The sequence below is a fragment of the Rhinopithecus roxellana genome, chromosome 1 (genome assembly GCF_007565055.1).
Source record: "Rhinopithecus roxellana isolate Shanxi Qingling chromosome 1, ASM756505v1, whole genome shotgun sequence".
Lineage (NCBI taxonomy): Eukaryota > Metazoa > Chordata > Mammalia > Primates > Cercopithecidae > Rhinopithecus > Rhinopithecus roxellana.
The window spans coordinates 49,896,251-49,967,777 of NC_044549.1; the positions used below are offsets into that span (position 1 = coordinate 49,896,251).

Sequence of the window (71,527 nt, forward strand, 5' to 3'; positions counted from 1 at the left end):
TGAGACCTTGTCCTACATCTAGGACCCTCTAGGACCTTTGGGCACAGACAAGTAGCAAGGGTTTCTGCCAGGAATACTTAGAGGATGTCCAGCTGGGTGCTTCTCCACTCTCAGCCTGTTTCCTCAAATGTGGAATCCTAACCCCTGGCCAGTTTGCATCCCGGGGAGCCGAGAAGAGATCCCAGGAGGGGAGTGCTTTGTACACTGAAGGCCTGGAACAGGCGACTGGAGGAGGAAGGCCCAGAGCCCAGGCTTTCAAGACAGGCCTGCTTCCAAGCACCTGTCATCCTTCCCAGGGAGAAGGCCTGATGTCTGAATTCCTCATTCTCTTCTGAATGCCAGGAAGCAACTGAGTGGATGTGTGCCCCTTGGAAGACAAACCCATAACCAGGCCTGTCCGAGCCTGGCCACCCCCATGCTCCCCAGAGGCTCAGACCAGGATCAGTCTGTCCCTAAGGCCCTCTGAGGCCTCTGCCCAAACCACAGGACTGCCCAGACCCCAGAGCAAACTCGGACAGCACAGGTCACTCCTTGACTTCAAAGTATAAAAGCTGAGTCTGGGGCCCAGAGGGTCTTGCTCAAAGCCCCCATGATGTTCACTCCTGAGCCCCTACCTGCAGACCCAAGCTGGGTGCTGGGTCTCAGAGGTGAGTCTGCCTTGCTCCCTCCAAGGGCTCCCAAAGCTCCAACCTGGACCCTTCTCCTCCCTGCACACATTTGCCTCTGGGCTCAACTGAGGGCTGGGATTGGGCAGCCCCGCCCTCAGGGAAGCCAGGAGGCAGGGGGGCCCTTCCCTGTCCTCACCTATACCCTGGCTACTCCCATCCCCACCCAGCCCACCCACCTGCCAGGGCCTCTGCCCCAGCCTCCTCCTGACTTGGTAATACCTGGGCCTCTCCTTGTGGCCACAGAGAGCGTCCTCAAGCAAGTCCCCTAGCCACTAGGTCCCGACTCCCTCGCTCAGACCCTTTCCACAGTCCTTGTGGCCCTCGGGCTCCTTAGAGAGGGCTCAGCACTGGCCACTCTCCCGACTCAGCCACACACAGCCACACGAGGCTCTGCCACCCTCAGACTGAGCTGCTCCCCGTAGACTGACCATTCCAGGCCTTCTGCTGTGTGATGGGCTTCTCCAAGCCAAGAGTTCCTATTCCCAAACAGCCTGAGCTGGAGCCCCAGGCCCCAGGAACAGCCATCTGGCCCTGACCCTGAGCTCCTAGACACTCCCGTGACCCTGCAGAGGGCAGGAGGCCAGGCCCCATCTTGCCCAGGGGCTGTAGCTGCTGACCATGATTCCCCACTGGAGAGCTTAGTCCCAGTTCAGAGGAAGCTCTGGACTCAGTTCGTGTCCACTGTGTGCTCTCAGCAGGCCACAGTGCAGCCCACTGCAAGGAGCCCTGTCTACAGCTGTGGCCGCAGATGCCACAGTGGGTCAGCTCACTCCCACCGAGGCTCCTGGGATCTGGTCCTGTCCTTGCCACACTTGGGACTGGGACTTCAGGGACTCCCCTGCGGGAAGGCAGTGCCCCTCAGTGACTGGCTACACATCCTAATGCCACTGTCACCTCAGAGCAGTTGGCCAAGGGAATAAGCTGAAGACATGGAGGTTTCCCTTTCTTATAAAAATCTTTAATAAAAATAGGTTTCTGCAGAACAGGTTATAAAACAGGAGTAGCAAACTCAAATTCCTGCCACCCAGGCAGGAGCGAGTGGAGCAGGTGGAGCGGGGCTCACAGAGAGGCCAGAGCAGCGCCCGACACAGAGGGACCTGGTCATTGACCTGTGGGGTGCATGTTCAGGTCTGACATATCATCTCCTTTTTTTTTTTTTTGGGACAGAGTCTTACTCTGTCACCAGGCTGGAGTGCAGTGGCACGATCTCAGCTCACTTCAACCTCTACCTCTCGCATTCAAGCGATTCTCCTGCCTCAGCCTCCCAAGTAGCTGGGACCACAGGCGCCTGCCACCACGCCCAGCATCAGAATAATTTTTTTGTATTTTTAGTAGAGATGGGGTTTCACCACGTTGGCGAGGGTGGTCTCGATCTTTTGACCTCATGATCCGCCTGCCTCAGCCTCCCAAAGTGCTGGGATTACAGGCGTGAGCCACCACACCTGGCCACATCATCTCATTTTTCAAGAGAAGATTTGTCTTTTAGAAAATCTGCTTTTTTTTTTTTGAGACAGAGTCTCACTCTCTCACCGGGGCTGGAGTATAGTAGCCGGCTCAGCTCACTTCAAGCTCTGCCTCCCGGGTTTACGCCATTCTCCTGCCTCAGCCTCCAGAGTAGCTGGGACTACAGGCGCCTGCCACCTCGCCCGGCTAGTTTTTTGTATTTTTTAGTAGAGACAGGGTTTCACCGTGTTAGCCAGGATGGTCTCGATCTCCTAACCTCATGATCCGCCCGTCTCGGCCTCCCAAAGTGCTGGGATTACAGGCTTGAGCCACCGCGCCCGGCCAAAAATTTGCATTTTTTAAAAATTATACTTTGGTCTGCAAAAAATTGCATTTTTAAATGTTTGCCACTAATTGATTCTTCTCTCCTCAAAATCACAGTGCAAGGCAAAATCAGATACAGGCAGCCAGTTCGCAACCTGTTGTATACACTCCACAATAAAAATAAATGGATCCACACAGTAGCAAAATATGTGTACAAAACCTACCAGGAAGACCAGGGACAGACCTCTACCGTCGAGTCAGCACGAGATAAGGAGAGGGAAGGAAGGCTGAGAATGGGGCTCAGCACTAGCCTGCCTGTCTGCAGCCCTGGGTCCTGAGGTACCACTGGGGGATGGAAGAACTTCAAGGACAGCCCCAGCTGGGTCCTAATACCCCAGGAGCCTTCTGGCTTCTTCACTTTGGGCCTGCAGAGTCTCGCTTGCATACTTCTGGAGGAGTTCCATTTTCTTTCTTCGCACCAGTGCCTCCTCAATCTGTGGAAATTAAGAGTGCAGGGCTCACTCCTCAGCAAAGCCCTCCAACCCTTGCCAGACCCAGTCAGGAGGAAGTCCCCGAGGAAGAAGTCCATGAAGAGACTGATTTAAATGCCCAGAATAGTCTCCAAGAGTCGTAAGTCCCTCCCATTGGAAACATTTGAACAACAGAATGGCCTAGGGCAGAGGGTCCTACCTTTTTTGGACCCCACACCCTGAGCACAATGACAGGTGTCATGTGGTCAGGACCCTGAGCTGCCCTGATGGGTAGGAAGGACAACGAAAACCCACTGCAGTGCTCTGTGTAGTCTGCTTTGGAGAAGCCCGTGGTGCCCAGGCAGCTCTTAGCTGTGGTCCTACCTCTTGCTGCGAGGGAACAGGGACGTGAGCAATGAACTTCTGCTGGCCGTCATCCCCTCCTTTCTCCTGGCTGCCTTCCTCATCCGACTACAAACAGAACAAGCGAAAGTCCATCAGTAGGCGTCCAGCTAGATAAATCCTGGCAACTCTATAAAACACACTATTTAAAAGAAAAAAAACTATTTAAAAGAAAAAACTGCAACTATTTAAAAGAAAAATATAAGAAAGTTCTATACTTACAGAAAGACACCTGAGCCACAAGATTAAGTTAAAAAAATCGGCCGGGCGCAGTGGCTCAAGCCTGTAATCCCAGCACTTTGGGAGGCCGAGACGGGCGGATCACGAGGTCAGGAGATCGAGACCATCCTGGCTAACACGGTGAAACCCCGTCTCTACTAAAAAATACAAAAAACTAGCCGGGCGAGGTGGCGGGCGCCTGTAGTCCCAGCTACTCGGGAGGCTGAGGCAGGAGAATGGCGTAAACCCGGGAGGCGGAGCTTGCAGTGAGCTGAGATCCAGCCACTGTACTCCAGCCTGGGCGACAGAGCGAGACTCCGTCTCAAAAAAAATAAAAATAAAAAAAAAAAAACCACAGAACACGGTGTACATTACGCTACCTTTTGTCTAAGGAGGAAATAAGAATAGAAACTACTGACAGCAGTGAGAACAAGGTAGGTAAGGAACAGGGAGAGAAAAGAGAATCTTCATGGAATATCTTTATATACTATTTCACTTTTGAACCTTGTGAATGTTATCACTATTTTTTTTTTTTTTTTGAGATGGAGTCTTGCTCTGTCGCCCAGGCTGGAGTACGGTGGCCAGGATCTCAGCTCACTGCAAGCTCTGCCTCCCGGGTTTACGCCATTCTCCTGCCTCAGCCTCCCGAGTAGCTGGGACTACAGGCGCCCGCCACCTCGCCCGGCTAGTTTTTTGTATTTTTTAGTAGAGACGGGGTTTCACCGTGTTAGCCAGGATGGTCTCGATCTCCTGACCTCGTGATCCGCCCGTCTCGGCCTCCCAAAGTGCTGGGATTACAGGCTTGAGCCACCGCGCCCGGCCTGTTATCACTATTTTTAAAAATTTAAATGTAAAATAATGTACCATGTATAGAAAAATAATCAACTCAGAGGTTGCCTATGAGTCAATACAAATTTCTAATAACAAAGAAAACAACATGGACTTGGAAAGAGAGAAAGGGTCTTGTGGCAAGTCGGAAGTCCACTGTTTGCTGGGCTCTGCCAGACACCGTGCACGACCCGTTCCCTGACTGGTTCCCAGTGGGGGTGGCTTGAAAAGCCTCTTGAGGAACCTCTCATCCATTGCTGGCACTTGGAGAAACTGGTTGTATCTAACACTAAACACACACCTACCCTGATCTGGTGGTTCCACTCCTCAACATGTACTCAAACACTGCACGGGAACAAGAAAATTCCCAGCAACCCTATCTGCCAAAACCCCAAGCTGGACACAACACAAATACCTACAAACATCAGACACAAAAGAGTACACATGACTCCACATATGTAAAGTTCAGACACAAGTAAAACATACGGGTCACGAAAGGTCAGGAGGGTGACCCCTGAGGCACCAGTGAGCTTCTGGCGTTGTGGTCCTGTTCTATTTCTTCACTGGTATTTGCTATGTGTGTGTGTTCAACCTATGAAAATCCAGTGACCTACACATTTAGCAGGTGTGTACTTTTCTGTATACGGAACAACACTCAGCAGTGAAAAGGAATGAACTATTGAACTCAACAACCAGAGGGATGGCAAGGGAATCATGCTGAGTGTCAAGGCCATCTCGAAAGGTGACCCACAGCATGATCCCATTTATAAAACATTATGAAATGACAAAATCAGAGATGGTTAGGGTTCAGCTACGTCAAGAGATGGTGAGGACAGGGAGGTGTGAACTGTGAAGGGGTGGCACCAGGGATCTTTGTGGTAAGGGGACAGTTCCCAGGCTGGAGTGCGGTGGTGTAATTACAGCTCACTGCAATCTCAACCCCCTGAGCTCAAGCAATTCTCACACCTCAGCCTCCTGAGGAGCTGGGACTATAGGCATCTCCAACCACACCCAGCTAATTGTTTTTATTTTTGGTAGAAACAGGGCCTCATTGTGTTGCCAAGACTGGTCTCGAACTCCTGAGTTCAAGCAATCCTCCCACCTCAGCCTCCCAAAGTATTAGGATTATAGGCGTGACTACCACCCCCGGCCAGTTCTGTATCTGGATTGTCATGATGGCCACATGGTTCTCCATACATGGAGACAAACGACACAGAACTTTACACGTTCATTATGCCAACGTCAACCTCCCAGTTTTACTACTGTGCTAGAACTACATGAGACAGAACCATTGGGGGAAATGGGTGAAGCATACACAAGATCTCTCTGCATTCTTTGCAACTTCCTGTATCTCTGTAATTATTTGAAAAGAAAAAAAAAAATTCTGCTGTGGGTTTCCACTGCTCTTCCCCACAACGCCAGCTCCCCATCAGCCTCCACTCACCACTCACACCCAGCACCCACTCTCTGCACTCTAGCACACTGGGCTGTCCTTTGTCTCTCATACTCATCACAGGATCTCTCAGCACATGATGTGCTCCTGCTGGGGCGTATCATCTCCTCCTCCCTTGGTTAAGTTCCCTGGATCGTCCTAATCTCAGCTGAGGGGTTAGCTTCCCAGCAGAGCGTCTGCAGTCTGTCCCTGCACCAAGGCTTTATTGAGGGACTGCTGCTCACTGTCTCTCTTACTGGACTGCCTCCCCCGGACTAAAAGCTACACACCAGGCCTCTGTACCACTATGCCCCTGCACCTGGAAAGGGGCTGGCTCACAGGAGCCATGAATTAAACACCTGCTGAGAGAGCAAATGAGTATTTGTACCTAGAGGAAATCCTCCTAAGGTATGCTGCCATCCTGCTTCAGACCCGCACTGAACTCCACTAGCCCAGCTAGACATGAGCAGGAACATCAGGCCTGTTACATCCTGTGTGACATTGACTAAGTCACTAAACCTGAGCCTGCTTCTTCACCAGTGGTGTCTCAGCAAGCTCCTTATGTGGAACCTGAGCCATGATCCATGTGTGGGTGATCCCCTCCCTTCTCTCAGTCCAGCAAATCAGATCCACTTGGATCTGTGCAGGCAGCAAGGACTCCAAACAGAGGGCCCTGCAGAAGAGCTCTGCATGGGAGGCAGATATTTCAAATGCTGACTTTTCCTTGTTTCAGAATATCTCCTTTAATGCAGTGAAGTTTTGGTAATGTTTCATAGAAAAAATAAAAGGTGTAGCACAGACAGATATGTCAAGATTACTTACATGGTGGCTATAATAAAAAGTAATAACTAAGATATATAATGAGTGCTTCCTATAGATCAGAAAATATGCAAAAGGTCTGAAAATATGCAAGGATTCCCCAACCATGACCCTCTGGGTTTGTTTCCATCTGTAAGAAGGGGTGTTAGGGCCAGATGCAATGGTTCACACCTGTCATCCCAGCACTTTGGGAGGCCAAGGCGGATGGATCACGAGGTCAGGAGTTCGAGACCAGCCTGGCCAATATGGTGAAACCCTGTCTCTATTAAATATATAAAAATTAGCCGGGCATGGTGGCACTCGCCTGTAGTCCCAGCTACTCGGGAGGCTGAGGCAGAAGAATTGCTTGAACCTAGAAGGCAGAGGTTGCAGTGAGCCAAGATCATGCCACTGCACTCCAGCCTGGGTGACAGTCGAGCAAGACTCCGTCTCAAAAAAAATAAAAAAGATGGGAGTGTTAGACTACGGAAGAGCGACTGGCACTGCCATGTGAACAGAAGTGATGAGGTCATGGGCTAAAGCTCATGGCTTCCTCTGTGTTTATCAATCTAATTCCAGGGCATGCAGGAGGGCCTGTCTCTAAGAAGGAAGGAAGGAAGCCCTTGTGTAAAGCATGGCCAGCAGGGCACTCTCATGGCTGCTGCCTCCTGAAACCCTCCTGTAATCTCACGAGTGTTTTCACAGCCATCCTGCAGGCGAGCAAGCTGGGCTGTGAACCCTGACTCTGTGTTTTGAAGCCAAGCTTCCTCCCTGCCATACTTCATGGCTTGGAGCAGATGGCAGTGAGTGCCAGAGGGGACCAAACCCAATACCTCCTCCTCGGTGACTGCATAGATGTTGATCTCTTCCTCTTCTTCCTCCTCCTCTTCCTTTTCTCCTCTTGCCAGCCGAGCCTCTCTCTCTGCTTTCCACTTTTCCACTAACTCGGCTCTGACTGAACACAAGAGAGGGTAGGTGCTATTTATTTCAGTCTCTAACTGAGCTTTCAACACTATGCAGGGAAAGGCCAACACTATGCAGGGGAAGTCTAGATATCCCCCCTAGAAAGGGACATCCTTCATTCTGCCCCCATGAGTGGAAATGGATGTGAGGCATGGTAGTCCTACAACAGCTCTGGCTTTCAGTCACTACAAAGCAGATTTTTAGGGAACATTCCCAAATCCTCCCTAGTTCCACAACCTGAGTGGCTTCCCAACATGTCCACATGAAAACAGAGAAGGCAGGGGCAGAGCATGCTAGAAATCAGCTCCAGCTCCAGACCACTTGCTTCCAAAGTCTTGGCTTGATGTGCCACACGGGCACTGGTATTAGCACAAATCCAGATGGTGATCTCCTAGCAGACAGGGACTGGTCAGACTTGGTTCTCATGGCTTCCCCAACCTGTTATCTCTGGCCCACACAGCCTTGACTGCCTCACAGAGATCAGGGAATTAACAGACCATCACACCTGAAGACCATTAGCAACAAAGAAAACTCCTTTCTGGCATAAAGCACTATTGAAAATCCTGTTTTCAAAGGAGACAACAGAAAACAGATGCCATCTATTCGAAAATAAAATGCCCAGAGACCTACGTTTCTTTTCATATTCCTGTTCCAAAGGCACAATAACACCATCATCTTCATCTAGGTAACCATAGTACTCAAAATCGATTGCCTTCATGAGCTCAGCACGTGTCTTTCTGGGAGGAGGAAGAGCTATAAGAAACAGAAACAGAGCTGAGTTTCCAAGTCACAATCACACTCCAGTGAAGCTGTCTCCTGATGCAACGCTACACAGCCACGTGGCACGTATGTTCATGAAAATACCACGTAGGTGCGGTGGCTCGCGCCTATAATCCCAGCACTTTGGGAGGCCGAGGCAGGCGGCTCACGAGGTCAGGAGTTCGAGACCAGCCTGACCAACATGGTGAAACCTCGTCTCTACTAAAAATACAAAAATTCGCCAGGCGTGGTGGTGCGCGCCTGTAATCCCAGCTACTCAGGCTGAGGCAGGAGAATCGCTTGAACCCGGGAGGCAGAGTTTGCAGTGAGCCGAGATCACACCACTGCACTCTAGCCTGGACAACAAAGCAAGACTCCATCACAAAAAAAGAAAATACCATGGATAGGCACTTTTCTATACTATTCATGGGATTATTTAAGTGGTTGAGCCCTTTTTAAATTCAGTACTGGGACCCATTAGTCCATTTAAAAGCAACCTACCTAATTAAAAAACAAAACCAAGCTCGGCGCGGTGGCTCACGCCTGTAATCCCAGCACTTTGGGAGGCCGAGGCGAGAGAATCATGAGGTCAGCAGTTCGAGACCAGCGTGGCCAACATGGTGAAACCCCATCTCTACTAAAAATACAAAAATCAGTCAGGCATGGTGGTGGGCCCCTTTAATCCCAGCTACTCCGGAGGCTGAGGCAGGAGAATCACTTGAACCCAGGAGGCGGAGGTTGCCGTCAGCCAAGACCGCGCCACTGCACTCCAGCCTGGGCAACAGAGCCGGACTCCGTCTCAAAAAAAAAAAAAAAAGAAAAAAAAGAAAAAAGAAATTCCAGGCTGGTTGCAGTGCAAACATAAGATAGCAAAAAGCTTCATGGACAGAAATATGCATCACATTATTATTTATGTAAGAGAGAAAACTTGGAAATAACCTAGGATTGTAAATTGCAGAATATGTATGGGATGGGATATCCTGCAGCCCCTGTAATGCTAATTCACAAAGTATTTTAATAACACAGGAACTGTCATAATGTTTAATGAAAAAGCATGACAAGAAACATAAGTAAATAAAAAAGACAAAAGAAACTATACCCGAAATGGGACAAGAATTAAGCCAGCATCAAATCTACGTTAAAAAAAAAAAAAAAAAGAAACTATAAACAAACAAAAAAGATAGATGAGAAAGCCCTAAAGAAGATATTTTCAGACTAGGACTATTATCCAGAATATTCAAGTAATTCTTTTTTTTTTTTTTTGAGATGGAATTTCACTCTTGTTGTCCAGGCTAGAGTGCAATGGCATGATCTCGGCTCACTACAACCTCTGCCTCCAGGTTCAAGTGATTCTCCTGCCTCAGCCTCCCGAGTAGCTGGGATTACAGGCACCCACCACCACACTCAGCTAATTTTTGTATTTTTAGGAGAGATGGGTTTCACTTGTTGGCCAGGCAAGTCTCAAACTCCTGACCTCAGATGATCTGCCCGCTTAGGCTTCCCAAAGTGCTAAGATTATAGGTGTGAGCCACTGTGCCCGGCCAAGTAATTATTGAAAATGAAAAAGAAAATGACAACCAACCAGATTAGTCAAAGAATAAAAGCTAGCCAGGCGCAGTGGCTCATGCCTGTAATCCCAGCATTTTGGGAGGCCGAGGCAGGTAGATCACCTGAGGTCAGGAGTTCAAGACCAGACTGGCCAACATGGCAAAACCCTGTCTCTATTAAAAATACAAAAATTAGGCCAGGCGCGGTGGCTCAAGCCTGTAATCCCAGCACTTTGGGAGGCCGAGACGGGCAGATCATGAGGTCAGGAGATCGAGACCATCCTGGCTAATACGGTGAAACCCCGTCTCTACTAAAAAATACAAAAAACTAGCCGGGCGACGAGGCGGGCGCCTGTAGTCCCAGCTACTCGGGAGGCTGAGACAGGAGAATGGCGTGAACCCGGGAGGCGGAGCTTGCAGTGAGCTGAGAGCTGGCCACTGCACTCCAGCCTGGGCGGCAGAGCAAGACTCCGTCTCAAAAAAAAAAAAAAAAAAAAAAAAAAAAAATACAAAAATTAGCCAGGCGTGTTGCCAGGCGCCTATAATCCCAAGCTACTGAGGAGGCTGAGGTAGGAGAAACACTTCAACCCAGGAGGCAGAGCTGGCAGTGAGTCGAGATCGCGCCACTGCACTCTAGCCAGGGCAACAGAGTGAGAGTCCATCTCAAAAAAAAAAAAAAAAAAGATAGAAAGAAAAAAAAAACTGGAAAGTAAAGGTCTGCAATGGAGGAATTGTTATGTCAGGTATGGTTAATCCATACCATGATACTCTTTAATCCTTCACATCCACTAACAGAGTTCTAAGTATATTTGTGGGAGGATACCAATGGCTATCACAACACAACAGTTATGAAAGAGCCACTGTCATTTGGCAGGCCTCTATCTATCACCCCACTGTTGGTAACAGCAACTGTGCCCACCCCTCTGCCACTCTTGGGCCACGTCATGTAAGTAGTGGTCATCATGCTGGCTGGAGCCAGGAGATAGTGCAGGTTGAAGCCTGGCTGGCTCAGAGTACTGCGTTCCTCCTGGCCACAGGGGCTGGTATATGGATGATGGCATTATAATCCAATCAAAACCAACTACACTCAGTCTGGGAATTTTGCTTGAGCTGCTTGGGAGAAAAATCTGTTGCTGAGAGAACAAGACCTAAGTCGATGACAGATGATTGCCACAAGTGGAAAGCCAGGCAGAGAAAGAAGTTTACACAGTGGAAGTCAAAACTGCAATACAAAGAAATGTGAGCTACATTCAGCCATGCCTGAAGGCAAACTATCCTGGGATTTCCTTGGGGTTAAGTCACCTGTCACTTATACTGATGAAATAAGCATGTAACTGCCTGGAAACGGGACTAAAAGAAGGCTGAGTGCAGGGGTTCATGCTTGTAATCCCAATGCTTTGGGAGCCCGAGGCAGGAGGCCTGCTCGAGGCAAGGAGTTCAAGAATTACTAGACAACATAGTGAGACCCCCCATCTCTACAGAAATTTTAAAAAATGTCAGGGGTGGTGATACATGCCTGTACTCCTAGCTACTCAAGAGGCAGAAGGATGCCTTGAGCCCTGGAGTTCAAGGCTGCAATAAGCTATGATTGCACCACTGTATTCCACAGCCTGGGTGACAGAACAAAGTCCTGTCTCTCTTTTTTTTTTTAAGACGGAGTCTTGCTCTGTCGCCCAGGCTGGAGTGCAGTGGTGCAATCTCGGCTCACTGCAACCTCTGCCTCCGGGGTTCAAGCAATTCTCCTGCCTCAGCCTCCCAAGTAGCTGGGATTATAGGCATGCGCCACCATGCCTGGCTAATTTTGTATTTTCTTCTTCTTTTTTTTTTTTTTAAAAGACAGAGGTGGTGTGATCTCAGCTCACCGCAAGCTCCACCTCCTGGGTTCACGCCACTCTCCTGCCTCAGCCTCCCGAATAGCTGGGATTACAGGCGCCCGCCACCATGACCAGCTAATTTTTCGTATTTTTTTTAGCAGAGACAGGGTTTCACTGTGTTAGCCGGGATGATCTTGATCTCCTCACCTTGTGATCCGCCTACTTTGGCCTCCCAAAGTGCTGGGATTACAGGCGTAGCCACCATGCCCGGCCTGATTTTGTACTTTCAGTAGAGATGTGGTTTCACCATGTTGGTCAGGCTGGTCTTGAACTCCTGACCTCATGTGATCCACCCTCCTCGGCCTCCCAAAGTGCTGGGATTACTGGTGTGAGCCACTGCACCTGGCCTAAAAAAAAATTTTTTTCTTAAGGCCGGAAAGGAACATACCAAACGATAATAATGATTATCAGTTACCTCTAGGAGGGGCACTGGGATGAGGGTAGAGGTAAGAGGACTTTAACTCTATCTGTACTATTTGAACTATAACCGGTAAAATTGACTTAAGTATTTTCTTTCTAAAACAAAAATCTTTTAAAGAGATGACAAAAAAGGAAAAATAAATTAAAAAATCCAAAAATCTATGACCGGAATAAGCAAAAATACATGTAGAAAAAATGTAAATGCAAAAAACCTAACATATAGAGCATAATCACAATGTAGGAGCCGCCCCAGTATAAGCCTTTAGAAACTGGAAGGAACAGCCAGGTGAAGTGGCTCACTCCTGTAATCCCAGCGCATTGGGAGCCCAAGACAGAGGCCGAGGTGGGCAGATCACAACATCAAGAGTTCAAGACCAGCTGGGAGCAGTAGGTTCACGCCTATAATCCCAGCACTTTGGGAGGCCGAGGCAGGTGGATCACGAGGTCAGGAGATCGAGACCATCTTGGCTAACATGGTGAAAGCCCGTCTCTACTAAAAAATACAAAAGTTTTGCCAGGTGTGGTGGCGGGCACCTGTAGTCCCAGCTACTCGGGAGGCTGACGCAGGAGAATGGCGTGAACCTGGGAAGCGGAGCTTGCAGCAGTGATGTGAGATCGCGTCACTGCACTCCAACTTGGACAACAGAGCAAGACTCCATCTCAAAAAAAAAAAAAAAGCTCGAGACCACCCTGGCCAACATAGTGAAATCACGTCTCTACTAAAAATACAAATTAGTACCAGGCACGGTGGCTCACACCTGTAATCCCAGCACTTTGGGAGGCCAAGGCGAGCAGAACACGAGGTCAGGAGATCGAGACCATCCTGGCTAACACAGTGAAACCCCATCTCTACTAAAAATACAAAAAAAAAAAAAAAAAAAAAAAGAAGAAGAAAAAAAATTAGCTGGGCATGGTGTCAGATGCCTGTAGTCGGGAGGCTGAGGCAAGAGAATGGCGTGAACCTGGGAGGCAGAGCTTGCAGTGAACCGAGATTGGGCCACAAACCCGGGAGGCTGAGGTTGCGGTGAGCCAAGATCGCACCACTACACTCCAGTCTGTGCAACAGAGCAAGACTCCGTCTCACCAAAAAAATAAACAAATAAAAATAAATAAATAAATAGAAAGAAAGAAACTGGAGGGAACAATGTCCTAATGTATTAACAATCATCACATATGAGGTGTGAAAATGTGAGTGGTCTTTTTCCGATTTTCTGTATTTTATAATTTACTTTTTTTGTTTAAAATGGAGTCTTCCTCTGCTGCCCAGGCTGGAGTGCAGTGGCACAATCTCGGCTCACTGCAACCTCTGCCTCCCAGGTTCAAGCGATTCTCCTGCCTCAGCCTCCTGAGTAGCTGGGATTACATAGGTGCCTGCCACTATGCCCAGCTAATATTTTTTTTGTATTTTTAGTAGAGACAGGGTTTCACTATGTTGGCCAGGCTGGTGTGGAACTCCTGACCTCGTGATTCTCCCGCCTTGGCCTCCCAAAGTGCTGGGATTAGAAGCATGAGCCACTGCACCTGGCTATAACTTCTGTGTAATAAAAAATATATTGCTTCATAATTAATGGCACAATATTTAAACTCTGAATTATTTTTAAGTGACGATAGCGACCTATACAAAACCAGTTTTGGAATAATGAATTTTAAAATAAGCAGGGTTTAATAAAAGTAGAACTATATATTTTTTTAAAAAAAATAGAAAAACAGCCAGGCGCGGTGGCTCAAGCCTGTAATCCCAGCACTTTGGGAGGCCGAGGCGGGCGGATCACGAGGTCAGGAGATCGAGACCATCCTGGCTAACACAGGTGAAACCCCGTCTCTACTAAAAATACAAAAAATTAGCCGGGCGTGGTGGTGCGTGCCTGTAGTCCCAGCTACTCGGAGGCTGAGGCAGGAGAATGGCACGAACCCAGGAGGCGGAGCTTGCAGTGAGCCGAGATGGTGCCACCGCACTCCAGCCTGGGTGAGACTCCGTCTCAAAAAAAAAAATAAATAAATAGAAAAACCAACTAAAAGGAGACATAACAAAACGCTAATAATGGTGAGAATACTGGCATCATTCTTCTCTGCCTCTCATACTTTTTCCTATGAAGTGCTGACTACCTTTCTAAAACACAAAATTTAAACAGACTAAAACTCCAGACTAACAGTTTCAAAACCTCCAGAATATATTCTGGAGGTTTGGCTGAAAGGAGGAGAGGTGGAGGTGCCCTACTGGATTCACACAAAGCAGCTCCACTTTTCTCCTTTTTTTTTTTTTTTTTGAGATGGACTTTCACTCTTGTCGTCCAGGTTGTAGTGCAATTTTGTGATCTCGGCTCACCGCAACCTCCACCCCTCAGATTCAAGCATTTCTCCTGCCTGAGCCTCCTGAGCAGCTGGGATTACAGGCATGCACCACCATGTCCAGCTAATTCTATAAGTTTAGTAGAGACGGGGTTTTACCATGTTGGCCAGGCTGGTCTCAAACTCCTTACCTCAGGTGATCTGCCCACCTCGGCCTCCCAAAGTGCTGGGATTACAAGCATGAGCCACAGTGCCCGGTCTTACTTTTCTCCATTTTTACATGTTAGAGTTTGGCCCAAGATTTTATTTGTTCATTGGTTATCATTTTTTCAACTAATAAGTAACTAAAACATGAACCGGATTCAATGAACTTCAGAACCTGCCCCAATCGTTCTGGGAAACTTCAAATAAGGAAACTCCTTGTCCAGACTGACAGATTAGCACCTGCCAAAGGCAGAATCCTGCACCAGCCAATCCTGGGTGCACTTTCCAGCCCCAGTTGTATGTCATGGGCCTATGATTCCATCCTAGTTCTTAAGAATTCTCAGGCCGGGCGCGGTGGCTCAAGCCTGTAATCCCAGCACTTTGGGAGGCCGAGACGGGTGGATCACGAGGTCAGGAGATCGAGACCAACCTAGCTAACACGGCGAAACCCCGTCTCTACTAAAAATACAAAAAACTAGGCCGGGCGCGGTGGCTCAAGCCTGTAATCCCAGCACTTTGGGAGGCCGTGACGGGCGGATCACGAGGTCAGGAGATCGAGACCATCCTGGCTAACACGGTGAAACCCCGTGTCTACTAAAAAATACAAAAAACTAGCCGGGCGAGGTGGCGGGCGCCTGTAGTCCCAGCTACTCGGGAGGCTGAGGCAGGAGAATGGCTTAAACCCGGGAGGCGAAGCTTGCAGTGAACTGAGATTCGGCCGCTGCACTCCAGCCTGGGCGACAGAGCGAGACTCCGCCTCAAAAAAAAAAAAAAAAAAGAATTCAGTTTGGCCGGGCGCGGTGGCTCAAGCCTGTAATCCCAGCACTTTGGGAGGCCGAGACGGGCGGATCACGAGGTCAGGAGATCGAGACCATCCTGGCTAACACGGTGAAACCCCGTCTCTACTAAAAAAATACAAAAAACTAGCCGGGCGACGTGGCGGGCGCCTGTAGTCCCAGCTACTCGGGAGGCTGAGGCGGGAGAATGGCGTAAACCCGGGAGGCAAGCTTGCAGTGAGCTGAGATCCGGCCACTGCACTCCAGCCTGGGCGACAAAGCGAGACTCTGTCTCAAAAAAAAAAAAAAAAAAAAAAAAAAAAGAATTCTCAGTTGAAATCTGGGAACAATAATTCCTACACTATAAGGCTGTTATGCAACTAAGAAAAAGTAAGAGCAGTTAGCATATAGCATATCTACTCCTATGATTATTACCAACGAAAGGCTAAAACTGTCACAAACTTAGTTACTTACGTTCTTTTTCAAACAGCTCTCTAACACCAGGCAAATCTTTTGCTGCTCCAAAGTACTTGTAACCTCGGTTTCCTGGGACTTCTTTTCCTTCATGATCCAGCATTTTAGGACCAACTTTCTTATTGGGAAGAAAAAAGAGAAAATGGATCTGTTAGTTAGTTATTATTTATTTATTTATTTGAGGTGGAGTCTCGCTCTGTTGCCCATTTACTTATTTGAGGTGGAGTCTCGCTCTGTTGCCCAGGCTGGAGTGCAGTAGCACAATCTCGCTGCAACCTCCGCCTCCCAGGTTCAAGCAATTCTCCTGTCTCAGCCTCCTGAGTAGCTGGGATTACAGGTGCATGCCACCACGCCTGGCTAATTTTTGTATTTTTAGTAGAGACAGGGTTTTACCATGTTGGCCAGGATGGTCTCGATCTCCTGACCTAGTGATCCACCCGCCTCGGCCTCCCAAAGTGCCGGGATTATAGGCATGGGCCACTGCGTCTGGCGAATCTTATCTTTACACCCACTATTTCCATGTTTGCAAATATATTTTAAGATAAGAGCCAGATGTAGTGGCTCACACCTGTAATCCTAGCACTTTGAGAGGCCAAGGTAGGCGGATCACTTCAGCTTAGGAGTTCAAGACCAGCCTGGGCAACATGGCAAAACCCTGTCTCTACTATACAAAAATTAGCTAGGTGTGGTGATACATGCCTGTAATCCCAGCTACTCAGGAGGCTGGGGCAGGAAGAACTGCTTGAACCTGGGAGGTGGAGATTGCAGTGAGCCAAGATCATGCCAGTGCACTCCAGCCTAGGCAACAGAGAGAGACTCTGTCTCAAATATAGAATAAATAAATAAAAAACACTTATGGGCTGGGTATGGTGGCTCACACCTGTAATCCCAGCACTCTGGGAGACCGAGGCGGGAAGATCACTTGAGGCCAGGAGTTCACGACCAGCCTGGGCAACGTGGTGAAACCTTGTCTCTACAAAAAAATGCAAAAACTAGCCAGGCATGGTGACATATGCGTATCGTGCCACTGCATTCCAGCCCGGGTGACAGAGCAAGACCCTGTCTCAAAAAAACAAAATAAAAATAGGCCAGGCGCGGTGGCTCACACCTGTAATCCTAGCACTTTGGGAGGCTGAGGCAGGTGGATCACGAGGTCAGGAGATCGAGACCATCCTGGCTAACACAGTGAAACCCCGTCTCTACTATAAATATAAAAAATTAGCCGGGCGTGGTGGCGCGTGCCTGTGGTCCCAGCTACTTGGGAGGCTGAGGCAGGAGAATGGTATGAACCCAGGAGGCGGAGCTTGCAGTGAGCCAAGATTGCGCCACTGCACTCCAGCCTGGGTGACACAGCGAGACTCTGTCTCAAAATAAATAAATAAATAAATAAAATAAAATAAAAATAACACGATGTTAAGTGACAAAACCTTTAAAAAGATTACCAACAACCTATATGACAATCAGTAGAAAACAAATGAAATACATCCACAAGATACATCTATATCTATTAAAACTGATGATTTGCCGGGTGTGGTGGCTCACATCTGTAATCCCAGCACTTTGGGACACCAAGGCAGGCAGATTACCTGAGGTCAGGAGTTCAAAACCAGCCTGGCCAACATGGTAAAACCCCATCTCTACTAAAAATATAAAAATTAGCAAGGTGTGGTGGTGCACATCTGTAATCCCAGCTCCTTGGGAGGCTGGAGCACAAGAATCACTTGAACCTGGGAGGCAGAGGTTGCAGTGAGCTGAGATCACACACCACTGCACTGCAGCCTGGACGACAGAGTGAGAGTCTCAAAAAAAAAAAATGATTTGACAACTACATGTAGTATGTGACCCTGGACCAGGTCCTGTACTGCAGGGGAAATGCTACCAAGGACATTATTGGGAAAACTGATGAAATGCCACATGGATTCAATTATTGTAGCCAGGTTAAATTTCTTAAACTTGATAGCTCTACCATGGTTATATAACAGAATATTCTTCTTCTTAGGAAATACACATATATTAAAGAGTAAAGAAGCATGATGTATTTTAACCTACCTTTCAAATGGTTCACAAAAACTAAATCTCAAGGTACACAAAAATAAAGCAAATACAAGCAAAATGTTAAATACTGGTAAATCTGTAAAAAGGGTATATAAAAGTTCTGTATATTTCTGCAATGTTCTTTGAGTTAAAAAACATTTTTAAAAATTATACAATTTGGTTGAGCACAGCTGCTCACGCCTGTAATCCCAGCACTTTGGGAGGCTGAGGCAGGATGACTGACTAACTCCAGGAGCTTGAGACCAGTCTAGGCAATATAATGGGACACCATTTCTACAAAAAATTTAAAAATTAGCTGGGCATGGCCAGGCACAGTGGCTCATGCCTGCAATCCCAGCACTTTGGGAGGCCAAGGCAGGTGGATCACCTGAGATCAGGAGATCGAGACCAGCCTGGCCAACATGGTGAAACACTGTCTCTAATAAAAATACAAAAATTAGCTGGGTGTGGTGGTGGGCACCTGTAATCCCAGCTACTCTGCAGGCTGAGGCAAGAGAATCGTTTGAATCCAGGAGGGGGAGGTTGCAGTGAGCCGAAATCACGCCCCTGCACTCCAGCCTGGGTAACAGAGCAAGACTCCGTCTCAAAAAAAAAAAAAAAAAAGAAATTAGCTAAGCATGGTGGCACACACCTGTCATCTCAGCTGCTCGGGAGGCTGAGGTAAAAGGATCACTTGCACTTGGAGTCAAGGCTGAAGTGAGCCATGATCGTGCCACTGCACTCCAGCTTGGGGTAACAGAGTAAGATCCTGTCTCAAAAACTAAAAGGCTGGGTGCAGTGGCTCACACTTGTAATTCCAGCACTTTGGGAGACCAACGTGGGCAGATCACCAGAGATCAGGAGTTCGAGACCAGCCTGGCCAACATGGTCAAACCCCAGCTCTACTAAAATACAAAAATTAGCCAGGCATGGTGGCGCACACCTGTAATCTCAGCTGCTCCGGAGCCTGGGGCATGAGAATTGCTTGAACCCAGGAGGCGGAGGCTGCAGTGAGCCAAGATCACGCCACTGCACTCCAGCCTGGGTGATGAGGCGAGACTCCATCTCAAAAAAAAAAAAAAAAAAAAACTAAACTAAAATAAAGCAATTTAATATACTTATCGATCATATGATTATCTGACATGAAGGTGTATTCCTTATACAGTTTAGAGAATAAAGCACGTAGTGAGAATATTAATGAATTTCTATAATGTATACACTAATATGTATTGTTTATATTTTATAATTTTTATATTTATATTTTTTCTCTACACGAAAATATGTACTTGTTTATATAATCGAAGCTACCATTTTGAAAAGAAAAACAAAACCTAGAACCAAAATTGGACATACAGTGAGTATGGTTTCAATTATGACATTCACACAAAAACAACGGAAGGAAAAAAAGATAAAGAGCATATTCAAGTGGCTGCGCTTATGTAATGGGATTGTGACTGAGTGTTGTTCTGCTTCTTTGTACTTTTCTGAACTTAGTGATAATATATTACTTTTATATGCAGAAAATAAAAAAAAATTATTAAGTATTAAAAGTCTCTGGAAGAAAAGATATAAAAATATTAATTTTTATATATTTATATTGAATTTATGTTGAATTTGGGTGGTGGAACTTAACATTTCACATATTAATTTTTTCATACATCTGAGACCACTTTTCTAGGTGGATTAATGAGCTGCTTTTAAGCAGCCTCACAGGAAAAATAAAATCTCCACCACACAACTGCTGAAGAGGTCAGGCAAGTGCTCACTCTGGCAGGACATATACTAAAATCAGAATGATACAGAGAAGATTGGCATATAAAAATAAGAAACAACAAAAATAAAATAAATGAAAAGAAAAAAAGAAGTTAGGTAAGACATCCAAGAGAAGAGAAGGCTCCTAGTGCAGTGCCCGGACACAAAAGGGGTTTCAGAAATGGGAGTGTCTTTCCTCTTCTGCAGTGGGAAGGCTGAATGCTCCATTTGTATGTACTAGGGTGAGAATTATGATTATGTGTTAAGACTTTCTCAAAGGTGAAAAGATCAACACGTAGAAAAACTGCATGTGTTTCTTACATAACATGTTATAGTCCATTGATTAGATACTGTTGTTTCCAGTGATCTGAGGTAGGTCTCACCACAAAAGTGTGAAATAATTAGGCTCTGGGGCAGGAGTTTTCGAAACCAAGACCCATTAGTGCGTCATGAAATCAGTTAAGCAGGTCACAAACATCAATTTTTTAAAAACCAAAATAGAACAGAATAAAAAATATCAAAGTATACCATACTACTGTTTTTTCAGCACTGTTGTGTGCTGGCTTGTGATTGTGTGTGTGTGTGTGTGTTTTACAATAGGCCATGTTCTTAAAAGTTTGAAAGCTATGTTTCTAGAGTATTGCACTTACAGAAGTCCAAAAAAAGGGCAGAATGGAGTGTCTCTATGGCTCTCAGATAACAAAGCCAACAAATGGCTGTCTCCAGTTCCTAAGGCGCTCAAATAATGTGAGGAACCATTGTTATTTTATCTTTTTTTTTTTTTTTTTTCAGACAGCATCTTGCTCTGGCACCCAGGCTGAGGTGAGTGGCATGATGACAGCTCACTGCAGCCTCCACCTCCCAGGCTCAAGCGACCCTCCCACCTCATCCTTCTGGGACTATAAGCATCTGCTACCATGCCTAGCTAATGTTTAAATATTTTGTAGATTCAGGGTCCCACAGCGTTGCCTAGGCTGGTCTCAAACTCCGGTGCTCAAGTGGTCGTCCTGACTCAGCCTCCCAAAGTGCTAGGATTACAGGTGTGAGCCACTGCACCCAGTGAAGGACCATAGTCTTTTCTTTCTTTTTCTTTTTTGTAGGTGGGGGAAGGAATCTTACTCTGTCGCCCAGGCTGGAGTGCAATGGCGATCTTGGCTCACTGCAACCTATGTCTTCCAGGTTCGAGTGATTCTCCTGCCTCAGCCTCAGCCTCCAAAGTAGCTGGGATTACAGGCACGCACCACCACACACAGCTAATTTTTGTATTTTTAGAAGAGATGGGCTTTTGCCGTATTGGCCAGGCTGCTCTTGAACTCCTGACCTCCAGTGATCTGCCCACCTCGGCCTCCCAAAGTGCTGGGATTATAGGAGTGAGCTACCGCACCCGGGCTCATGGTCATTTTAAACACAAGGCCCAGAGATGAAGCAGCTTACATAAGGGCTTCTGGCTAGTACATACAGATGCCCTGTCTGCTGTGATGCATGTGCTGTGAAGTCTTCCAGCATCATCCTACCCACCTGTTCACAGGTTTCCTGTATCAAGGGACTACCATGGCAGGAATAGGCTGGGAACTGCTAGGGGTGGAAAACTAGATGGGACCTGCCACCAGGGCTGCCATGTACTCACTCCATAATCAGGACCGCCCAGCTCCTTTATCCGGACCTCCCAGTGTCCTTTCTCCCTTAGCAGCTTGTTAATTTCATCATTCAGGTCACGAATTCGAAATTCACCTAAACCAGCTAGAAAACAAAAAGGTTAACAAGGTAATTCCATAAAAATCGTCAACACCTCCAACACTCACACTCAATATCATACCCTTAAAATCAATGTCAACACCTACAAAGGTATACTACATAAAAATAGTTATCTAAATTGATAAGAAAAATCACCCAAATAAAATGAAAGGACAAGAATTATAAAGAGTTTCCACTAGCGTAAGAAAAAAAAAAAATCCTTGAAAATAATTTCATCCTCACTAGCAACCAAAAAAATACAAACTAACCTGAAACAACCCGGCAGTTCCATTTATACAGTTACTGAAATAACAAGCTCTTAAGAGAGAGGGGGAAACAGCAACCAAGGCCAGCAAAGACACAACGAGGCTGGGATGGGCACCCAGGGCTGGCAGCATTCTATGATGTTTTAGCCTTTTCAGGAAAGCAATGTATTGCTATATGGGAAAAATTTCTGGCAAGGACTATAGGGCTAAGAATTAAGCCTAAGGGATTAATTGAAAGGGATGTGCACAACACATTTCACTGCGGTGCAGCTGGGGCATCACACCATAGAGAAGGTGGGAAAATGATTAATGAACCCTAATAGGTTGAAATGAAACATCATATAACTGTTGGAAGGGACAATTTGCACACAGTGGAGACACAGCAAGGCCTTTATGAGGTAATGGTGGATGACAACAGCAAGTCCAGAAGGGCTCTTACACCTGGGTTACAGCTAAGACCGATGCTCTAGAAGATGGGCATGAGAGGACTTCTAGGAGTGATGGATACTGCTTGTGGACGTGGTGGCTTTCATGGGTATAAAAATCTGCTGTAATTCATCCAACTCTACATTAAAAATGGAGGAATTTTATTATATGTAATTTTTGCCTGGATAAAGTCCATTTTTTAAAAAAAAGTCAAACAGGCCAGGCGCGGTGGCTCAAGCCTGTAATCCCAGCACTTTGGGAGGCCGAGGCAGGCGGATCACAAGGTCAGGAGATCGAGATCATCCTGGCTAACACAATGAAACCCTGTCTGCTAAAAATACAAAAAATTAGTAGGGCGTGGTGGCGGGTGCCTGTAGTCGCAGCTACTCGGGAGGCTGAGATAGGAGAATGGTGTGAACCTGGGAGGTGAGGCTTGCAGTGAGCCGAGATCATGCCATTGCACTCCAGCCTAGGCGACGAGCAAGACTCCATCTCAAAAAAAAAAAAAAGTCAAACAGGCCGGGTGCAGTGGCTCAAGCCTGTAATCCCAGCACTCTGGGAAGCCGAGGTGGGTGGACTGCTTGAGCTCAGGAGTTCAAGCCAGCCTGGGCAAATAGTGAAATCCCATCTCCACCAAAAATACGAAAAATTTACTGGCTGTGGTGGCACATGCCTGTGGTTCCAGCTACTTGGGAGACTGAGGTGGGAGAATCGCTTGAGCCCAGGAGGTGGAGACTACAGTGAGCTGTGATAGCACCACTGCACTCCAGCCTGGGTGACAGAGTGAGACCTTGACTCAAAAAAAAAAAAAAGTCAAGTAAAAAGAATACACTGTAACTGGGTGCGGTAGCTCACACTTGTAATCCCAGCCTTCTGGGAGGCACAGGAGGATAGATCACTTGAGGTCAGGAGTTCGAGACCAGCCTTGGCTAACATGGGGCGTCCTTGTTTCTACTAAAAATACAACAATTAGCCGGTAGTGGTGGTGCACAGCTTGTAATCCCAGCTACTCAGGAAGCTTGAGGCAGGAGAATTGCTTGAGCCTGGGAGACAGAGGTTGCATTGAGCCAAGATCACACCACTGCACTCCAGCCTGGGTGACAGGGCAAGACTGTCTCAAAATAAATAAATAAATAAATAATTTAAAAAAAAAATACATTTTAGAACCTCCCACTCCCATGTTCTGTTCTGTTAGGAAAGAAAAAGATCTGCCACCACCATGGTGAGACTTTCCAGTGCTAAAGACACAGAGAACTCAAAGCAGCCCAATCATCTGCCCAATCATCTGAGGTCCTCAACCAAAGCAAAGGGAGAGGATTCCAGAAGCCTCTCCCAAAGCAAAGCCAAGGCATCTTGGAGAAAACAAGAATCACATGTTTTATGTTTTTTTATTGACTTTCCAAAATCTACATATAAAACATTACTTTTTGGTACATAATTATATGAGTTTTCACAAATGCATATAATCATGTAATCATCACCACAATTAAGACACAGAAAGTTCCATCGCCCCAAAACATTCCCTTATGTGCCACTATAGTTACCCCCTCCCCTTACCCAACTTTTGGCCACCAGTAAACATAATGTATTTTGTTCCTATAATTTTGCTCTTCCAGAACATCATATAAATGGGATCACAAACTACACAGCATTTTGAGTTTTGTATCTTTCACTCAGCATTATGCTCAAAAGCATGCTTTTGAGATTCATCCATATGTTTCAATTTTATTTATTTACTTTGATTATTATTATCATTTACAAAGATGAGGCCTTACTATGTTGCCCAGGCTGGTCCCCAACTCCTGGGCTCAAAGCGATCCTCCCACCTTGGTCTCCCAAAGTGCTGGGGATTATAGGCATGAGCCACAGTGCCTAGTCTATATGTTTGTTTTTACTACTGAGTATTATTTTATTGTATAGACACACCTCAGTTTGTTTATCCATTCACCAGAAGGATCTTTGGGTTGCTTCCAGTTTGGGGACTACTACAAACACTATGTATGAGTTTTTGTGTAACAGAAAAGGATTACATTTCTCTTGGAGAAATACCTAGGAATGGAATTGCTGGATCATAGGTTAAGTGTATGTTTAACTTTATAAGAAACCACCAAACCCCATTTTAAAGTAGCTGTTCCATTTTGCCTCCTCACTAGCAGTGCATGTGAGTTCATTACTTCACATACTCACCAGCACTTGGCATTGTCACTATTTCTTTTTTTTTTTGAGACGGAGTCTCGCTCTGTCACCCAGGCTGGAGTGCAGTGGCTGGATCTCAGCTCACTGCAAGCTCCGCCTCCCGGGTTTACGCCATTCTCCTGCCTCAGCCTCCCGAGTAGCTGGGACTACAGGCGCCCGCCACCACGCCCGGCTAGTTTTTTGTATTTTTTTAGTAGAGACGGGGTTTCACCATGTTAGCCAGGATGGTCTCGATCTCCTGACCTCGTGATCCGCCCGTCTCGGCCTCCCAAAGTGCTGGGATTACAGGCTTGAGCCACGGCGCCCGGCCGTCACTATTTCTTTAAGTCATTCTACTAAGTGTATAGTATCTCACTGTTGTTTTAACCTGCATTTCCTTTATGACTATTATGTTAAATACATGAAAAGATGCTCATTTGCCTCTACATTTTTTTTTTTTTTTTTTTTTTGAGACAGTCTCGCTCTGTTGCCCAGGCTGGAGTGCAGTGGTACAATCTCAGCTCACTGCAACCTTCTGCCTCTCAGGTTCAAGCTATCCTCATACCTCAGCCTCCCAAGTAGTTGGGATTACAGAGGTGAGTCACCACATCCAGCTAATTTTTGTATTTTTAGTAGAGACGGGGTTTTGCCATCTTGGCCAGGCTAGTCTTAAACTCCTGGCCTCAAGTGATCCGCCCATCTTGGCCTCCCAAAGTGTTGGGATTACAGGTGTGAGCCACTGTGCCGAGCCTACATATTTTCTTTGGTAAAGTATCTGTTCAAAATTTTGCCCACTTCTTAAAACAAATTATATTTTCTTTTTTCTTTTTTTTTTTTGAGATGGAGTCTCACTCTGCCACCCAGGCTGGAGTGCAGTGGCACGATCTCTGCTCACTGCAAGCTCCGCCTCCTGAGATCACGCCACTTCCCACCTCAGCTTCCCGAGTAGCTGGGACTACAGGCGCCCGCCACCAAGTCTGGCTAATTTTTTTTGTATTTTCAGTAGAGACGGGGTTTCCCAGTGTTAGCCAGGATGGTTTCAATCTCCTGACCTTGTGATCCACCCGCCTCGGCCTCCCAAAGTGCTGGGATTACAGGTGTGAGCCACCACGCCCTGCCATAAATTATATTTTCTTACTGATGAATTTTTAAGAGTTATTTGTCATCCCTTTCTCCACTGAATTGTTTTCATAACTTTGTCAAAAGTCAATTGACCAAGCCAGACATAGTGGCTCATGCCTGTAATCCCAACACTTTGGGAGACACAGATGGGAAGACTGCTCAAGTCCAGCCTGGGCAACAAGAGCCCATCTTTACAAAAATTCAAAAATTAGCCAGGCAGGGCTGGGCGCAGTGGCTCACACCTGTAATCCCAGCACTCTGGTAGGCCGAGGCGGGCAGATCACTTGAGGTTGGCAGTTCAGGACCAGTCTGACAAACATGGAGAAACCCTATCTCTACTAAAAATACAAACAATTAGCTGGGCATGGTGATGCAAGCCTGTAATCCCAGCTACTTGGGAGGCTGAGGCAGGAGAATCACTTGAACCCAGGAGGTGGAGGTTGCCGTGAGCTGAGATGACGCCACTGCACTCCAGCCTGGGCAACAAGAACGAAACTCCATCTCAAAACAAAAAAATTAGCCAGGCATGCCAGCCACAGCAGCTCACGCCTGTAATCCTAACACTTTGGGAGGCCAAGGTGTGCAGATCAGGTCAGGAGGTGGAGACCATCCTGGCTAACACAGTGAAACCCCGTCTCCACTAAAAAAAAAAAAAAAAAAAAAAAAAAAATATATATATATATATATATATATATATACACACAAAAAAATCAGCCATGCATGGTGGCATGCACTTGTAGTCCCAGCTACTCGGGAGGCTGAGGCAGGAGAATCGCTTAAACCCTGGAGGCAGAGATCGTGCCACTGCACTCCAGCCTGGGCAACAGAGCAAGACTCCATCTCAAAAAAAAAAAAAGAAAGAAAAAAATTAGCCAGGCATAGTGGCATGCATCTGCAGTCTCAGCTACATGAGAGGTTGAGGCAAAAGGATCACTTGAGCCCAGGAGGTGGATGCTGCAGTGAGCTATGATTGCACCACTGTACTCCAGCCTGGGTGACAGAGAAAGGCTCTGTCTCTATTAAAAAAAAATAAATAAATAAAAAGGTCAACTGACCATTTATGTGTGGCTCTATTTCTGGACTTCTACTGGACTTCTAATTCTGTTTCCTTGGTCTATGTGCCCTATCCTTTCACCAATACCACATTACCTGGAAGCTGGAGCTTTCTATTACATCTTGAAATCAGGTGGAACGAATGCTCCAATTTTGTTCCTTTTCAAAATTGTTTTGGCTATTGTAGTTCGCCTTTCCAATTAAATTTCAGACACAGAATATCAATGTAAACAAAAAATCCTGTTAGAATTTTGATTGTGATATATTTGAAGAAAGAATCAACATCTTTACTGTGTTAAGTCTTCCCATACAAGAGCACAATATATTTCTCCATTCATTCAGGTCTTCTTTGGTTTCTTTAATCATTGCATCCTAGTTTTCAGCATACAGATCCTGACTGTATTTTGTTAGATTTATACCTAAGTATGGCCAGGTGCGGTGGCTCATACCTGTAATCCCAGCACTTTGGGAGGCCGAGGCAGGTGGATCACAAGGTCAGGAGATCCAGACCATCCTGGCTAACACGGTGAAACCTCGTCTCTATTATAAATACAAAAAATTAGCTGGGCGTGGTGGCGGGCACCTGTAGTCCCAGCTACTCGAGATGCTGAGGCAGGAGAATGGCGTGAACCTGGGAGGTAGAGCTCACAGTGAGCTGCACTCCAGCCTGGGGGACAGAGTGAGACTCCGTCTCAAAAAAATAATAATAATAATTTTAAAAAAAGATTTATACCTAAGTTATTTCTTGTGTTTTGGTGCTTTTGTAAATAGCACTTTTAAAAAATGTTGTATTTCCAGCTGTTCAATGTTAGTATATAAAAATATAACTTTGAAGCTGAGCATGGTGGCTCACACCTGTAATCCCAGCACTTTGGGAGGCTGAAGCAGGCAGATCAATTGAGTCCAGAAGTTCCAGACCAGCCTAGCCAACATGGTGAAACCCTGTCTCTACTAAAAATACAAAAATCAGCCAGGTGTGGTGGTGGATGCCTGTAGTCCCAGTTACTCGAGAGGCTGAGGCAGAATAGCTTGAACCTGGGAGGCAGAGGTTGCAGTGAGCCAAGACTGGGCCACTGCACTCCAGCGTGGGCGACAGAGCAAGACTCTGTCTCAGAAAAAAAAAAAAATTATATATATATGTGTGTGTGTGTGTGTGTATATGTGTATATATATATAAAATTCCGTATATTGAACTTCTTTTCTGTGAACTTGATAAACTCACTTATCCATTTTAGAATTCTTTCTGTAGGTTCCTTGGGATTTTCTACATACAAAATTATGTAGGATTTTAGGCTGGGCGTGGTGGCTCATGCCTATAATCCCAGTACTTTGAGAGGCAGAGGCAGGCAGATCACCTGAGGTTGGGAGTTTGAGACCAGGCTGGCCAACATGGCGAAACGCCGTCTCTACTAAAAATACAAAAATGAGCCAGGCATTGTGGCACATGCCTGTAGGCCCAGCTACTAAGGAGGCTGAGGCAGGAGAATCATTTGAACCCAGGGGGCAGAGGTTGCAGTGAGCTGAGACTACGCCACTACACTCCAGCCTGGGTGACAGAGCGAGACTCCATCTCAAATAACAAAGAAAATTATGTAAGATTTTCTACATCACAATAAAGACAGTTTTACTTATTACTTTCTAATCTTTATGCCTTTTATTTCCTTTTCTAACTTTACTGCACCGGCTAGGATTTCCAGTATCATGCTGAATATAGTGGTGAGAATGGATGTCTTTACCTTATTACTTGAATCCTTCACCATTAAATAGTTTAGACTATGGGTTTCTTATTAGAAGTTTAGTACCGGGCCTGGTGTGGTGGCTCATGCCTATAATCCCAGCACTTAGGGAGGCCAAGGTGGATGGATCACCTGAGGTTGGGAATTCGAGACCAGCCTTGACAACATGGTGAAACCCTGTCTCTCCTGAAAATACAAAAATTAGCTAGGCGTGGTGGCTGGCGCCTGTATTCCCAGCTACTCGGGAGGCTGAGGCAGGACAATCAATCGAACCTGAGAGGCGGAGGTTACGTTGAGCTGGGATTACACCACTGCGCTCCAGCATGGGCGACAAGAACAAAACACTATCGCAGAAAAAAAAAAGGAAAAAAAAAAGTGCTTTATCAAGGTAAAAAGTTTCCTTTTATTCCCAGTTTGCTGAGTTCTTACCACGAATAAATGTCTAATTTTGTCAAATACTTTTTCTGCATCTACTTAGAGCATCATACAGTTTTCCTTCTTTAGAATGACATAGTGAATTAACTTATTTTTGAATGTTGAATCTACTATGGTTTTCCAGAATAAATCCTTAGTTGTGATGTATTATCCTTTTTATACATTGCTAGGTTTGATATGCTAATATTTCATTAAAGATTTTGTCTATATTCATAGGAAATATTGGTCAGTAGTTATTTCCCACATCTTTTTCTGATTTTAGCATGAGGGTAGTACTGATAATAAATATTTATAAAATGAATTTTAATGATACTAATACTAAAATTCGTAAAATGAGTTGAAAAGTGTTCCCTCTTCTTCCATTTTCTTGAGGAAACTATGTAGAGTTGGTATTATTTCTTCCTTAAATATTTAGTAGAACTGACCAGTGAACCCATCTGGGCCTGGAATTTTCTTTGTAGAAAATTATTTAGAAATGAATTCAATTTCTTTCCATCTTTTTTCTATTTTTTTTTTTTGAGATGGACTGTCACTCTGTCACCCGGGCTGGAGTGCAGTGACCCAATCTTGGCTCACTGCAACCTCTGTCTCCTGGGTTAAAGTGATTCTCCTGCCACAGCCTCCCAAGTAGCTGGGATTACAGGCACATGTCACCATGCCTGGCTACTTCTTGTATTTTTCGTAGAGATGGTGTTTTACCATGTTGGCCAGCCTGGTCTTGAACTCCTAACCTCAGGTGATCCACCCACCTCGGCTTCCCAAAGTGCTGCGGTTATAGGTGTGAGCCATGGTGCCCAGCCTCGATTTCTTTAACAGATACAGGACTACTCAGGTTTACCATTTCTTCTTGAACTGTGTCTCTAAACAGTGGAATTATTGACACTGTAGGAAGCTTAACACATCCCTGGCCTCTACCCACTATATGCCAGTAGCACTCTTCCAGTTGTAACAATCAAAAATTTCTTCAGGGCCAGGTGCGGTGGCTCACGCCTGTAATCCCAGCACTTTGGGAGGCTGAGGCAGGTAGATCATGAGGTCAGGAGATCGAGACCACCCTGGCTAACATGATGAAACCCCGTTCTACTAAAAACACAAAAAAGCCGGGCGTGGTGGCTCAAGCCTGTAATCCCAGCACTTTGGGAGGCTGAGACAGGCGGATCACGAGGTCAGGAGATCGAGACCATCCTGGCTAACATGGCGAAACCCCGTCTCTACTAAAAAATACAAAAAATTAGCCGGGGGTGGTGGCGGGCGCCTGTAGTCCCAGCTACTTGGGAGGCTGAGGCAGGAGAATGGCATGAACCCCGGAGGCGGAGCTTGCAGTGAGCTGAGATCCGGCCACAGCACTCCAGCCTGGGCAGCAGAGCAAGACTCCGTCTCAAAAAAAAAAACAAAAAAAAAAACCACACATAAAAAATTAGCTGGGCGTGGTGGCAGGCGCCTGTATCCCAGCTACTCAGGAGGCAGAGGTTGCGGTGAGCCAAGATCATGCCACTGCACTCCAGCCTGGGCAACAGAGCGAGACTCCGTCTCAAAACAAAACCACAACAAAAAAATGAACTACTTCTCGGCCAAGCACAGTGGCTCACACCTGTAATCCTAGCTCTTTGGAAGGCTGAGGAGGGTGTATTACCTGAGGTCAGGAATTCAAGACCAGCCTGTCCAACATGGTGAAACCCTGTCTCTACTAAAAAATTACAAAAATTAGCCAGGTATGATGGAGGGTGCCTGTAATCCCAGCTACTCGGGAGGCTGAGGCTGGAGAAACTGCTTGAACCCAGAGAGGTGGAGGTTGCAGTGAGCCGAGAATTCGCCACTGCACTCCAGCCTGGGTGACAGAGAGCGAGACTCTGTCTCCAAAAAAAAAAAAAAAGAACCACTTCTCTTAAATGAGCTTTGGCAGTTTGTGTCTTATGAGGAATTTAAGGAATTGACCTATTTCATCTAAGTTGTCAAATTTATGGGCATAAAATTGTCTGTAATATTTCCTTATTATCCTTTTAATGTCTACAGAGTCTATAGTAATATTCCCAATTTGGTTCCTAATATTCTTAATTTGTGTATATTTTTTCTTGGTCAGTCTGACTAGAAGTTTAGAAGTTGACTAGAAGTTTAGAAGTTTATCAATTTTATTGATCTTTTCTTTTTTTTTTTTTTTTGAGACGGAGTCTCGCTCTGCTGCCCAGGCTGGAGTGCTGTGGCCGGATCTCAGATCACTGCAAGCTCTGCCTCCCGGGTTCACATCATTCTTCTGCCTCAGCCTCCCGAGTAGCTGGGACTACAGGTGACTGCCACCTCGCCCGGCTAATTTTTTGTATTTTTTAGTAGAGACGGGGTTTCACCATGTTAGCCAGGATGGTCTCGATCTCCTGACCTCGTGATCCGCCCGTCTCGGCCTCCCAAAGTGCTGGTATTACACGCTTCAGCCATCGTGCCCGGCCTCTTCTTTTCTAATTTCGTAGGGTAGAAGCTTAGATCACTGATTTGAAAACTTCCGTAATTTTCCATTATTTCAGTGCTATATATTTTTTGTGTGTTTGTTTTGAGATGGATTCCTGGAGTGCATTGGCACGATCTTGGCTCACTACAACCTCCACTTCCTGGATTCAAGCAATTCTCCTGCTTCAGCCTCCCGAGTAGCTGGGATTACAGGCACATGCCACCACACCCAGCTAATTTTTGTATTTTTAGTAGAAACAGGGTTTCACCATGTTGGCCAGGATAGTCTCTTATCTCCTGACCTCGTGATCCACCCACCTCGGCCTTCCAAACTGCTGGGATTATAGGCGTGAGCCACTGCACCAGGCCAGTGCTATACACTTTTAATGAAGCACTATATCCCATAAATTTTTTCATCTCCTAAATTTTGACATTATGTTTTCACTCTAATTAAATTCAAAATATCTTCTAATTTCTTTGCTGTTTCCTCTCAGACACATGAATTATTTAAAAGTGTGTTGTTTAATTTCCAAATATTTAGGAATTTTTCAGATATGAATCTATTGTTATAATCAGAGAAAATACTTTGTGTAATTTCATTTTTTTTTTTTGAGATGGAGTTTCACTCTTGTTGCCGAGGCCAGAGTGCAACGGTGTGATCTCGGTTCACTGTAACCTCTGCCCACCAGGTTCAAGTGACTCTCCTGCCTCAGCCTCCCAAGTAGCTGGGATTACAGGCATGCACAACCACGCCCAGCTAATTTTGTATTTTCAGTAGAGATGGCATTTCTCCATGTTGGTCAGGCTGGTCTCAAACTCCTGCCCTCAGGTGATCCTCCCTCCTTGGCCTTCCAAAGTGCTGGGATTATAGGCCTGAGCTACTGCACCCGCCCTCAAATATTTTAAATTTGTTAACATTTGTTCTGCAGCCCAGAATATGTTTTATTTTGGTGAACGTTCCATGTGCTCTTAAAAAAGACCATGTATTAGGCCAGGCGTCGTGGCTCATGCCTGTAATCCCAGCACTTTGGGAGGCCGAGGCAGGCGAATCACGAGGTCAGGAGATCGAGACCATCCTGGCTAAGGCAGTGAAACCCTATCTCTACTAAAAGTACAAAAAAATTAGCCGGGCATGGTGGCAGGCGCCTATAGTCCCAGCTATTCGGGAGGCTGAGGCAAGAGAATGGCATGAACCCAGGAGGCGGAGCTTGAACTGAGCCGAGATCGTACCACTGCATTCCAGCCTGGGCGACAGACTGAGACTCTGTCTCAAAAAAAAAAAACACAAAAAAAAACAAAAAAACCATGTATTCTTTTTTGTTAGGTACAGTGTTGTGAGGTAGAGTATTCTACAACTTTCAACTACTTTCAAACTGACTGATCGTATTGATTGGCTCTTCTATGTCCTTACTCATTTACTATCTACTTGTTCTACTGATTATTGTGAGAGGAGTGCTGAAGTCCTCAAGTCTAACTGTGGATTTGAGAATCAAGCACTTTAAAGGAACAAGTTTGCTTACCATTCTGAATCTGAGCCACTTTTTTAGAGATCTCTCCAATGATCTATTAAAAAAATACATTTTAATGAGTTTTGAATATGTTAGAAAGTATAGAAAAACTATAATTCAAAATTAGTATTTAAAAATACTTAGACTTTTGGTTTAACAGTCATTTAGATAGTAAGAAGAAATGAGAGACTTGTTACTTCTACTGAAATCAGATTTACCAGAACATACCTGTCGTCTCCACTTCTCAGCTTTGGGCAGCTCAGTACATTCTGAGGCCAGAAAGGGTCTTCGTTCCTAAGGAGAAAAAAATAACACATTTCCATTATACTATTTACAAGTTTCATACAGCATTCACAACTGATTCAGGCCTTAAGCCTAAATCATCTAATGGCCTAAATACATTTGAAGTTTTCATTCCAGATGATTCTCATTAAGCCTTAAACCTCATTCTGCAAACTCTCCTTAGGAAAAACGTTCATTGCATTGTATTTAGTACTGAAAAGAACTTAACTGTCCTGCAATAGAGAGACAGCTAAACTAGGTTATAGCTATTTCATGGCATATTTATAGTACCTTAAGAAACAATGTCTATCAGTGTTTAAAACATACATACATAAATATGGGTGTATACATATACATGTGCATATAAAATTAAAAAAAAAAAATCCAAAGAATGGTATATATTATCTCTAATTTGGCTGAGTCTCTAAGAGATGAAATCATTTACTGGTTTTAGCTTACAGCTGTTCTCCACAACTTACTCCAGTTCCTAAGTTCCCATTATTCAGTATTAGAGCTGGAGTAATACAGGACCCAATCATCAGGCCGGGCACGGTGGCTCATCCCTGTTATCCCCACTTTGGGAGGTCGAGGCAGGCTGATTGTCTGAGGCCTGGAGTTTGAGACCAGTCTGGCCAACATGGTGAAACCCCATCTCTACTAAAAATACAAAAAAATTAGCTGGGCGTGGTGGTATGTGCCTGTAATTCCAGCTACTTGGGAGGCTGAGGCAGGGGAATTGCTTGAACCAGGGAGATAGAGGTTGCAGTGAGCCAAGATCACGCCACTGCACTCCAGCCTGGGCGACAGAGTGACAGTCCATCTCAAAAAAAAAAAAAAAAAAAAAAGAGGGGGGCCCACTCATCATAATACAGAATAAACTGAAAAACAAGCAGGCAGATCCATCACCCTGCCTCAGCTATGAGGAGGTATTCAAGTGTACAGACTCTCAAGAGCGTCAGCAGGTACAGATAAGAAATAGGAAATTCTGAAGTTTGAATCTGTTGACCTGGAGTGCAGCGGTGCGCTCTCGGCTCACTGCAACCTCCGTCTGCAGGGTTCAAGTGATTCTCCTGCCTCAGCCTCCCAAGAGCTGGGATTACAGGTGCCTGCCACCACGCCCAGCTAATTTTTGTATTTTTAGTAGAGACGGGGTTTCACCATGTTGGCCAGGCTGGTCTCAAACTCCTGACCTCAAATGATCCACCTGTCAGCCTCTACTATGCTGGGATTACAGGCGTGAGCCACTGCACCCAGCTTTTTGTTTTGACAGGTTCTCACTGTGTCACCCAGGCTGGAAAAAGCAGTGGCATGATCATGACTCCCTGCAATGTAAGACTCCTGCATTCAAGCGATCCTCCTGCCTCAGCTTCCCCAGTAGCTGGGACTACAGGCAGGCACCACCATGCCTGGCTAGGCTAATCTTGTATTTTTTGTAGAAGGGATTTTGCCATGTTGTCCAGACTGGTCTCAAACTCCTAAACTCAAGTGATCCACCCACCTCAGCCTCCCAAAGTACTGGGATTACAGGCATAAGCCACTGTGCCCAGACTGCATTTATTCTTGATACTTTACAGTTCATGAGGCAGATTTACACCAACCTTCACTTTTCCCTCTTCCAGCTGAGCCTGGCGAAATCTTGCTAAGGCCGTCCTATCAGGGATATAAAAGACTGCATTAGATCCTGTTCACACAGACTTCTCATTACCCATGTTCCTGGATGGGTTAGATCTGCTTATGATCATATTTAATGTCATTCATATATATATACATAGCAATTAAGAAACCACAGAGTAGTTAGGGATTTCCTGTTCTCAGGAGTAGGGATTAACAGGCAATTTGTATTCCTGAACACCCAAGAATATATTTTACTTACACTACACATAAGGACTGTGGGAAAACCTACTTATCAGACCACTGTGACGAGCAATACATCCAGGTGTTAAAAGGCTAACATCCTGGTGTTCTCTAGCTGTCACTCTCACAACTCCTGCACCAACCACAGGTGAACAAATGTACATCCAGTGTAAGTTCTAGAAACTGTGAGAAAACACATTAATGGAAAAAACAAACGGGCAAAAACAGGAATGCTATTTTTAACATATATAAAGAAAGAAACAGCTTCTCAAAAGGCTCAAATACCAAAAAGAAGAAATACAAAAAGAGTTACATGGTGGTTATTAAGTTACAAAAAATTTACAGCCAAAACCAAGTTGATACTTACATGGCCTTTTCTGCATTTCGGGCCTGGAAAGAGAGAAAAGAGAAGAAAAATGCCCATGTTTAAAATATATTTTTTTCTTGCCATTTACTTTTTAGTGAAAAGTTTTACAAGAATACAGTCACAAGCAAACCACTTGAACTACTATATGAACAACAATAAACAAAAATCAAATATGTCCAAATCCTGTGACCAAGGCTGCGCCTCCCTCTACTTAGAATCTTTACTCCTCCACTGACCCTAACACCTTGTATGTGGCTAACTCACATTATTCTTCCTTCAAATTTTACTTGTGTCATGACCACCCAGAACATTATTCTGTGACCCCTTCTTCCCAGTTAGGCTGGTGTCCTCTATCAAGGATTATACTTACCATGGCACTTAACACCCAGCATCACAATTGCCTGTTCCCTGCCAGTGATATTTGGGGAAAATAAGTCTGAAGACTGCCTTTCATAAAGTAAGCTTTATGTAAGTACTGTCACACTAAATGTCAACTCAATTATCCCTGAACACAGTGTCTGACAGAGACCGAGTTTTCTGGGTGGTAGTCTAGGTAGAAAGAGTCCCGACTAAGTCAGGGACTTACATTCCCAGTTCTTCCACTTACCATCTCTGAGAAGTAGTCTCTCTATAACTCAAGTTTCCCCATCGTTACAATAGAGTGCATACCTCATCTCACAGAGGTGTCACGATGTCTTCATGAGATAAATACAACAAGCATGCAGTTTATAGACACTCAGCAAAATTGAATTCAATTTAAATCTCCTTTGAGACTCTCCCCTTCAACTGACAGAAACAAACTTGGCAAATGCTTCGTAGACAGGCGCAACCGCAGTAATTTGGGACATACCTTCTCACAGAAATGGCTACCTCTTCTTTTTTTTTTTTTTTTTTTCTGAGATGGAGTCTCGCTCTATCGCCCAGGCTGGAGTGCAGCGGCGCGATCTCGGCTCACTGCAAACTCTGCCTCTTGGGTTCACGCCATTCTCCTGCCTCAGACTCCCGCGAAACGGCTACTTCTATTCCTCTGGTTTCTCTCTTTTTCTTGGAATCTTGTGCTCCTCAATCTACAGTGGCTTCCAATATATCTCATATAACCTAACCATGACGCCCCGTGTTTCTTACAGGGGCTTCACTTAATGAAAATAATACAGTAGCCGATATTACAGTAACCAATCAACATTTTTGTACCGGCACTACGTGCATTCTTATATTTACACGTCGTAAATGCTTCTTGCAGAAATGAAGAAACAACAAATGACGCCAGACCACAGAGAGCACACCCTCATAGAACACTTCCTGTCTATGCCATTCATTTCTTCAATAGTTATTGAACATCTACAATGACTCTGTGTGAGACATTAAGGAAGCAATAATGAAAAGACCCCCTACCCTCGTGATGTGTGTATTATGGAGCAGACTGAGAACGGACATAAATGAAATAATCCCAGAAACATAGAGTCACAACTGCTTTTAATCTTCTCTGTGGCATTTAGGGACAAACAGCCGGCCCACACTATGCACCGTAACTCGGAGCGGGCCCTAGCGCTTCTCTGTGTCTGTTTCCCTCAGGTGAAAGAGCTTCATCGGGATTAAGACACTGTCCAGGACGATAACGCGGCTCCCTAGTTTCCAGTTTTTCAATTTGCGACAGCTAAACGAGGCAGGAAGAGAATCCCCTCGTTACACCAAAGAACCTGAAGCCCTCAGCATTGCACGCCTGAGCCCCTACGCCATGAGCGCCCCAGAGGGACCGGGCGCCCCCTCGGCCTGCCCGCCCATCCACTCGCCCCCTCACCCTACTCACCATGGTGTCGCTAAGCGCGCCGTCCTGGAGCCCCGCGGCCCCTGTCCAAGAAACTCCACAGGCCCAGAAGATGCCGACGCTCACAGGAACTGAAGATTCTAACTGCCCACAGACACTGATGTTTTGTCGGAAACGCAAAAGAAAGGGACCGGAAGTGAAAGGGAGTACTGGACGTGCCCAGACCAAACCGACGCTCACAGGAACTGAAGATTCCTTTTTTTGTTTGCTTGTTTTTTCTTCCTTTTTGTGGAGAACGGGGTCTCGCTATATTACCCAGGCAGGTCTCGAACTCCTGGGCTCAAGCTATCCTCCCGCCTCTGCCTCCCTGAGAGCTGGGATTACAGGCGTGAGCCACCGCGCCTGGCAGGAACTAAAGATTCTAACTGTCCACAGAGCCTGATGGTTTGTCGGAAACGTAAAAGAAAGGGACCGGAAGTGAACGGAAGTACGGGACGTGCCCAGACGAAGCCGACGCTCGCAGGAACTGAAGATTCTAACCGCCCACAGAGCCTCTTGTTTTGTCGGAAACGTAAAAGAAAGGGACCGGAAGTGAAAGGGAGGACCGGAAGTGAAAGGGAGATCCAGCCGGAGATTGGGAGAGAAAATTCCGGCGCGCTCCGGCAGGCGGTCTTCCGATAGCGCCAGCACGCGGCACCATCACACGCAGACCTGGGATCGGGCTTGTGCAGAGAGACTGTAGGTTTTCGGACTCAGCCTGGGCGGCGGGTCTTAGCTCTCGAAACAGGCGGTGCGAAATGTCTTGCGTTCACTATCGGTAGTGCGGGAGCAGGCGCTGGGCGCCGTTTTGTGGAAGGCTGAGTTATCGCTGCTACTCTAATCCCACCGGCTTCCTTCTTGGTTCTTCTGTGAGAGCAAATATCCGCTTTTGAAAATTACTGGACGTCATCTCTGACTGCGACGAGGGATCTACGGCCCGGACAGCTCCCGTAGTGTGAGCTGGAGTGTGCGTCCTGCAGGAGTTGGAGCTGGCCGGGCTTCGTAAACTCCTTCACGTTTCCGTGTCAATTCTTAAGGCCATTTCTGGCTCGTCTGCTGGAATCGCGGGGCCTTTCAGAGCTGGACGATGCTTGAGGTCATCCTCTTTTAAAATAAAAATTTAAGTTCCAGGCAAAAAGTGCCACTTAGGGGAGGAGGGTGGTTGGAGAAGTGCTGTCACTGTGTCCTGAGAACATTTCTGGGACCAGAGGATCCTTAGACAAGGACCAGGAAGACAGGAGAGGTCCCTGGTAGGAGACGTTCTGATGGTTAGTCCCGCATGGTGTCAGCAGTGAGGGGAGCTGTGGTGGGGAATTCAGGTGAGGGCCCGCAGCAAATTCAGTTACAGCCACTTTCCCCTTTCAAGCATGGTGCCTCAGCTGTAGGGACTCCCTCCACCACGGGACCTAACTAGTGATGGGCATCCTAGCAGCAGCCAGCAGGCACAAGCCAAAGAGAGAAGCAGCTGACATGTGGTTCGGGATCAGACAGGACAGGAAAAGTACTTAGTCACCAGAATCTCATGCCTGAAATGTGACAAGTTTTAAGTGGGCATATGACCGCCCCACTACAGACCCCATCCTCTCACCTGTCTGGTTTATGATTTATAATGGTTGGTGAGAATCGAGTCAAAGGGATGTGCGTCATAGATGAAGCCATGACAAAAGTACACATCCCTTGCCCTTTTCCTTTCTCTGCTGACTGAGAGGTGTCCATGGGATCAGCCAACCTGAATTCAGAAATGAAAGTATTGTGAAGATGCCAGAGTCCCCCGCTCCCAGCTCTGGAACACTGAGCTCTGTAAAATGAGAAAAATAAAAACATGTCTTGTTAAGGCCTCTGCCCGGGGTCTTTTGTTCAAGCAGCTTAACTTTTACCTTAAATATCTGATCTCAAACAAGCAGGGCCATTCCTCACTCAAATGAGACCTTCTCAACATGTCCATACTACCTTTATTCATTAAGTCCCTGACTCTAGGATGCAGAGATCACATATTAACAGGATTCAAAAGGTGTTACCTATGTTGTCCTAGCATCCGCTCCCCCTACTCACTTATCTCAGTTCCATTTGGGGAGCCCTCTGGTTGTCGGGAAGGGAACTGCATCCCCAGCTTTAAGTATGGATCAAGCGCTAGATTAAGCTATTACATCCATCCCATCTCCTTAGGCGTAGTGACTGGTGGACTTAAGACCCAAGCTGACCTAGTCAGAATGAGTCTTGAGACCTGCTTGCAATGCTGGAGAAAATACATCCTGCTGGATGTCAGACAAAAGGTAATATCAACTGTCAGCCACTTAAGAGCTCAGGAGACAAGATTTAGTGTTTGGTGACATCATTGGGTGGATGAGAATAAGGCCTTGCCTCCAGCCCACTTAAATATTTAGTTATGTGAAGATTTATGTAAAATTCTTTAGGGTTGCAACAAATAGGAGTCAGAACTATCTTGCCAGTCTGCTAAATGGCCTTCTTTTCTCTGCTCCCACTGATCTTGCCTTTGTTTGTGCTGCTTCTTTTCCCTGTAGCACCCCTTCCTTTATCCCCCTGCCACTTGACTGACTGGTTGATGCCTACTTACCATTTGAGACAGTTTAGACATCTGGGATTCCAATCCCAACTATGATCCGTCATTGGATCACATCACTAATCCTAAAGCAGCAGTTGTAAACTTCTGACCAGCAGGCTGGATTTGGCCAGCAAAGCTGCTATGATTTACATCAGGTTACAAAAATTAGAAAATCTCACATACAGATGCTGATGTGAGACAACATTGAGCCTACATTCCTGAACAGCAAATACACAGGTGAAAAAAAATCTGGTTTTATTAGTTCATGTGTTTTAAGTGGGATAATGTCATACAACAAATTGGGTGAAAAAAACATATTAAAAAGATTTTTTCCAGCTTCAGGCAGGACTTTTGCCTAACATTCATATATATGTCCACTAGCATCCATGTAAGTGCCTCAAATGTTGTCCTCCACTAAACATGGATTCACTGGAGAGCAGGTATGGCAGGGAGAAAAACAGCCCCCCAAAATGTCCACATCCTAATCTCTGAAACCTATTAGTATGTTACCTTACATGGCAAAAGGGATTTAACAGGTGCAGTTAAGAAGCTTGAGATAGGGTCCGGTGCTGTGGCTCATGCCTGTAATCCTAGCACTTTGGGAGACTGAGCCGGGTGGATCACCTGAGGTCACTAGTTCAAGACCAACCTGTCCAACATGGTGAAACCTCATCTCTACTAAAAATATAAAAATCAGCTGGACACAGTGGTAAATGCCTGTAATCCCAGCTACTCAGGAGGCTAAGGCGGGAGAATCGCTTGAACCCAGGAGGTGGAGGTTGCAGTGAGCCAAGATCACGCCACTGCACTCCAGCCTGAGCAACAGAGTGAGACTCTGCCTAAAAAAAAAAAAAAAATTTGAGGCCGGACGCAGCGGTTCATGCCTATAATCCCAGCACTTTGGGAGGCTGACGCAGGCAGATCACCTGAGATCAGAAGTTTGAGACCAGTCTGACCAATATGATGAAACCCTGGCTCTACAAAAAATACAAAAATTAGCCGGGTGCAGTGGCAGGCACCTGTAATCCCAGTTACTCAGGAGACTGAGGCAGGAGAATGGTGTGAACCTGGAAAGCGGAGCTTGCAGTGAGCTGAGATCGCGCCACTGCATTCCAGCCTGTGCAACAGAGCGAAACTTCGTCTCAAAAAAAAAAAAACAAAACAAAACAACACCAGTTGGGGTCCAAAGTTCATGCTGGAGTGACATGGACATGAGCCAAAGAATCCAGAAAGTCTCTGGAAGCTGGAAAATGCAAGGAAAAAGATTCTTCCCTAGAGCCCCAGAAGGAAAATAGCCCTGTTGACACTTTTAGTCCCATAAGACCTATTTCTGACTTCCAGAACTATAAAGAACTGGTCCTGTTCTAAACCACAAAGTTTGTGGTAGGTTGTTAAAGCAACAATATGAAATATGGATTTTGGTACCTGCAAGTGGGATGCTTCTCTAACAAATACCTAACAGTGTTGCAGTGGCTTTGGAATTGGGCACTGGGCAGAGGCTGGAGAATTCTGAGGATGACAGAAAAAGCCTAGAATGCCTTAATTATTAGTAGAAATATGGGTTAGCAACTCTGCTAGTGAGGACTCTGAAGGAAATGAAAAGCACAATAGAGGAAGTGCGCGATGACTCACACCTGTAATCCCAGCACTTTGGGTGGCCGAGGTGGGAGGATGGCTTGAGCCCAGGAGTTCAAGACCAGCCTGGGCAACATAGGAAGACCCCATCTCTACCAAAAAAAAAAAAAAATAGATATATATATATATCTATTTTTTTTTTCCTCGAGATAGAGTCTTGCTCTTTTGCCCAGGCTGGAGTGCAATGGCACAGTCTCGGCTCACTGCCACCCCTGCCTCCTGGGTTCAAGCGATTCTCCTGCCTCAGCCTCCCGAGTAGCTGGGTTTCATCATATTGGTCAGACTGGTCTCAAACTTCTGATCTCAGGTGATCTGCCTGCGTCAGTCCCCCAGGCTGGAGTGCAGTGGCGCAATCTCAGCTCACTGCAAACTCTGCCTCCCGGGTTCACGCCATTCTCCTGCCTAAGCCTCAAGAGTAGCCCCCACACCCAGCTAATTTTTTTGTATTTTTAGTAGAGACAGGGTTTCTCCGTGTTAGCCAGGATCTCCTGACCTCGTGATCCACTCACCTCGGCCTCCCAAAGTGCTGTGATTACAGGCATGAGCCACTGCACCCGGCTACAAAAAAAATTTAAAAGTTAGCCATACATGGTGGCTTGCCTGTGGTCCCAACTCCTCGGGAGGCTGAACTGGGAAGTTACTTGAGCACAGGTGGTCAAGGCTGCAGTGACCTGTGATTGCACCACTGCACTCCAGTCTGGGCTAGAGAGACCCTGTCTAAAAAAAAGGAAAATGTAATAGAACATACAGTGTTAAAGAATATGTAAATCATCATAACAACTGTTAATAGAAATATGGACATTAAAAATATTGCTGGGGGCCAGGTGCTGTGGCTCATACTTATAATCCCAGCACTTTGGGAAGCCAAGACAGGCAGATCACGAGGTCAGGAGTTCAACCCCAGCCTGGCCAACATGGTGAAACCCCGTCTCTATTAAAAATACAAAAATTAGCCGGGCATGGTGACGGATGCCTGTAATCCCAGCTACTCGGGAGGCTGAGGCAGGAGAATCGCTTGAACCCAGGAGGCAGGGGTGGCAGTGAGCCGAGACTGTGCCATTGCACTCCAGCCTGGGCGAAAGAGCAAGACTCTATCTCGAGGAAAAAAAAAATATTCCTGCTGGTGAGGACTCAGAAGGAAGTGAGGAGCATGCTACCGGAAACAGGAGGAAAGGGAGTCCTCAAATAGTGGGAGAAACTGAGCTGAATTTTGTCCTACAGTTATGAGGAGAGCAGAACTTATAAACAATGAACTTGGATATTTAGCTGGGGAGATTTTCTGGTTTCTTCCTACTGCTTATATAAAATGCAAAAGAAAAGAGAGAAGTTGAGGGAAGAACTATTAAGCCAAAAGGAACCAGTACTTGATTTGGGAAATTCTCAGCCTTCCATATAGCAAAAGATGCTAAAATTAGGGGATTCACTGCAAAGAATGTGTGCTGTGGAGGAAAAGCCAAGGTTGCTGTTGTACAACCTTTTTCTAGTGCCTCAGAAGAATCAAAAGATCAGAATATTCATTCATGCTGCGGGTTCTTTGAAGAGACTAGGCAACTGACACAGCCATCTCAGAAACCAGAAACAGATATGAGATTATCCCATCTGTCTGTAGAGGAGCCTCCTGTTTGTCTAATGGAATTAATTCCCACGACACACAAAGGAGACTCACAAGGTTCTTGAGAATTTTATACCAGCAGAAACACTGCCAGCTCACACTATGAGAAAAAAGACAAAATGTAAGAAAAGGCTTGAGCCTGAGGATATCCTCAGGTGGAGCTGATGAGATGTACATAAGATATTACTCCACACCCTCCACCCCAGTTATCAAAGATTTTACAAAAGTATCAGTGGGCTGATACTTTGGGTAATTTGGAATAGAATACATGCATTTTATATGTGAAATGGATGTGAAACTTTGGGGGCCAGAAGCCAGACAGAATAGTACCCTCCCAAAGATGTAAATATTCTAATCCCCCAAACCTGTATACATGCAAAAGGACCTTATAGATGTGACTAAATTATAACATCAATAGGAAACTAACAGTTGTTGATTCCTTGAAGCAAGAAAAAAAGTCTGAATGGATCCTGGAGCATTCTGTTCTTAGCAGAAAACAAGGATGTGACAATTTGAGCATAAAATAATAATTTGTAAATGACAATGAGTTCATAATTTTCCTAAGTTAACAACAACTAGTCCTGGCTAACACGGTGAAACCCCGTCTCTACTAAAAATACAAAAATTAGCCGGGCGTGGTGGCAGCCACCTGTAATCCCAGCTACTCCGGAGGCTGAGGCAGGAGAATGGTGTGAACCCAGGAGGCAGAGCATGAAGTGAGCCAAGATCGCACCACTGCACTCCAGCCTAGGCGACAGAGCAAGACTCCATCTCAAAAACAAAAACAAAAACAAACAACTATATGGGCCAGGCGTGGTGGCTCATTCCTGTAATCCCAGCACTTGGGGAGGCCAAAGTGGGTGGATCACCTGAGGTTACGAGTTCGAGACCAGCCTGGCCAACATGGTGAAACTCCATCTCTACTAAAAGTACAAAAATTAGCCAGGCTTGGTGGCAGGTACCTGTAATCCCAGCTACTCAGGAGGCTGAGGTGGGAGAATCACTTGAACGTGGGAGGCAGAGGTTGCAGTGAGCCAAGATCGCACCATTGAACTGCAGCCTGGGTGACAAGAGCAAGACTGCGTCTACCAAAATAAAAATAAAAATAAAAAAAAAAAGGCCTGAACACCTCCTATGGCCTAATGTTAAAAAATAATATTCTAGGCCGGGCACGGTGGCTCAAGCCTGTAATCCCAGCACTTTGGGAGGCCGAGACGGGCGGATCACGAGGTCTGGAGATCGAGACCATCCTGGCTAACACGGTGAAACCCCGTCTCTACTAAAAAATACAAAAAACTAGCCGGGCGACGTGGCAGGCGCCTGTAGTCCCAGCTACTCGGGAGGCTGTGGCAGGAGAATGGCATAAACCCAGGAGGCGGAGCTTGCAGTGAGCTGAGATCCGGCCACTGCACTCCAGCCTGGGCGGCAGAGCGAGACTCCATCTCAAAAAAAAAAAAATAATAATAATAATAATAATAATATTCTAATAGCCAGTTAGCTATAGTCAGATGCCACCAATTAAATAGAGGGTCTAACATTGGAGCCAATGAGTCATAATGATACATGGTAGGCAGAGACCAGAGATTTTTTTTTTTTTTTGAGACGGAGTCTCACTCTGTAGCCCAGGCTGGAGTGCAGTGGCGTGATCTTGGCTCACTGCGAGCTCCGCCTCCCGGGTCCCGGCTTCACAGCATTCTCCTGCCTCAGCCTCCCAAGTAGCTGGGACTACAGGTGCCCGCCACTATGCTCGGCTAATTTTTTGTATTTTTAGTAGGGACGGGGTTTCACCGTGTTAGCCAGGATGGTCTCCATCTCCTGACCTCGTGATCTGCCCGCCTTGGTCTCCCAAAGTGCTGGGATTACAGGCGTGAGCCACTGCGCCCGGCCAGACCAGAGATTTTACAAACACTTTGTTTCTGGGAAAAAGGGCTCGTAGGTTTAAAATGTGTTGGAAAGAGATCAAGACATCCATCACATAGTAATGTACTAAGGAAAACTGTTATGAAAAGGGATTCAGCCCCATTTCTAGCAGCTCAAGTTTGAAATACCTTTGGGCAACAAGCTTCTGTGTCCCAAACTAGGGTCCTAGCAGCAAACAACCAGAAACTACCGCCACGATGATCTGAGATAGCATTCTACCCAGTACTTTGGGAGGCCGAGGCAGGAGGACTGCTTGAGCCCTCAAAAAATTTTTGTTTTGTTTTGTTTTTGAGACAGTCTCACTCTTAGTCCAGGAAGGAGTGCAGTGGCACAACCTCGGCTCACTGCAACCTCCACCTCCCAGGTTCAAGAGATTCTCCTACCTCAGCCTCTGGGAGTAGCTGGGACTCCATCACCACGTCAGGGGTTTTGTTTCTGTTTTTGTTTTGAGGTGGAGTTTTGCTCTTGTTGCCCAGGCTGGAGTTCAATGGCACAATCTTGGCTCACCACAACCTCCACCTCCTGGGTTCAAGTGATGCTCCTGCTTCAGCCTCCAAAGTAGCTGGGATTACAGGAATGCACAACCACGCCAGGCTAATTTTGTATTTTTCGTAGAGACAGGGTTTCTCCATGTTGGTTAGGCTGGCCTCAAACTCCCGACCTCAGGTGATCCACCCGCCTTGGCCTCCCCAAGTGTTGGGATAACAGGTGTGAGCCACCGTGCCTGGCCATATCAGGCTCATTTTTATATTTTTAGTAGAGACAGGATTTCACCATGTTTTGCAGGCTGGTCTGGAAATCCTGACCTCAAGTGATACAACTGCCTGGCCCTCCCAAAGTGCTGGGATTACAGGCGTAATCCCAGCACTGTGCCTGGCCATCCCTCAAAATTTTAAATGCCCACTCACAAAACTGATTTTCAAACTATTGCTCTGGTTTTTAAAATAATGCACTAGGTCGGATATGGTGGCTCATGGTTGTAGTCCCAGTACTTTGGGAGGCCGAGGGGAGTGGATTGCTTGAAGCCTGGCATTCGAGACCAGTCTGGCTAACATGGCAAAACCCTATCTCTACTAAAAATATAAATATTAGCGGGGTGTGGTGGCACATGCCTGTAATCCCAGCTACTTGGGAGGCTGAGGCAGGGGAATCACTTGAACCTGGGAGGTGGAGGTTGCAGTGAGCTGAGACTGGGCTACTGCACTCCAGCCTGGAAGACAGAGTGAGACCCTGTCTCAAAAATAAATAAATAAAAATTATGTACTAAACAAAGTTTAAAGTAATAGACTGCTCCCTTCACCCAACTACCCACAGTTAAGGGGAGCCTCTTATAGGGACATACACATAGCCTCTTCCCCAGTTCCTGACACCACCATCCCCTCTATTTCCTAGCTGAGCAACTTCAGTCATCTCTAACACCATCAGCTTGCTCCCAAAGGACCTTGAGTTAGAGGCCATATGTTTAAACATGTCCCTGAATTAAACCAGGCCTATTTCTATTTTGCCAAATATGCTGAGGTACTCCTCTCATGTGGCAAGAGCAACGCAAAGAACCTGGTGGCACTATAGGAAGAGTTTCAATAAAAATAATAGTAGAAAAAACTAAGTCAAACTACCATATGACCCAGCAATTCCACTACTGGGTATATGGCCAAAAGAAAGGAAATCAATGTCAAAAAGTTATCTGTAGCCCCATGTTTACTGTAGCACTGTTAACAATAGCCGATATACACATCAACCTAAGTGCCCATCAGATGAACTGCTAAAGAAAAATGTGGTAGGCCGGGCACGGTGGCTTACGCCTGTAATTCCAGCACTTTGGGAGGCCGAGGCGGGCCGATCACGAGGTCAGAAGATCGAGACCATCCTGGCTAACACGGTGAAACCCCGTCTCTACTAAAAATACAAAAAATTAGCTGGGCGTGGTGGCCAGCGCCTGTAATCCCAGCTACTGGGGAGGCTGAGGCAGGAGAATGGCGTGAACCCAGGAGGCGGAGCTTGCAGTGAGCCGAGATCACACCACTGCACTCCAGCCTGGACGACAGGGCGAGACTCTGTCTCAAAAAAAAAAAAAAAAAAAAAAATGTGGTATATGTACACAATGGAGTATTATTCAGCCACTAAAAAGAATGAAAATCTATCATATACAGCAACATGGATGGAACTAGAGGCCATTAAGTGAAATAAGCCAAGCAGAGAAACACAAATATCACAAGTCACTCATGGAACTAAAAAGAGGATCTCATAAAGATACAGTAGACTGAGGCTGGGAAAGGTAGGAAAGGAAGATGAAGAGAAACTGATAAATGGGCACAAATGTAGTTTGATAGACTAAAACATAGTGTTAGATTACAATTATCTACCATACATTAGAAACTACCTAAAGGAGACAAGTTTTCTTTTTTTGTTTTTTGTTTTTGTTTTTGTTTTTTTTTGAGACGGAGTCTCACTCTGTGGTTCAGGCTGGAGTGCAGTGCACTGCAACCTCTGCCTCCCAGGTTCAAGTGATTCTCCTGCCCCAGCCTCCTAGGTAGCTGGGATTATAGGCGCATGCCACCATGCCCGGCTAATTTTTGTATTTTTAGTAGAGGCAGGGTTTCTCTGTGTTGGTCAGGCCAGTCTCAAACGCTTGACCTCAGATGATCCACTCGCCTTGGCCTCCCGAAGTGTTGGGATTATAGGCGTGAGCCACCGTGCCCAGCTTTTTTCCTTTTTTTGAGACAGAGTCTTGCTCTGTCACCCAGGCTGGAGTGCAGTGGCACGATCTTGAATCACAGCAAGCTCCGCCTCACAGGTTCACTCAGTTCTCTTGCCTCAGCCTCCCAAGTAACTGGGACTACAGGCACCTGCCACCATGCTCAGCTAATTTTTTGTATTTTTAGTAGAGATGGGGTTTCACTGTGTTAGCCAGGATGGTCTCGATTTCCTGACCTTGTGATCCGCCTGCTTTGGCTTCCCAAAGTGCTGGGATTACAGGCATGAGCCACCGTGCCCAGCCAAGTGCCCAGCTTTTTCTTGACAGGAATCTCACTCTGTCACCCATGCTGGAGTCAACGGCACGATCTCAGCTCACTGCAACCGCTGCCTCCCAGATTCAAGCAATTCTCCTGCCTCAGCCTCCCGAGCGGCTGGGACTACAGGTATGCACCACCATCCCTGGCTAATTTTTGGATCTTTAGTAGAGACAGGGTTTCACGTTGTTGGCCAGGCTGGTCTCGAACTCCTGATCTCAGGGTATCCACCTGCCTCGGCCTGTAATCCCAGCTACTAGGGAGGCTGAGGCAAGAGGGTTGCCGTGGGCAGAGATTGTGCTACTGCACTCCAGCCTGGGAAACGGGTGAGACTCTGTCAAAAAAAAAAAAGGAAGGGAGGGAGGGAGGGAAGGATAAACGAACAGACAGAAGGACAGTAAGGAAAAAAGAAAAGAAAGAGTACACATTAATTCCCGGGAGTCTTCTCCCCTGGGCTTGCATTTTAAAGGATTTAGAATTCTTCCATTAATAGTTCCTCATAACTGAAGTCATCCAGGATATCTATCATCCATGGCTCTCAAACCGTAAAAACCACTTAGTACAAGATTAATGAGGAAGTTCATGATGAATGGACAAAACTAAAATCACTTGAACACACTGATCATGCTTATAATCACCGAAACTAAAACCTGACATTTTGCACCTCTTGATATGATGCAACAGGAAGCACACTGCATCTCCTATGATATATTCTTGTCTAAAAGAAAGAAAAAGAGGTCGAGTGCAGTGGCTCACACCTGTAATCCTAGCACTCTGGGAGGCCAAAGCAGGCGGATCACTTTTAGTCCGGGGTTCGAGACCAGTCTGGCCAACATAGGGAAACCCCAACTCTACTAAAAATACAAAAGTTAGCCACGTATATTGCTTGAACCCGGGAGGTGGAGGTTGCAGTGAGCCAAGATCGTGCTCCCACAGCACTCTAGCCTTGGCAACAGAGCGAGATTCCTAAGCAAAAAAATAAAAAAATAGCCTGCCGTGGTGGCAGACACCTGTAATCCCAGCCACTTGGGAGGCTGAGGCGGAAGAATCACTTGGGAATCAGAGGTTGTAATGAGCTGAAACAGTGCCACTGCACTCCAACCTGGGCAACAGGGCAAGACTGTCTCAAAAAAAACTCCAAAAAACAAAGAACATATATATATATGTAAAAATCAACCTTCTGAATCTACCACTTTACAAAAACCACGGGGGTTAAAAATCATGTGAAACAGTGTCACGATATAATCAGCCAAATATAGGTCATAGGATCAACCTCAGGTTTTCTTCAGTAAAGACAGGAAAACTGCTAGAGACTTAGACACTTAAGAGACATTACGAAACACATGTATAGAGAGCATTTGGATCCAGATTCGAAGAAAAAATTAGAAAAATTATTTTCATCAAGTGAAGAAAATTAGACTAAGTTATGCATGCTACTAAAGAATTACATTAGGCTGGACACAGTGGCTCTTGAGTATAATTCCAGCACTTTCAGAGGTCAAGGCAGCAGGATCACTTTAGGCCAGTAGTTTGAGAGCAACCCAGGCAACATAGCAAGACCTCATCTCTTTCTTTTTTGGAGGCAGAGTCTCTCGCTATCCCCCAGGCTAGAGTGCAGTGGCGCAATCTCGGCTCACTGCAACCTCCACCTCCCGGGTTCAAGTGATTCTTCTGCCTCAGCCTCCTGAGTAGCTGGGATTACAGGTGGCTGCCACCACGCCCCACTAATTTTTGTATTTTCAGTAGAGATGGGGTTTCGCCCTGTTGGCCAGACTGGTGTTGAACTCCTGACCTCAGGAGATCTATCCGCCTCCGCCTCCCAAAGTGCCGGGATTACAAGTGTGAGCCATGGTGCCAGGCTGCAAGACCTCATCTCTACAAAAAATTAAAAAATTAGCCGGGCTTGGTGGCACACGCCTGGATCCCTTGAGCCCAGGAGTTGAAGGTTACAGGGAGCTATGGTTCAGTCACTGCACTCCAGCCTGGATGCTCATAGCAAGACTGTCCAAAAAAAAAAAAAAAAGGCAAAAACTTTAAGCTGAACCTAATAATTTAGCCTCTAGACCAGGAAACAGAGATAAAGAGAAACAAGTTAAATGATACTGTAAGGAAACCTGTAAACAGAGGACATTCAAAAAAACTGTTGTAGCCTCCTAACAGTTAAGTTAGGAAAATAAGACAAACTAAAGAAACCAATTAACCTGGCCGGGCACAGGGGCTCACGCCTGTAATCCCAGCACTTTGCAGGGGCTGAAGTGGACAGATCACTTGAGTCAGGAGTTAAGAGACCAGCCTGGCCAACAGGGTAAAACCTGTCTCTACTAAAAAAATTAGCTGGGCTTGGTGGCGGGCACCTGTAATCTCAGCTTCTCAGGAGGCTGAGGCACGAAAACTGCTTGAACCAGGGAGGTGGAGGTTGCAGTGGGCAGAGATCATGCCACTGAGCTCCAGCCTGGCCAACAGGGCAAGACTCCTTCTTAAAATAAGAAACACATTAACCTAATGCAACTCATAAACACTGACTGGATCCTGGTTTGGAAAGAGTAGCTACATAACACTTTTTAGACACTATTATGCTATTTGAATATAGTGTATCAGACACTAGGGAATAATGTTTAGATACATTAAGTATGATAACGGTATTGTGGTAACAAGAACATCTTATGCATGATAAAGTGAAGTGTCACGTCTATAACTTACTTTCAGACTATTGTTAAATCCAGAGGGAGAAAACACATAGGTGTTCGTTGCACTGATTTTTTTTTGAAATGGAGTCTGTTTGTTCCCCAGAATGGAGTGCAATGGTGCCAATCTTGGCTCACTGCAACCTCTGCCTCCCTGTTCAAGGTATTCTCCTGCCTCAGCCTCCTGAGTAGCTGAGAATCAAGGCGCATGACACCACACCCGGCTAATTTTTGTATTTTCAGAAGAGACGCGGTTTCCCCATGTTGGCCAGGCTGGTCTCGAACTCCTGACCTCATGATCCACCCGTCTTGGCTTCCCAAAGTGCTGGAATAACAGGTGTAAGCCACCATGCCCAGCATGACTCCTTTTAATTAGCTGGATTTCTCTGTAAAATACACAATTTCATGCGTTGCATTTGCTTTCCAGTCATCAAGGTCAATGCAAATAAATTTTCATCTTATAAAGGAACACTTTGTGGTCTCCTGTGAATAGGTCCTTAATTATATGTTTCAAAAGGTCTCAAAAGGCAACAAATTCAGCACAAGGAATGAGTGCATTAAGCAAAGGGAGTTCTAAATTTTAACCAACCCACTTCACTTTTTCCCTTCCCAACGCACAAAGCTGTGATTAACACATGAGAAATTATTATTAACACTAAGTTGACCTAAAGAGCCATAACAACATATCCCATATCCCATTTACTATGTTTTAGGTTTTCCCACACGAGGCCCAGAATTTGGGGGGAAATAACTCCATGTGCACACCAGCCCCCAAACCTCATTTAACAGTGATGCCTTCGAAAACAAGTTTTTCCTTATGCTGTTTCATACATGTGGTAGAAAATAAAATTGTCAAGATATTTATTAACATGTGAGACATACAATTTGCTCAGTAAAAATAGCACATGAAAAAATATTATAAGCTTATATTCATAAAGAAATGAGTATGTTATTACCTTTTTGGTAATACCTTTGGACTATTAGATAATTTGACATGGTTGGAATGTGCACAGCACAGCTGAGACACCACCATTTTAACACTGAATCGCTATACCATGAACTGACAGAACCCTGCATGAAGGATGAAAAACTCATACCCCAAGTGAAGAATCACAAAGCAGCATGGAAGGGGAAAATGAACTAAATGGAAAAAGTATATGACGCCTACTGCATTTAATGTCAAAGGAGGGGGAAACAGCATGGGGAGTGAAGAATGGTTGAGGCTCTAACTGTATATCCTTAAGTAAATTAAATTTAACTCATCTACAAAGTGAGTTAAAACAGGTGAATTTTAAGGTCCATCTCAACTCTAAATAACATACTAGCAAAAACAAGGAATCCACCACTTCAGATCCTTATGAAACCCAGGAAAAGGTGGGGCACATTGGCTCACCTGAGGTCAACAGTTGGAGACCAGCCTGACCAACAAAGTGAAACCCCGTCTCTACTAAAAATACAAAAATTAGCTGGGTGTGGTGGCGGACGCCTGTAGTTCCAGCTACTTGGGAGGCTGAGGCAGGAGAACTACTTGAAGTGGGGGGCAGGGGCGGGGGCGGCGGCTGCAGTGAGCTGAGATCGCACCATTGCACTCTAGCCTGGGCAACAGAGCAAGACTGTGTCTCAAAAAACACAAAACACTAAAACAGCAATGGTATTAAAACTGTTCAGAATGGGACGGACACGGTGGCTCACGCCTGTAATACTAGCACTTTGGGAGGGGGAGGCAGGTGGATCACCTGAGGTCAGGAGTTTGAGACCAGCCCGACCAACATGGTGAAACTCCGTCTCAACTAAAAATACAAAAAATTAGCAGAACGTGGTGGCAGGTGCCTGTAATCCCAGCTACTCAGGAGGCTGAGGCAGGAGAATTGCTTGAACCCGGGAGGTGGAGGTTGCAGTGAGCCGAGATCCCATCGCTGCACTCCAGCCTGGGCAACAGAGCAAGACTCCATCTCCAAAATAAAACAAAACCACCACCACCAAAAAACTTGTTCAGACTGAACACAGAACTCAAGGGCATTATTATAATGCATTACAAAGAGAATTTTCTATAGCTTTGCAAAAGTATCTAAATCCTATACATCCTTTTAACAGCAATTTTCATTATTGAAGACATGACTTAAGTACAAAAAGAAAAGTCCAAACTGTCAGCTTTCAGTCCTCCACATTCCCCTCTTTAATATGGTATTTTGCACTATATACATTAATGAAAATTTGAAACAAAAAAGAACTTTAGTCAAACTCCCCTTCCTCCTCCAGCTTTATTGAATAGTTTAAAATTACATTTCTATTTTCTAGGACTTCAGTTGCTCTTTCCATCTGACTTTTAAAAACTGATTACAGCAAATGAAACACAGTTGTCTAAGTGATATAGTATACAAAAATAACATCTTGATTTCTGTGAAAATGCATTTCTCTGCAATTCCTGAATAGCTCCAAATTATGCTAACTCTGAGCATTGATGTTTACTCTGGGTTTTAGATTTAGTCTTTGAAAAAAATGTGTTCTAAACCTTTGCCATCACCATCTATGTGTCCAACATCAACACTGTGATGAAGTTGTTCCTGTTTAGGCTTTTATTCCGATTTCTCTCGAACAGCCATTAACACGCACGTTTATCTTTTTGTTTACTCCCACTCAACTGTATGTTCTATGTAGGGCCTGATACAGATGTTACTTGATGTTATTTAATAGCTACTGAGGTCAGACAATCCAAGGCCATCATTATACTAAAATTAAAGTTATTTATGGAAGTTCATAGACACTTCCAGAATTGGTTTTACCTCCTACATGGGAACATGTTCAACAAACCCAGGACGGGCTTACTGGTCTGACTCAACTCTTCCCATTCATCAATCCCTATTCACCAGTGGCACGGAAAGGGGGTTCTTTAACAAAGCATTATACATAACACCTCTACCAAACTAAACATAAACTTTTTTTTGTAGTTAAATGCAGAAAGTCGGTTTTTTCCACCCCTTTCCTCCTTTTACACGGCAAGTAAAGCTCACTGGCCTGGGAGTTGCCTCTATCTGCCAACCTTTGGCCAGTGAAGAGGATTCAGAGAAAATAATACAACCATCAATCAGAAAAAGGAGGGGCGACAAAGGAAAATAATTAGGCTGTAGCCTCAATTGTGCATTCCCGTGCAAGGTGCCCTGACTCGCCACAGCGGTAACAGTTGACTTCACTTGTCTTGCTGCAGTTGATGGCTACATGACCAGTTTCACCACACCTAAAAAAGAAATTAAAATACTTTTCACAATGGGCCTCAGAACAAAACTGTCTACCAAAGCAACAGTCACGATGCCGAACAAAACGCGTGATCCTTGTCTTCATGCAATTAACCCCTAAGGTTTCACAGACATGTACACAATATTTATCAAATTATACACTTTACATGTCACAAACAGCCAAAGATTTCTGGTTACATGATAAAAGATTTATGTGTATTAATTATAGAGCTTTCTATGAAGTCTCTGGAAGTTTCAAACTATAACACTCTTATTTTTACATATTAAAAAAATCCAGTTGTGAAAACTGTCCTTGTACCATAAGCTACAGGATATCAGGGTAGAATACAAAATTATATACAGACAGACTGCCAGTTATGTATGGTGAAAATTGGTCTTATCTGGTCACAGCTAACTTTCACTGAATTTATTAAAGCCCTTCCATTTATTTATAGCTAATTCATCTCTGGAAGAATCTCTGCAATGAGTTTTCTTCTAACAACTTTCTGACACCTTACCTATAGCACTTCACTTTGGTGCAGTCTTTTTGAATGTGTCCGAATTCTCCACAAGAATAGCACTTCTGCTCATCTGCATGGTCGCAGTCACGAGCCAGATGGCCTGGTTTGCCACAGTTGTAGCAGCATTGCTCTCGCTCTCTCTTGGGCTCCTTGCAGTCCTTGGCAATGTGGCCACCTCTACCGCAGTTATAGCAGGCTTCAACAATAAGGAAAAGAAACAGACCAAGACTATAAAACCTTTACAACGTGTTATGTTTTAAATTATACAATACAAAACCTCAAAGGTGGAAATGCTATACGCAGTTGCGTGTGCTCACTTCTCCAAACTCTAGAGGTGTATGAAAAGGAAGTGTTAAATACTTACCATCCTCCTGAAGATCACAATCCTTGGCAAGATGACCAGACTCACCACAGCGATAACAGATGTCTGGGAGAGATGAGGAAACAAACTGGAAACCTGTTTTGAGCAAAAACAAAGAGAATTCGGCTAGTCAGACCAGTCTTGATACTAACAAATACTGAAGTACTTCAAATTTTGCTAGTCGACAAAATACCTCTATCCGAGGTAAAACCACCTCTGCCACGGCTTCTCATTCCACGACCACGGCCTCCACCAGTAGGACATTCCCGGGCCCAGTGGCCAGATCGTCCACACTTGAAGCACTCATTGCTGCTCATGGCTGCAGTCAGATCTTTGAAATATTAAAAGTAACAACATTAAACCACTGAAAGTTCTTTTAACTTTTATTCTCGTTTAATGTATTTTTGGAAAACTATTATGGGGGGAAAAGCTAGCTAATACATCAGTTAAAAAAATAGCTGGGTGCAGAGGCCTGTGATCCCAGCACTTTGGGAGGCCAAGGTGGGTGGATCATGAGATCGAGACCATCTTGGCTAACATGGTGAAACCTCATCTCTACTAAAAATCCAAAAAGTAGCCGGGTAAGGTGGCGGGCGCCTATAATCCCAGCTACTTTGGGAGGCTGAGGCAGGAGAATGGAGTGAACCGGGAGGCGGAGGTTGCAGTGAGCTGAGACGGTGCCACTGGATTCCAGCCTGGGCAACAGAGTGAGACTCCGTCTCAAAAAAATAAAATAATCATACAACTACATGCTTATTATAGACCTATTATAATATACACGTTAATAGTTATTGATGGAAGTGATGGAATTTACAGGGTTAGGGTCAGTGAAAATCCATTATGAGAACAAATAATTGGTAGGGGCCAGGCGCGGTGGCTCACACCTGTAATCCTAGCACTTTGGGAGGCCGAGGCAGGTGGACCATCTGAGGTCAGGAGTTTTGACACCAGCCTGGCCAACATGGCGAAATTCCGTCTCTATTAAAAATACAAAAAATAGCCGGGCATGGTGGCATGCGCCTGTAATCCCAGCTACTCGAGAGGCTGAGGCAGAAGAATCACTTGAACCTGGGAGGTGGAGGTTGCAGTGAGCAGAGATCATGTCACTGCACTCCAGCCTAGGGGACAAAGTGAGACATACATACACACACACGCACACAGAAAATGGATTCTCAGAGTGAGGAGTCAGTGAAGGAAAATACTCTCTTAACCTTAGCACCTGATATAGTACCTAGCAATACTGCAGCACTTGCCTGGTGACTGAGATATTCCTTAGAACAGGTATGTTAAAACAAATGCAAGACACAAATTTTATCTCTAGATAGTACAAGTACAGTGGCCCTCTATATCCATGGGTTCTGCATCCATGAATTCAACCAACCTCGGAATAAAAATATTCAGTGGAAAAACAAGTTGCATCTGTATTGAACATGCAGACTTTTCTTGCCATTATTCCCTAAACAATACGTTAACAACTACTTATTCAGCATTTACATTGTGCTAGGTATTGTAAGTAATCTAGAGATGATTTTAAAGTATATAAAAAGATGTGCAAAGGTTCTATTGCAAGTACTACACTATTTTATATCAGGGACTTGAACATAGGAGGATTCTGGTATCTGAGGGAGTTCGTGGAACCACTTTTCCACAGATACCAAGAGACGACTGTATAATAAAAACACGAGGAAAATGACCATGAGTTACACCAAAGCGCTAATAATGGCACATACAGCACTGGGAACATTTGTGTTTTGTTTTCTTTTCTTTTATTCTCCCCTTTCCAAATGTTTCTGTAATTTTACATTTTAAACAATGCAACTTAGAATTTCATGATAAACTCCTTTAATTGGGTATCATTTTAAAATAAAAATAAAACTCCCACTAAAGCAAATAGATTTTGTACTTCTTATGTAATAATCTAAAAATAAATTGAGGCTATTCTTAAAATAGAATGAAATGGAATAGAATGGAATGAAAACAATGTAACTATATTTTCACACTTCCATATCTCAATATTTTTACCCTTAATTCCATTGTCAAACAATGGCACACAAAGTCGTATTTTACATATCCTCTCAAACCTAAGCACAGGCATCATCATCTAGAAAAACATATTTCCAACTGAGTAAAACTGACTGGATAATTGAATTAGCTAACCCAACCACAACACCAAAGACCCAAAAGGCAGTCAGAAAAATGGCAAGGTTCTCCACTTTCAGTAACTGTTTAACTTTCTACTAACTCTTGCCATTTGCCTATGAACATATTACCAAAAAAAATTATTTGGCTATGAGTTATTGGTGCTTTCAGATGCACAAAACGTATTTCTAGTCAGAAGAAACCAGCCAGTGAAGGAGATTAAAAACAGATTTTTACAGAATTTCAAACAGTATCTGCTTTGTAATCATTATTTCTTAACTATACTAGTATCAAGCATCCTAAATTATGTAAAGTATTTGCCGGTTTCCACCAAAGGGAAGAGTCAGGATTTAAAAAAAAAAAAAAAAAAAAATGAATGGCAGCCTGGGTGCAGTGGCTCACATCTGTAATCCCAGCGCTTTGGGAGGCCGAGGAAGACAGATCACCTGAGGTTGGGAGTTCGAGACCAGCCTGGCCAACATGGTGAAACCCCATCTCTACTAAAAATGCAAAATTAGCCAGGCTTGGTGGCGCATGCCTATAATCCCAGCTACTCGGGAGGCTGAGGCAGGAGAATCGCTTGAACCCAGGAGGTAAGAGGTGGCAGTGAGCCGAGATCATGCAATTGGACTCCAACCTGGGCTACAAGAGCAAAATTCTGTCTCAAAAAAAAAAAAAAAAAAAACAACAACAAAAAAAGGCATATAAAATAGTCTATCTTCTCCAGTTGAGCTCATTTAACTATTGCTCTCAAGGAATTATTTACACATAAATGATTACTTTTAGAGTATAATCCAGACAATATGCAAGGCCTGAATATTTTATAATTTGATATTTAAACAAGATACATCTTGTTTAAAATACAAAACCAGGCTGGGCACGGTGGCTCACGCCTGTACTCCCAGCACTTTGGGAGGCCGAGACAGGTGGATCACGAGGTCAGGAGATGGAGACGATCCTGGCTAACACGGTGAAACTCCGTCTCTACTAAAAATACAAAACAACAACAACAACAACAACAACAACAAAATTAGCCAAGCGTGGTGGACGCCAAGGCAAGAGGATCACCAGAGGTCAAGAGTTTGAGATCAGTCTGAACAACACAGTAAAACTCCATCTCTACTAGAAATACAAAATTAGGCCAGACGCAGTGGCTCACGCTTGTAATCCCAGCACTTTGGGAGGCAGGTGGATCATGAGGTCAGGAGATCAAGACCATCCTGGCCAACATGGTGAAACCCCAACTCTACTAAAATAAAAAAAATTTGCTGGGTGTGGTGGTGCGCACCTGTAGTCCGAGCTACTTGAGAGAGGCTGAGGCAAGAGAATCGCCTGAACCTGGGAGGCGGAGGTTGCAGTGAGCTGAGATTGGGCCACTGCGCTCCAGCCTAGGCGACAGAGCGAGACTCCGTCTCAAAAAACAAAAATGTTCTGTAAAAAAGATATGCACCTCAGTGGCAAAGGCAGAACTTTGCACACTAGAACAGAAGTTTTACCTGTTTTGCCTTTTGTGTGTGTGTGACGGAGTCTCGCTCTGTCACCAGGCTGCAATATGGTGGCACAATCTTGGCTCACTGCAACCTTAACCTCCCGGGTTCAAGCAATTCCCCTGCCTCAGCCTCTGCATAGCTGGGACTACAGGCGTGCACTACTATGCCCGGCTAATTTTTTTGTATTTTAGTAGAGACAAGTTTCACCATGTTGGCCAGGATGGTCTCGACCTCCTGACCTCGTGATCTGCCTGTCTTGGTCTCCCGAAGTGCTGGGATTACAGGCGTGAGCCACTGCGCCCAGCCTGTTTTGCCGCTTTTAGTTACACATAATTTTACTAGAGTAAATTAATGCTAATAAAGAAAAAAAAAAAAAAAAACACTAAGCCTTAAAAGGGAAGAAAAACATTAATAGCCTTCAAACATCATCAATATGACATGCTTTTTAAAGAGGTCTTTCAGTGTCCTTAGGTACTATGTATGCAATCTGTCCTCTCCTCCCTTTGGCCAACCCTATTAGAGTGAATCAGGTGGTCTACAGTTTCACTGGTAACTGGTCCCTTGTGATAGACTTGTCTCTTTAACAACATTATTAAACTAACTGCTTTCCACAATGTTTTAGACTCACACTACTTATATTAGGCAGCAGGTCCCGATCCTAGCACTCATCTCATATGAATGTATTGAGTTTAAAGGTCTTTACAGAATTCCATGATATTCCTTAGGAAAACTAAGGTAAGGTAAGACAGCTGAGAATCATGGCTCCATGAGTCTGTCTCATTGCCTATGACTGCTCCTGGCTGGATTTTCACTGTCCTGGTCTCCCCTGCTCCTTTTCCACCTGTTACAACTTTTTCCAACCTTCGTGCGCCAACTCAAATGCCAACTCTATAAAAGAATCTGACTACATCTCCCAGCCTGGAACTATCCTTCCTATTAAGTACCAGGACACTCTGTTAGTATCTGTCTAATGGCAGTACCACATTGCCTTGTATCATATTCCTGGAAGGTAGAGACCAAGTAATTAACCTTTGAATCATCGAACACCCCATACAGTTATCCTTTTTTTTTTTTTTTTTTTTTTTTTTTTTTTTTTTTGAGGCAGAGTCTCGCTCTGTCGCCCAGGCTGGAGTGCAGTGGCCGGATCTCAGCTCACTGCAAGCTCCGCCTCCCGGGTTTACGCCATTCTCTTGCCTCAGCCTCCCGAGTAGCTGGGACTACAGGCGCCCGCCACTTCGCCCGGCTAGTTTTTGTATTTTTAGTAGAGACGGGGTTTCACCGTGTTAGCCAGGATGGTCTCGATCTCCTGACCTCGTGATCCGCCCGTCTCGGCCTCCCAAAGTGCTGGGATTACAGGCTTGAGCCACCGCGCCCGGCCCAGTTATCCTTTTAGTAGCCATCATGTAACTCAGTATTTTAATTTTTTGGGGGTGGGGGGGGCAGGGGTCTTTAGTAATTTGGTGAATGAAACTACTGACCCAATCCAATCTAATCAAGTACTAACAACAAAGCATCTAAATTACTGCTATCAGTCACCAGAGTTACTGCACCATTAATTTAAAGTAATGATGTATTCTCAATTTTGTATTCCCTAAGGACTGACTATAGTCACTCTCTGAAACTCTCAGCTTTCTGAAACCATAGGTAAGATTCTGCCCAAATGAATTTAGGATCCACAACTTTCAGCTTCTGACAGGTATCAGGGCCAACCACTCAAAGGACATTTCCAATGTAACTTTTTTACAAATCCAGTAACAGAAGTATCTTCTACTTGTAATTGTTATTTTTGGGATTCCAGTCTATAATAAAGCAAAGACTAGAAAATATCAAAGGAAGAAAACTGCTGAATCATAAAACCACGAAAATTAGATTTTTTTCAGATTATCTAACACCATCCCCACATGTAGCCGAGAAATTTACACCCAAGACAACTAAAAAAGTCAGCAGCCAGATCAGAACCTCTAATTTGTCATCCAGGTTCTGTAAGTCCAAGAATTCATAGTCAATTAGACTTCAGTACTATTTTATGCAATGCTACAAAACATACATACTAACTTCAATAAAAAACAAAATGTTTTTCACTTTTGTCAGGCAGCCGAAAAACACCTATTTTCTTCCTTTTGCTAAAAACCACTAATATAAGGGACCAGTTACTAAAGGTTCCTTGGGTTTGTTTTCTCTGGAAAAAAATTTTCATGAAACCTGATATATGTATACTGCACTGATGTAGCCTGCCTGACACTGTAAGAGATTTCGGAACCATACTCAACCTGGGTTAATCACTTAACCCAGTTTAACTACTTGCTGTGTTACCTCAAAGACATCTGACTACCCATCTCTGTCTTACTTGTAAAAGGGAAATAATAAAACTGATGTGTGGTAAGAATTGTTACACAGTACCTTGTGCTTAATATATATTCAATTTAATAACCAAAGTTTTTGTCTCCTGGGTACATATTCTTTCTACTTTTGACTGCTTACAGACAGTAGACAGAACTCAGTCCAATGTCTATTACATAGCAGGTTTAGAGCGAGACTAACTGCTTCTACTTGTTTCCCACCTTACAGTCTATTTCCAGAATGGAATGGAAAAGAAATTAAGAGGAGAAAAACTGGTGATTTCCAAATCAGTTCAAATTTTCAACTACCAGACATCAAGATATTTGTCCTAAGTTTCAATTTTTGTGTATCAAATTTTTATGATACAAACTACTTTAAAGGGTGATAGGAGCACAGGGCATGCCAGGCAAGGGAAGAAATGACTAAGACAGTCAACATAAGGTCTGGACCAGGCCGGGTGGCCCATGCCTGTAATCCCAGCATCCTGGGAGGCCGAGGCAGATGGATCACCTGAGGTCAGGAGTTTGAGACCAGCTGGCCAACATGGTAGAAACCCTGTCTCTACTAAAAATACAAAAATTAGCTGGACGTGGTGGCGCGTGCCTGTAATCCCAGCTACTCAGGAGGCTGACGCACAAGAATTGTTTGAACCCAGGAGGCAAAGTTTGCAATGAGCCCAGATCACACCACTGCACTCCAGCCTGGGCGACAGAGCGAGATTCCGTCTCAAAAAAAAAAGGGTCTGACAAGACTGACGATTCACTGGGGAGCCATGTATGCTAAACTAAGAGGTGTAACTATTTTTCAAATTTTGAACTTATCTTGGAATTAAAGAAACCACAAATGGTTACTAAATTTGTCTTCCTTAACGTAATTTTACCATACTATTGATATTAAGAACAAATCTAGTAAACTACTAAAATCTAATAGTATGTGGTCAAGACTAACAATCAGGGTTCTAATAAATAGAATGATCATAACTCTGTCCTACAAAATACATTTAAAATAAAGTAGCAACAGGAAAGCTGGAGATAAAAATGACACTAGCAAAGGAGGGTATGATTCTGGCTATCTTTATTACTTTATATGGTTTTCCTAACACCGCTGTACACATTCACATTTGTATATATCCTTACTTTTTGCAAGCTCAGGGTTATCCCTGACTCATTCATGTTGTTCACTTAACTCCATTTAGACCATATTGGAGCTTTTACCCTCTGAATGTACACATGCATTATTATGCTCCATTAAGTCAGTTTGGTGTTCCAACATGGTACTAAAACACCTCAGATTTTTTTTTTTTTTGAGACAGTCTCACTCTGTTGCCCACGCTGGAGTGCAGTGGCGTGATCTCGGCTCACTGCAAGCTCCGCCTCCCAGGTTCACCCCATTCTCCTGCCTCAGCTTCCCCAGTAGCTGGGACTATAAGTGCCCGCCACCACGCCTGGCTACTTTTTTTTTTTTTGTATTTTTAGTAGAGACAGGGTTTCACCGTGTTAGCCAGGATGGTCTCGATCTCCTGACCTCATGATCCACCTGCCTCGGCCTCCCAAAGTGCTGGGAGGCTGAGGTGGGCGGATCACCTGAGGTTGGGGGCTGGAGACCAGCCTGACCAACACGGAGAAATCCGTCTCTCCTAAAAATACAAAATTGGTTGGGTGTGGTGGCACGTGCCTGTAGTCCCAGATACTCAGGAGGCTGAAGCAGGAGAATCGCTTGAACCTGGGAGGTAGAGGTTGCAGTGAGCTAACACTGCAACAAAAGCAAATCTCCACCTAAAAAAAAAAAAAGCAATGAAAGGAAGCAATATACATTCTGTATTACCCACATTCTAGCCAGAATAATGGAAAACAGAATACTTACCCGGGAGCCATTCTATATTTTTATCCTGGTTCCTGCATTTACTGTCTGACCTTGGTTAATTACATCCATTTCTGCCTGCCCTGAATTCTTGAAGGGTTTTAATTAGTAGCTGGGTATCTATAAGTCAGGCATTAGTAAACATATCTATAATCTTACAACCTTACAAGTTATGTATTCTTGCTCCATTTTAATGACAAACTAAAGATCTGACATTGGCTGGGTGCAATGGCTCATGCCTGTAATCCCAGCACTTTGGGAGGCCGAGGTGGGCGGATCACAAGGTCAGGAGATCGAGACTATCCTGGCTAACACGGTGAAACCCCATCTCTACTAAAAATACAAAAAATTAGCTGGGCGTGGTGGCAGGCGACTGTAGTCCCAGCTACTCAGGAGGCTGAGACAGGAGAATGGTGTGAACCCAGGAGGCGGTGGCTGCCTGGGCGACAGTGCGAGACTCTGTCTCAAAAAGATAAAAAATAAGAAAATCTGACACCAAGTGACTTACCCAAAGCCACACAGCTAGAAAGTACTACAGTCAGGATTTCAAGAATCTTGCTCTAAATCCTCTGCAAAGGCTTTGGTTAAGAGTTGAGGCCGGGCACAGTGGCTCATGCCTGTAATCCCAGCACTCTGGGAGGCCAACGCGAGAAGATCACTTGAGGTCGGCAGCCTAGCCAACATGGTGAAATCCTGTCTCTACTAAAAATACAAAAATCAGCTGGCCATCGTGGTGCGTGCCTATAATCTCAGCTATTCAGGAGACTGAGGCAAGAGAATCACTTGAACCCAGGAGGTGGAGGTTGCAGTGAGCTGAGATCATGCCATTTGCACTCCAGTGTGGGTGACGGAGCGAGACTCCATCTCCAAAACACACAAAAAAACCTAAAAACACAAAAATTAGCCGGGTGTGGTGGCACATGCCTATAGTCCTAGCTACTCAGGAGGCTGAGGCAGGAGAATGGCTTGAACCCAGGAGGCAGAGGTTGCAGTGAGCTGAGATCCTGCCATTGCACTCCAGCCTGGGTGACAGAGCAAGATTCCATCTCAAGAAAAAAAAAAAAAAAAAGTGGTAAAGTACACAAAAATGCTATGATAATATATGACAAAAATGCTATTGTGTAATATTTTTAAAGTAGGGAATTATACCAATTCACTCCTTTCTTCAAAATATTACATAGAAGTATTACTACTATGTATCTAGTAACTTAAAAAAACCACACATTGAATTGTAACGCTCTATTCATTCTGTATTTCTCTTTAGATAAAAATCAAAGTAAAACTAGAACTGATAGCTTTACAAAAAAATCTAGTCATAATTACTTTGAATTCATTCACACAGGTTTCTTGAATCTTAAGACAGGTATTTTCTTTAACTTCATGGCAGAACTTAGGAGTCTCACCAAACACACAAACACTGGCAACTCGATTCACTAGTTAACACCTCATTTGTATTTACAGGTGATCACTGTAGCACTCATATTCCTAATTAACAAAATCCTTCTAATTACAACTTGAAATTTGGTGGCCTCAAGTTCTCACTTTATCATCCCAGTAGTTTTAAACATGAAAATGCTGCATAGCTTACTGCAATCACTCAACAGCATTCCCTTGCTGCAGCAGCATCTGACACTGCCAGAATAAGAGTTCTATTAAGTGAGAAAGAGCGTTCTCCACGCAGCAGGTCAGGATGCCTTGGCATCATTCTTCTGGCTCTCTACTTACTGTCAAGAGGCTAGGAAGAGAAAAAAGGAACTATTTTTTTTTTTTTTAATTTTTCAGTCCTGCAAGGAAAAAAAAGCAAAACCTCTCTGTGGTCAAATCTTCAGCCAATAGACAAATCATTCCAATCAGTCCAATGGTGGTGTCATTGCTTTTAGGCACCAATTTGGTACTATCCCATATACATGCCACATATTTTTATTGAACTTTAAAAGACAAGTAGAATTGTTGACCAGGCACGGTGGCTCAGGCCTTGTAATCCCAGCACTTTGGGAGGCCAAGGCGGGTGGATTACCTGAGGTCAGGAGATGGAGACCAGCCTGGCCAACATGGTGAAACCCCATCTCTACAAAAAAAACTACAAAAATTAGCCAGGCATGGTGGCACACGCCTGTAATCCCAGCTACTCGGGAGGCTGAGGCAGAAGAATTGCTTAAGGCCGGGAGACGGAGGTTGCAGTGAGCCGAGATTGTGCCACTGCACTACAGCCTGGCCAACAGAGAAAGACTCTCTCAAAAAAGACAAGTAGAATTGTCACAAATCATATAACAAAACACATTTATACTTTAAAAAAGACATCTCCCTGCCTGTTCCAGATGTTCAAATGCCAGTTTAAGAAAAACCTGGCCGGGTACGGTGGCTCACGCCTGTAATCCTAGCACTTTGGGAGGCCGATCACAAGGTCAGAAGTTCGAGACCAGCCTGGCCAACATGGTGAAACCCCATCTCTACTAAAAATACAAAACTTAGCTGGGCGTGGTGGTGGGCGCCTGTAATCCCAGCTACCAGGGAGGCTGAGGCAAGAGAATCGCTTGAATTCGTGAGGCGGAGGTTGCAGTGAGCCAAGATCGCGCCACTGCACTCCAGCCTGGTGACAGTGAGAGACTCCATCTCAAAAAAAAAAAAAGGAAAAACCCTGGTCTTCCACTGATTTGGTTCAAAATATTTTACAGACTGCATCATCTGTTTGAAATACATTACCTTTACTGTTACCAATATGAAAAAGAAGTGGACCTTTGGTTCCTCAGAAAAAGTTACATTTTTAAAGGAAAACTGTTATCAAGAGATGAAATCTGAAAAACTTAAGTCTTTAATTCTAGCCTTGGGAATGTAATAAATTATTCCTTTTATATTCCAATACACAAAGAGCTCTTGTAGACAAGAATCAGGCTGCTCAAACTAAAAACAGCATGTACCCAGGGTCCTGGCACTTTACAGGTGTTTATCCTTAACCAGAGTAACTCATTAGAAGCATTTAAAACTATTTAGGAGGGGGGAGGGGGAAGCCCAGGAGATAAGGGCTACATTTCATATCTTTTTGAAACCCTCAAAGCTCTACACTCGTTATATTGCTTGAGCAAACAAATAACATAAAATTGCTAATTTAAATTCGAATGGAAATAGTAACTGGTTACCTTTCACTCCAAAATTGGGTCAAACAATAGGAAAGGGGGAAAAAATCTACTTTTAAAAATTTAATTTAAAAGCAAGATGGGGATATTCATTAGACCTCCTTCACTTTGAAAAAGACAAAAAACAAATTCAGTTTTGGTTTATCTTACCTCTTCTGAGTCCTTCTGAATAATGCCTGAAACACACTAGCTGAAATCACAGACGATTACCGAGCAATGTTCTCTTTTCACAAGACCCCCAAGACCAGAAGCAGTTACTTCCTTTGGAAGTGCCCTGTGGCTGAGGCCATGTGGTTAACATGTGGGAACAAGCACAAGCCTTACCCATAATAAAATCAACACCTAAACCCAAATGTGGACCATTATGCCATTCTAAAATAGGTTCTCACGATATGGAAAAATCTAGATGGAGGGGGGCTAGTTGAATTTCGTGTCTCGTTTGTAATTACATCTGTTTCATTAATCCAAGAAATGATGCAGACTACCGCCCGCTGCTGTGGTTTTGGAGGTTTGACAAATTCGTGTTTTTTCTGGTAATGGCGCTTTTAAAGGATCCCAGCAACTTAAATCGTGTTGACTCAGGGAAAGTGAGCCCCATCAGCCTCTTTTCGAATGGTAATGTAACACAAACAACTTAGTATTTAAATGACGATAAAAATTCAAGAACCGGGAACTATCAACTACGGGGAGTATAAACACTAAAGGCTCCCAAGTCTTCCAGCACTGTCTCGCCACCCCAAACACAAGGGCTTCTTCAAGAATCCTTTTTTTTTTTTTTTTTAAAGACGGAGTCTCGCTCTGTTGCCCAGGCTGTAGTGGCGCGATCTCGGCTCACCACAACCTCTGCCTCCCGGGTTCACGCGATTTTCCCGTCTCAGCCTCCCGAGTAGCTGGGATTACAGGAGCCCGCCACCACGCCCGGCTAATTTTTGTAATTTTAGTAGAGACAGAGTTTCACCATGTTGACCAGGCTAGTCTCGAACTCCTGACCTCTTGATCCTCCCGCCTCGGCCTCCCAAAGCGCCGGGATTACAGGCGTGAGCCACCGCGTCCGGCCTAAGAACCTTTTTCTAAGGCCCCCAAAACCCTTGGCACATGGCCCGCCAGACGCACGACCCCAGCACATGGCCGGCACGACTATACCCACCCCATCCCCCCTTCGTCGGAGCCTTTCCCCACCACACGGACTCCTTCCAGTGAGTTCCCGCCAAATCCACCCTCGGCCCCTCATTCCGCGACGCTCGAAGCGTCAGGGCCTCGGCCCCAAGGGCGCACGGGCGGGCCTCCTCTACCCTAATCCTGCGGCCTGGGGTGCGGCCCTGGCGCCGAGAGACCCGCAGGCTCGGCGACCCAGCTTTCCAGGACGAAGAAAGGACAGGAGTGTCGTCCGACAGCGGTGCGCCAGAAACCCGGGTCCGAGGCGGCGGCAAGAGCCGAGCTTCCCGCCTGACGCAGCAGCGGCGCAGGCCAAAGTGCGGCCGCCATCGCCGCCTCGCCGCTCCCTACCCTCTCTGTCCGCACCACACCAGGCCCGCACTGCGGCTCCCTCAGCGCCAGCCCCCTCCCCCAGCCCTCACCTTCCGCGTCGGGGCGGACCCGCAGCGGCGGAGACTCGGACGCAGGCCTGGAGAAGACGGCTTGCAAGGTAGAGGCTGTTTATTTTGAGGGTCCTTGCCTGCGCCACACGCGGGTCTGCACACGGCCCCACATACGCCGCTGCGCACGGCTCTCCTCCGCCTCGCCCACGCGGCCAATCAGCGCGCGGGGTTCGGTAGTCCAATCAGTGTCGCCCGTGGGAGGGCCGCCCACCAGAGCGCGGCGCGGGGCGGGGCGAGTGCTTCTGCGCGCCGCGGCCTTTCCCGCCGTGCCCCGGGCGCGGCCTTTCCCGCCGGTATCCCGGTTCCGATGCTTCTTGGGCCGTTCCCAGCTGGGTCCGGGCCCGGGCGGACTGGGTGGAAATCTGGCTGACCTTGGTGGTCTGTCTTGTCAGCTGGAGCAAAGGGATGCCAGGGGACGGGTCTCGGTGCAGTGACTGCGATTAGCTTGGGGCCGCAGAAAGTTTCTCCCCCTTCTTGGGCTCCTGCCAGGCCCTTGGCTTTCAGAGCCAGGCCCGATTTCCAGATAACATTTAAGTTTGCAGAAAAGGGGATGCCAGGTCACGGTCGTCACGGCTGTGGGATGTAGGCTGAGATTTGTATTGATTTTGTGAGCCGCGGAAGGCCTTGCTGCTTTCTCCTCCAGGACTGATGTATCTTCCCAAGATGAAAGTGCCTTGTAAGGGCGAGGGGCCTTCCTGGGAAGGTCATGAGCATGGAAGGGAGTGGGGCCCAGACTGTGACGTTTAGCACGTTTGTGAGTGACATCCCCCTGGAGGGCCAGGAAAACCTTTTGACCTGGTCTGTCATATTCAGGAATAGACTTCAGTTTAGGTATGGTATTTTCTCCAAAAAGATTTGTGTATATAGCCGTAGATATTCTTGTCAAGATTAAACCCAATTTAAATTGGTAACTGTAAACTATAATATTTTAAAATTTTGTGTCTCATCCTAGAATGGCTTTATTCGAAACAGAAAAGGGAAGAGTCCCAAGTTTAATCTCGGTGAAACCTCCCAGTTCAATACTATGATTTCTTTTTCTGGTTTTTTGTTTTTTTTGTTTTTTTTTTAAGAGTGGGGTCTTGCTCTGTCGCTGGCATTACAGGCATGAGCCACCACTCCCGAATCCCAGTGCTATGATTTTTGAAATCATGTTCGTGAGAAGGCAGAGCACATGTGTTGAGAATCAGGCATTAAACCTGGGTTCAAATCATTAGTGCTTAATCATTGTAAAGCAGGAGGTTGTGTTCAACATAGCAATTATCAGAGAATGAATGCATAGCTTTAAGGACCAATGATATTTTAAACTTTTTTTTTTTTTGAGAACGGAGGCTCGCTCCGTCACCCAGGCAGGAGTGTGATGGCACGATCTCGGCTCACTGCAACCTCCACCTCCCGGATTCAAGCGATTCTCCTGCCTCAGCCTTCCGAGTAGCTAGGATTACAGGCATGCGCCACCACGCCCAGCTAATTTTGTATTTTTAGTAGAAGCGGGGTTTCTCCATGTTGGTCAGGCTGGTCTCAAACTCCTGACCTCAGGTGGTCCGCCCACCCAAAGTGGTGATCAGACTCCCTAACTGCTGGGATTACAGGCATGAGCCACCGCGCCTAGCTGAACTTTTTAAATTTATTTATTACTATTTTTTGAGACAGAGTCTCCTTATGTCGCCCAGGCTGGAGTGTGATCTCAGCTCACTGCAACCTCCACCTCCCATGTTCGACCAATTCTGCCTCAGCCTCCTGAGTAGCTGCAATTACAGGCTCCCTCCACCACGCCTGGCTAATTTTTGTATTTTTGGTAGAGATGGGGTTTCACCATATTGACCAGGCTGGTCTTGAACTGCTGGCCTCAAGCGGTACTAGGCCAAAGTGCTAGGATTACAGGTGTGAGCTACCACACCCAGCCTTAAACATTTTTTCAATTAAAGCAACCTAAGGTAAAACATTTTTAACCAAATTTAACCAAATCCCAATCAAATTGAATAAATGCCTAGCAGCTTATGTGTTGTGCTAAAACACGATATATTATCTGCCAATAAAAAACAGTATTTTGTATTTATATAGTATTATTACCAAGAGGCTTACTCAGCTTTATAGATGTCCCCTCTGTAATCTGATTAACCTTCATAGTATCTTGAGGTAATGTGTAGTGTAGCAATCAGACACTTAGGTAGTGACTTCCTGAGCTCTAACAATGAGTCAATATAATGCAAGAGGCTGTGTATGAAGTCCAACCTGGGTGTGTCCACACCACACCAGGAGGACAAGTTAAAATTACTGTAGGACCAAAAGTTAATATTTTCTGACTTATTTTTGTTTACCATTCCAACCATGGTACTCTATAAAATGTTTGCTGTTCATTATAGACCCATGAATGGAATAGTCCTAATATTTAAAACAAAAATTTTAACAGCTATAGAAAATGAAAGTAAGTGTGAGATAGAGATACTGGACATAATGTTCTATAGGTTTTAAAAGACTTAAGTAGAAGAACTGGAAACATAATGTCTTTACTTCTTGGCAGTGGAGTATTAACAGCTAATGGCTCCTTCTACCTGGCGTGCAGCTTCCTGTAATGACTATTATTAGTAGAGCCAGGCTGATCGTTAGGCACCATGACTATCTCCAGAAAAGGTGTATGGTGGAATTTAACTACAATGGCTTGTATTGCCTGGATATGCCCTTTGGTACACCTATTTTACTAGAGATGTTTGAAAATAGGTAAAAGCTCACTCAAAAGATAAGCTGCCAGTGGGACTTGAAGAGGCTCCCATTACATTCCTCTTCCCTGGAGATGTTTTATTCCCCTCCTCTCCTCCAGTGTTGTCTCACACTCAGCATTGCAAGGGTTACAAAGGTGACTAGTTAAGACACAGAGTTTGCCCTTGAAGAACTTACAGGATAACAAGGGCCATAAGAAAGTATTAAGTGTCGGCCAGGTTCCGTGGCTCACACCTGTAATCCAGCACTTCGGGAGGCCGAGGCGGATGGATCACGAGGTCAGGAGATCGAGACCATCCTGGCTAACACGGTGAAACCCCCGTCTCTACTAAAAATACAAAAAACTTCCCAGCACTGGCCGGGTGCGGTGGCTCACAGCTGTAATCCCAGCACTTTGGGAGGCCGAGGCGGGCGGATCACGAGGTCAGCAGATCAAGACCATCCTGGCTAACACAGTGAAATCCCGTCTCTACTAAAAATACAAAAAATTAGCCGGTCGTGGTGGTGGGCACCTGTAGTCCCAGCTACTCGAGTGTTTGAGGCAGGAGAATCACTTGAACCCGAGAGGCGGAGCTTGAAGTGAGCCGAGATTGTGCCACTGCACTCCAGCCTGGGCGACAGAGCGAGACTCAGTCTCCAAAAAAGAAAAGAGAAAAGAAAAAAAAAAAACTTCCCAGCACTTTGGGAGGTGGAGGTAGGTGGATCACCTGAGGTCTACTAATAACACAAGAATTAGCCGAGTGTGGTGGTGGGCACCTGTAATCCCAGCTACTCAAGAAGCTGAGGCAGGAGAATTACTTGAACCTGGGAAGTGGAGGTTGCAGTGAGCCGAAATTGGGCCACTGCACTTCAGCCTGCGCGAAAGAGGGAGACGCCATCTCAAAAAAAAGAAAAGAAAAGAAAAGAAAAAAGTCTGGGCACAGTGTCTCACGCCTGTAATCCCAGCACTTTGGGAGGCCAAGGCGGGCGGATCACGAGCTAAGGAGATCGAGACCATCCTGGCTAACATGGTGAAACCCCATCTCTACTAAAAATACAAAAAACTAGCCTTAAGTGTCCTGAGAGAAGACCAGCTAAAATGCTATGATTCAGCATCATTCCTAAAATGGGTACCAGTTGAGCAGCAATACCTGGCAACTCTTAATTTCTGCTTAAATGCCCAACTGCTTAGTACATGCTCTTAAATTGAGGGGATAGGTGATATCATATAAACCCATGTCTTGTCCCTGCCAGCAAGGAAATGGTGCTTTGTGACTTTACTTGGAAAGTATGTAATTAAGACTGAGGAGAATAAATTGGTGTTTTCACCTCTCATATTTGCTTCTGAAGCAGAAAGTTTACTAAGCTGAATCCTGAACTAGGAATTAGTAATAATAGTAATAGCTAATTGTTAATATAGATACAGCTCTTGTAACATTTCTGGCATAATTACCATTCAAATATTATTTCTTATTCTTATGTATTGGGTGCTTACTATATGCCGGGCAATGTTTTTAACCTCTTTATTAGTTTTCACAAACCCCCTAGAAGTACTTGTGTTATCTGCATGAGGAAACGGGTAGAGAGAGTTTAAGTAATCTGCTCAAGGTCAGAAAGTGAACAAATGACAGGTCAGGCTTCAAACACAGCCCAAGTGCTTGAACAGTGCTACTAGCCTCCCAGTAGTTACTGAGGCCTACTCCTATAAAATTCCATTGACTCTCTAAAGTGATGGTGTAGGAAATGCTAACTGGTGATAAAGAAAATATGAAACACTGGCAAGTCATTTAGTGAGCATTTTATAGGTTAGTTGGCTTCCTTCTCTGTGACCTTGAATTGAAACTCTCTACTG

At 45.2% G+C, this 71,527-nt stretch overlaps 2 protein-coding genes across 5 annotated transcripts; both read right to left on the minus strand.

Moving 5' to 3' along the window:
* Positions 1–1,604: 1,604 nt before the first annotated feature.
* On the minus strand, positions 1,605–37,292 carry ISY1 (ISY1 splicing factor homolog). The gene is made up of 11 exons (XM_010354704.2): positions 36,881–37,292; positions 35,074–35,096; positions 34,451–34,502; positions 32,799–32,864; positions 32,583–32,625; positions 21,304–21,416; positions 15,891–16,008; positions 8,178–8,300; positions 7,418–7,539; positions 3,290–3,376; positions 1,605–2,929 (listed from the first exon to the last, which is right to left on the minus strand). The coding sequence occupies exons 1-11, from the start codon at positions 36,881–36,883 to the stop codon at positions 2,822–2,824; spliced, it is 858 nt and encodes a 285-aa protein (XP_010353006.1). The 5' UTR covers positions 36,884–37,292; the 3' UTR covers positions 1,605–2,821.
* A 15,162-nt stretch (positions 37,293–52,454) lies between these two features.
* Positions 52,455–67,183, minus strand: CNBP (CCHC-type zinc finger nucleic acid binding protein). 4 transcript variants are annotated; one of them, XM_010354736.2, is made up of 5 exons: positions 66,958–67,183; positions 54,611–54,748; positions 54,421–54,513; positions 54,054–54,252; positions 52,455–53,537 (listed from the first exon to the last, which is right to left on the minus strand). In XM_010354736.2, exons 2-5 carry the CDS (start codon positions 54,732–54,734, stop codon positions 53,420–53,422), a joined length of 534 nt encoding a protein of 177 aa, XP_010353038.1. In that variant the 5' UTR covers positions 54,735–54,748; positions 66,958–67,183; the 3' UTR covers positions 52,455–53,419. The 4 variants fall into 4 exon arrangements, with proteins under 4 accessions (XP_010353038.1, XP_010353047.1, XP_030798668.1 ...); XM_010354745.1 differs by having other exon boundaries at positions 54,632–54,748; positions 66,958–67,149; XM_030942808.1 differs by having other exon boundaries at positions 54,054–54,255; positions 54,632–54,748; positions 66,958–67,123.
* Between the last annotated feature and the right edge of the window lie 4,344 nt (positions 67,184–71,527).

Coding starts and splice junctions, on each gene's coding strand:
- ISY1 (XM_010354704.2), bottom strand. Junction 21,417..32,582: donor AGTGGCTCAGATTCAGAATG/GTAAGCAAACTT, acceptor TTTGTTTTCTAG/CTGGTTTAGGTGAATTTCGA. Junction 8,301..15,890: donor AGAGCTGTTTGAAAAAGAAC/GTAAGTAACTAA, acceptor TGTTTCTTATAG/CTCTTCCTCCTCCCAGAAAG.
- CNBP (XM_030942794.1), bottom strand. CDS start 54,734: ATGAGCAGCAATGAGTGCTTCAAGTGTGGACGATCTGGCCACTGGGCC. Junction 54,514..54,610: donor TGGTTTTACCTCGGATAGAG/GTATTTTGTCGA, acceptor TGCTCAAAACAG/GTTTCCAGTTTGTTTCCTCA. Junction 54,256..54,420: donor TTGTGATCTTCAGGAGGATG/GTAAGTATTTAA, acceptor TCCTTATTGTTG/AAGCCTGCTATAACTGCGGT.